This window comes from Diadema antillarum, unplaced genomic scaffold (genome assembly GCF_040938485.1).
Source record: "Diadema antillarum isolate AM-2024a unplaced genomic scaffold, OU_Dant_1.0 seq00000544_RagTag, whole genome shotgun sequence".
NCBI classification, from domain to species: Eukaryota; Metazoa; Echinodermata; class Echinoidea; order Diadematoida; family Diadematidae; genus Diadema; species Diadema antillarum.
The window spans coordinates 87,927-160,015 of NW_027271490.1; the positions used below are offsets into that span (position 1 = coordinate 87,927).

General features: G+C 39.4%; 1 protein-coding gene across 2 annotated transcripts; it reads left to right on the top strand.

Moving 5' to 3' along the window:
- Positions 1-20,736: 20,736 nt before the first annotated feature.
- On the top strand, positions 20,737-53,043 carry LOC139734709 (uncharacterized). 2 transcript variants are annotated; one of them, XM_071645502.1, is made up of 2 exons: positions 20,737-21,006; positions 49,415-53,043. In XM_071645502.1, the coding sequence occupies exon 2, from the start codon at positions 49,520-49,522 to the stop codon at positions 52,289-52,291; it is 2,772 nt and encodes a 923-aa protein (XP_071501603.1). In that variant the 5' UTR covers positions 20,737-21,006; positions 49,415-49,519; the 3' UTR covers positions 52,292-53,043. The 2 variants fall into 2 exon arrangements, with proteins under 2 accessions (XP_071501603.1, XP_071501604.1); XM_071645503.1 differs by lacking the exon at positions 20,737-21,006 and adding an exon at positions 39,313-39,438.
- The last annotated feature ends 19,046 nt before the right edge of the window (positions 53,044-72,089 follow it).

Genomic DNA, 72,089 nt, shown 5'->3' on the forward strand with positions numbered 1-72,089 from the left:
CAGTAGTCGGATTCTCATAAACACACCCCTTGTTTTGCTGTCACGGAAACAAGCTACCAATTAGTGGCGAGCTGCGCATCTTCATCAGCCAATTACCACTCTCAAAGCTCCTGTCCGTGACACGTTTTCTCCGACCACGCTGTTTTACTTTCCACGCTCCCTCACTTCACGATTAGCTTTCATCCCGAGAGCACGTCCTAATCGTTGGAGTCACTCACGTCCGCATACTACGTCCGTATGTACTTCCCACGTCTTCTCGCGCTAACGATACCTCGCGCCGTGGACGGTCATTTCATACAGATTATACTCCAGACGGAATATCACACTTCCTCGGATCTTACACTTCGCGGCATTCGCTGCTTTTCACATCGCGGCTCGCCCTTTCTTCAGGCTGCACTCCAACCTGGGGATCTTTACATCGCTACATTTAACGCGATCGGCGCCTCGTTACATCGCTGCATTCAACGCGATCTGAACGCGATCAGCGCCTCGTTACATCGCTGCATTCAACGCGATCTGCGTCCCATCACATCGCTGCTTCGGTCCTGCTAGCGAGCTGTCCGTGGTGTGCAGACTCTACCACAACCAGGGACCGCGCAGTTCTTCTATCCAGCGCTCCAGCGGTGGATCGACTCTACCCTCGCTTGTGCTAGCCGCGGCACTCGGAGGCTATTCCACGCTGTCGCTGGATCTTTTTGTACATATTTATATGGGACACTGTCGTCTTCGGACACCCAAAGTGCATTCGGAGTTAGTCCATATCATTTCATATTCGTTCGGGAAGTGCAATACCCATTACAAGGACACTGATCACCTTTTCTGGTGCCCCGGTGCATTACACTACTGTCATACGGTTGTCTACCACTCCTGCTGGTGGTGCCTTCAGCTTCAAGTCCCGTTAGTCACTCGGTGAGTAATTGTTAGGTATTACATCATAGGCCCGTACCATAATAACTACACTACCATAACACCTCGAGTGTCACCAAAATGCTACAAGAACTTGATTGGACCACTCTGGAACAGCGCAGAGAAAAAGACAGGCTAATTATGATGTACAAAATACACAATAATCTTACACCTCTTTCAGCACAGGACTACATCATCAAACAGGCTACTCAGTTGACGAGAGCCTCGCAACCACACTCCTATCAGGTACCATATTCGAGAACTGAATCGCATCGCCATTCGTTCTTCCCAAGAACTGTAAGGAACTGGAATTCACTGTCATCAGAAATTGTTTCAGCGCCATCTGTGGGATCATTTCGAAACCGTTTAACGGTTGATTACAGTGGCTAGTTATTTTCGTCAAATTTTCTATGTGCTTGTAAATATCTGTAAATAAATTGTATTATGATGTAATACATAGATTGTAGCACCAGTCTGCAAGAATCTTCAGTCTATTGAAGGAGGCAGACTTAACCAGAAGAAGAAGAAGAAGAAGAATGGGGACTTCCAGACAATTTCATGAGTGGTTAAATTCGCGACTATGGTTAAATTTGAGATCCTGGTCCCTAGAGCATAGTGAATTTACTGAACTGAGAAATGTAGGCCTAGATAAGTGCATGTCACGTTTCTATCGAGATCAGAGTCAATATTTTCGTGTGTCTTTACATTCGCATACATAGCACCCGACTCGCAAAATGTGTGAAAATAAAAACCTCGCAAAATATTTGGCATTTTAAAAAGTGCAGCGATGGGCAGGTTTTGACTACAAAGTTAATTGGCCCATGAACATTGCCCGATGGCTCGCTACAGATTGCAATGCTAAAAAATGTCGAAGCAGTTGATTTCATGTGAGTAAAAAGTAAAATTTGAGGTAGAATAATAATACAGAAATTGTTAACATTTTGTCGCTGTTATGAGGGGTGTCTCAATGACTTGTATTTGGGTCCTTGCCTGGGCGGTCGTGGTGTCTGGTCAGGCTACATAATGTATGACCGAGTATTGTATACAGTCATTATGTACCTCCCCCTCCATCAACTTATTCAAAATCTCTCTCGAGCTCTAGAACAGTCTAGTAGCTAGGCATTTGTGTGAAAGATCTGGAGAGGGATCAAGAATTCTGTGTTCGGAATTCATTTAAAAATATATATTTTATGGAAACTCCATAACTTCTTGCCTTCTTGTACTTCTAACTATATGTGCAGTTGGGTTGTGAAAATGTCTAGAAATTGCTTTTATGGGACCTGTGAGCTAGACCCCTCTTTGTCCTCCATTTACATGTAGTGTCTTCTCATTTTTGCCATCATATTTCTGAGTTGCCTAGTGTGGGACTTACAGTGTGTACATTGTTGTGTAATACCCGATATCTCTTACCACACAGACTACACATAACATAAAAATACATAGTCCAAAACCCACACTTTTCACCAAACAACAAATGTATGGCATACGATGCATGCATAGATACAACAAGGTGATATGTGCAATTGTACACTTAAAATACAAAATATGATGCCCCAGATTTAGGAAAATCAAGTCCACTACACAACCTACCTGCTGTGTTGTTTTACATTTAAAATAAAAATCAAAGTAGAATAATAAACTTGTTCAAAAATTTAAAAGCCACAGGTTTAAATGATAAAATACTTTGCAATAGTTCAATGTTTTCCATAATGTTGAGATGTTTCATTTGATTTGCCTGAGCCATTTGGGCAAAATCATCCAGATTATTCTTGGAAAATCTCAAGTTAATGGTCAAAGGTAATTTATTGACATTGTAGCACTGATATGCTATGTAAATTAAAGTATACTTGTACAATTGTAAAAGTAAGGACTACTCTGTCCTCTGCTGTATAGCTACAGTACAAGACTTTTTCTGCTATACATTGTAATGATAACAGGAGTGCCAGCAAAGTACACTTGTATAAAAGTGGTTTTCAGATGACAACTTTATACAATGTACAATGTACACGCACTGTACAAACGAATCAGAGCTACAATTTGTACTGTACTGTACGATGTGTACATCCTGGAGCTTTGACTTGGCATACAATGTAATGGTCAGATTTGAGTTGAAATGTTGATGACAAATCTGTTTCCCATTTCCCATTTCTGTTGGATTGTTTTGGTGTAAAGTGAAGACATTGTGGTATTGATTAGGTGAGTCAATTGAGCTCATTTATTTTGACCACTATTTTCTCCCCCCCGCCCCATCAATGAAACTAAAATGACAGTACACTCTCTCATGTACTACTGGTAAAGACTTACCGGTAATACATTATGTAGAGGTACTGTTTGAGATGTACCTATGTACAGTAAATATATGATAGCAAAACAGAGTTTTAGTTTTTAAAATTTTCTGTTCTCTTACCTGTGGTCCATCATGTACTGCATACACCATATATTTCGCGAGTCTAAATTCTAATGAATCAGGAATTCCCGACGATTTTGCAATTGGTTAAATTCGCGATCGTGGAGTCCTGTTTTGAACGGAGAAATGTACACGCGTACACATCCACATCGGGATCAGAGTGTCTTTAATTTTGCGAATAGCTCCTGACTCGCGAAATATGTGAAAATAAAAACCTCACGAAATATTCGCATCGTATATACAGTATCACATACACACGTACTTGTACAGTATGAAGATACAATGTAGCCTTTGCTGGAGACAGATGGGCCAACTGTTACTTTTTTGCAGCATGTAGTACTGTTTTTTTTCCCCAAACACTGCAGGTTTCATGGAAAATACCGGTACTGTTTATTCCCCAAAATTTCATTATAACACATGTCTATTGTAGGAATGGTGAAAATACTGTTTTTCAACCAAAAATACACTTTTTCGGCCATCAGAATACTGCAATGCCACTTTAGGTTGGCATCCTTGTAGAGATGAACATGGCAGATCAAATAAAAAGTTGCAACTGTTGCAATGTACAGAATTTGTATGTCATGTTTGTGATATCATACCTTTACATGTATTTTTCAAATGCTCACACATTTCTGAGGCTCATTTTTGAACGTAAAAGGCATCATATGTACAATGCACGTATACATGCGTACGTGCAGAGGAACTAGTTGTTCATACAGCGAGGCTTTGTTAACTGCACAGTTCTGTTTTGATGATCAATGGTTCAAAGATCAGGGACAGTTGGCTTTCACTTTGGGAATGTGTTTCTCCAGCAGTCATATCCAAACAGTGAGGTTTTGAGCAAACACGATATTTTGCACATTGCCATTGTCCACCTAAATGTACAAATGCACAACGTACTAAGACCCCGTTTACAGTGCAGGGTTGGGCCGAGCCTGGGCTGAGCACAGGCTGGGCCCGGTCTCAGTTGCGGTACTCGGCCCCACAATTCTGTCCGTTTACAGTGGAGGGCTCGGCCCTGGCTTTTAATCCAAACCTTATCAATATTTTGTCGTAGTGGCGCTCTGCTTGTAAACAAACGATTGTTATTGGGAGCGCTCCGGTCGCAATTTGGTACCGCATTTGGCCCAGTTTGCGTTTACAGTGAGAAAAGGCCAGGCTGAGTCCGGGCCAAGCCGGGTCCGAGACTACAATGTACCTCCAGAGCTTGGCCAAATGCATGGCGTTTTGGGTACCACTTTTTTGGCCTTTTGAGCATTTACACTGAAAGGAAGGCAGCCCGGCCTTTTAACTCACTGTAAACGGGGTCTAAGTGGCCATAAAACATAGTACTCTATGCTGGAAATCTACAGCTCACTTTCTGTTAGTCTCGCAATGGAATGGTTGTGCATGGTAGTAGTTAAATGGACAAGTTCACCTTCATCATATTTAATGTATGTGGATTGAGTGAATGCAGCAATATCAGTAGAACATGAGTGAAAGTTTTAGGAAGATCGGGCAATCTATTCAAAAGTTAATGAATTTTTAAAGTTTCTATGCTGTTACTGCTGTCCAGATGAGAAGAATTTGTGATGCCACATGTTTGTAACAATATAAAAAAATATAAAGAGAATTCCAACAAAATTCATTTCTTGAAAAAAAAAAGTACACATTTCTTCACCTTGTTACTGCTCAATGGATCCATGACATTTGCTCCTGCAACAATTGCTCCCATCAAATATCTTCATATTGAAAAACCAAACATAACCCTAATCCTGATTGTAATCCTCACGTCAAACTACACCTGTAAGCCTAAAACTCTTATGTGCTGCATGTGTAATAGTGTACAAACATGCCTCCTTTGAAATACTACACACTACTTTACAATGATGTACACATGACTATGTACATTATTGTAGAACAGTCCAAAATCAAATTATCTGGCTATGTTGGGACCGGCGCTAATCCGGATATTGGCGATATCTCCAAAAGAACAAGATATGTTCAAGCATGACACTTTTGAGCAAGTTGTGTTGGATATACATTTAAGTAATTATTAATTTCCCATGCACAACAATGATTTCACAATATTCCCATGTTTCATAATTCAAATGATATGGAAATGAAATAGAATATGAGTGGAAATAGACTGTACATATATTCTCTTAGTCTTTGTTCCTTCTTGCAATCAGTATTTTGAGTGGTGTGATCTTTTTATAGTGATCAACATTTATGTCTAATATTTCTCATTTCCTTGTATGATTTTCTTGTGTTGTTTTACACTTTCACTGTTTCAGTAAAAGTTTTGTACTTAGAACGCAAAGACAATCATGTACCAGTCTTTGTCTGGATTTGAGAGATCTAGAATTTAGTGATGACTGGATAACTGAGGTTAGACTGTACTTATCCTTGGGAGTGAGTATGTTTAGATTTTTCTAGATATGTACTTTGAAATGTTCAGTACACATGCAGGCTACATTTAAAAAAAAAATATATATATATTTTATACATAAATACACACATTCGGGTGCCAATAGATCTGATTTCTCAAAGGCTGTCTAACTCGAGTATACAGGTTATACTCATAGTAATAATATTGCAAAAAAAAAAAAAACACAACAAACCATGAAATACATTGTATTTTAATATATCCTGCTTGTTTGCATACGAACAATATATTCACCATTCTGCCTGTTATTGTGCACCATGAATCCTGTGTGTGTTTCGAGTACAAGTACAGTACAGAATGTATCATGTGCTCAACTTGATAACAGCATCTAAAGGGGTGTACAAGTGTTTGTAGGTCATTAGGCCCTGTGATGTTTTTGATATTGTATATGGAGGGCTAACACAATGTTTCCAATGGTTGTACCGACTCACTGTGCAGGAAAGATGGCCCGGTAGTGTGACACTGCATGTGCTTCTGATGTAGGTTGCAGTCTCACAGGAAGTAGGACTCGATCTCTTTTACAGCGGTGGAGGTCACTTGAGAAGCCATACTCAGCACTATTTCTATTGTTAAAATCACACTTAACTGCATGTAGGCACTGAGTGTATTGGTCATGGTTTGTATGGTTGAAGAGCTTGTTGGCACAAAGCATGGCCTATTTAAAAACAACAACAACAATAACAATAACAATAATGATAATAACAACAACAATAACAGCAACAATAACAACAGCAAAAACACTCTGTTGGCATGAACTTGTACATATTGGTGTCACCCGAATCTTTTGATGCCAGAACCCAAACTTATCTAGGCATCAAGGCTAGCATTTTAAGGGCAAGTAAAATGTTGAGGACATTTGCCCATTGAGGCAACAGCTACATGTCGCATGATTTCTGAGGTGTGGCCCTTCTTTCACGGATGTAATATAATGCTGACAAAGGAGGTGAAGGAAAGGCTAACCAGCGTTTTGTATCCGTGTGAGTGAGTTGCATGACTGTTCCTTCTGACTGTACAGACTGAATGTTGGTGCGTGAATGGTGCTGTGACAAGCATTACAGTTCATGAGCTGTTTTATTGCCCCCATCACATTTGGCTGGCTGTAGAGAGCAAGGAGACTAGTTTTTTTTTTTTTTTTTTTTTTTTTTTGGGGGGGGGGGAAGGCATGGGGGTACAAGTTAAACATAACACATGATACTCATGACAAATACACATGTCCATGAGAGGAGAATGAAATACTGTAGGCCTATTCGCTGAATATTTCACAAGGTTTTTATTTTCGCGAATTTCGCGAGTCTGGTGCTTTTCGCGAAATTATTGTAAAGACACACGAAAATATTGACTCTGATCCCGATGTGGATGCGACGTACGCGTACATTTCTCCGTTCAGTACAAGACTCCACGATCGCGAATTTGACCACTTGCAAAATCGTCTGGAATTCCAGATTCGCGAAAATTTAGACTCGCGAAATATATGACGTATACATTACAGTACTTTGAATAGGGGTGAGGAGAAGGAGTGTTTGCAAGCACTGATAGTACCAGGTGTAGCTGCAGATTGTAGGTTCACAGACTTTATATGCCATTCATATTCTCCAAATCTAAATGAATGTTATTACAGAGGACGATGTGTTCTTTCCTGCGAAGAAGTAGGGGGCACACCACCCTGTGGAGTGAATTATGATCTTATTCCTCACATGTTGCATAATTTGTATGATATGGCCAGATACTTTGTAGATTCTTGTTTGTGTGTGCATGTCTGTCAAAGGCACATTGCTTCTTTAAGCCATTCAACCCTAATGTAATGTGTACAGTACATTGTAGATGCATTTCAAATGTTCATTCTAGACAAAACATGCTGTACTTGCATACTATTCTCTATGCTGTGCTCGAACGCAAGGACAAATGGTCGTATTCTTTGTTTTTGTTTTCTTTCAGCATTTAACATGGATAGCAAATCGAAAGCAAAGGTTAAAATGTTACGTGTCATTCTATAACAATGATTCCTGTCATTTGTCATTCGTTGATGATCATTACATGCGTCAGTCGCCGTAGTAACGATGAAAGCTGATAAAGTTGATGCTTTGTTTCCCAAGTCTGTGTAATTTCCCCCGTTTGGGCTCGTATCTCACATGATGCTGATGATAGTAAAGCCATTAAAATCCTTGTGAAATTGGGCCAGCAGCCCATCAAATGTGTAGGGAATCCCATCTAGAGGCATATAGGTGTTCATCATTGTTGAAAGTCGTACCCTCATACATTTTAGATGTAATGAAAATACACGTATTGCAGAGCTGCCAAGTCTCCCTGATTCTGCAAGAGTCTCCCTGAAAATGTCATAATCTGTTCATATCTGAATAAAAGAGAATAATAAGATCTCCCTGATTTGGGAATTATTTTCACCCATTGAGATACATGTAATACACACAGCGGGATATGAAATCCCTGATTTGGATGTTGGAATGTTGGCAGACCTAATATTGTGCATACACACACCATCAAGCTTCTAAACTAGGATTTTCAGGGGTTTGGGTAGGATGAGGGGATGTTTTCGCAAGCAAGGCAGCATAGACCCTGTTTACAGTGTGGGGCTGGGCCGAGCCGCGGCCGAGCCCAGCCTCAATTACGTGGCCGAGCCCTGCAATTTTGTCCGTTTACACTTCCGGGCTCGGCCGCGCTTTTAATTCAAACCTTTCAATATTTTGTCGTAGTGGCGCTCTGCTTGGAAACAAACGCAATTTGGTAACGTCTGGTTTTCAGACCCTTTGCCAACTGGATTCCGTGGCGACGAAGTCGCAATTCGGGCAAAGGCCTTTGCCGAAGGAAAAAATCCTTTGCAGGACAAAACCACCTTAAACTTTACTAGTTTTCGACGTTGAGGGGGTTAATATCATGAATAGCAAAATAGTACGGGCAGAGGGTTTGGAAGCCAGACTAAAATTGGCCGCGCATGTAATTGGCCCAGTTTGCGTTTACACTGAGAAAAGGCCGGGCTTGGCCGAGACCACCTCCAGAGCGTGGCCAAATGCACGGCCAATTTTGGCCCCGCATTTGGCCTTTTGCGCGTTTACACTGAAATGAAGGCGGGCTTGGCCGCGGCTGAGCCGCGGCCTCACCTCACACTGTAAACGGGGTGTAGGTGAGTGAGCAGGGAGAGGGTTTGGTGGGAGGGGGGGGGGGGGTAATCCCATACTCTCATATGTGAGAGCTCTTTGTATTTTTAGAATTGAAATTCAAATAATCTAGGGCACACTTTGGATGGCATAATTTGAAAATTGTCAATATAGAAAATAAGGCGATACACAGGCTATCTTAATTCAAGTTGTACTTAAAGAAAAAACAAACTAAATTCCTTCATAAAGAACAAAAAAAAAGGTTCAGTCGGACCCTGCTCACCAGTTTGGGGGGGGGGGGGGGATTCAGTGCGTTATCAATTGGAAATACAAAGACAAATTATACATCAATAATTTTCATGCAAAGGCCTTTCAGTCTTGTAAGTCAAAACAGTGTTATTTTGGTTTTGGATGGAACACATAAGTTTGTGAAACTTTCAAAGGGGATTATTAGATATATTTCCCCCTCTTTCTGAAACTGGCATCTGGAATAATACAAAATGTGAGGAAAAGCCCCATAGTTCAACAGACAATTACCAGTTCATAAATACTTGTCCCATCTGTCAGGCTAAGCCATAAATGCAGTTATGGATGTAAGTTTTATGCTTGTGAATACAGATCACCAGCTTTCCCACCATGCTGTATAAAAACTACATGTATGTGTTCAGCATCCTCATTCGGACGCTGTTATTTTGGTGAGTGGTATCACCAGATCGGGTGAGAATGAGACGGGCGTTTATTAAGTTGCCACTAAACCTATAGTGTTCGAGACAACTTAACGCCCTTCTGATTCTCAACCGACGACTGGACTAGGTTTATAACTAGGCTTGACATGACATAATTCACTGTCACGTCATCTTTAACATTCTGAGTTTGACTTTAGCCGACGTGTACTGTAAAATGAACGTTTGCGTGCATTTTAATTTCGCGAATTTCGCGAGCGCCAAGATTCGTGAAATTAAAATGCACGCGAAAGTTCTTGTCTACACTATATGCATTGAACACCAGTGGCAATTCACGAAAATTTCATGGTGCGAATATATCATGTTTTACAGTATGGCTTTATATCTACCAAAGATAATGGACAGCTCCAAAGATGGTACTATACACGGTACAGAGTATCTTCTTTAATACAGTTTGATGTGCACTGACAGTGAGACATGTAGATACAGAGATACGCATTACATGAAAATCTCCTTTTTAAATACTGTTTGAAGAGCTCATTAAAATATTTGTGTGAATGTTCCTGTATAGTACACATTGTAGTTTCAAGAGAATATGTTTCATAGCCTTTCATTTTTTCTTTTCTGATCGATTCATGAACAAGAACAGTTTTAAGTCACATACAATGTATAGGTGTACTGCAGATTGACAGAATGTGCTGCTAAGGATATAGTTTTTATATAATTTTTATTCTTCTCTTAGAATTCTAAGGCAAATTTTAAAAAAATACTTTGATTTCTTTCCTCTTTATCATTTTTTTTTTTTTTGTATAAAGGAGAGAGACTTTCTCTAGGTCGTCAAAATTTAGAGACAGAAAGATGTGATTATATTACAGGTCCTACAGGTGCTTGTACAGTAGCTGACTGGTATTCACCCATATTAAAAGGTAGAAGAAAAATAGTCTGTAGACATAGAAAACAAATAATGCACAGGTTTTGCAATTGTGCTGCTGCAATGCAGTTGAGATATGGCACAGTATTCACAATGCCATGCAACTAGCACAAAGTGTAAATGAGTGCATGTTGCACTACTGTAGTGTAAATATCTTCAAGTGTGCCGCATCTCCAGTAACACATGCTCACCTGTGCATTATATGATTGTATAATATTGCAGCTTAATTTTACAGTACAATTCCATATCATATTCCATAGCAGTGTTCGTAGTGGCAGGCACATCTGCAGGATAAAATGGAAGTTATAATGTCATGGCCACTAAGTCTCCCATGGAGCTTCAAACAAATCGTCAATACTTTTTTTTTCTTTCCTGAAATCAGAGCGAAAACTTTGTATCTTTCACAAATTTTTGTTGTGTTGCAAAATCCTAGTCCCCCTCAGTGATTGATTAGTTGATGAAGCGTCAACCCAAAACTTGACTTCCATACATGAGTATCACATACAAACTACATTTATGTGAGCCGACAGCACCACTACATGTACATGTGTACCTCAGCAAATTTGCATAATGTATGTGGTTGTAGCCAGTACTGCTGCTTACAAATGAAAAAAAAAAGATGTGTAAAACTCTGAAATAATGTGTTAAACTTTCATAACTTTGTATTTTTATGTCTGCTTTTGAGGACACGTGACGTTAACCATAGATTCTGTTTGTGTGATTTTACTCTGTTTGATAAAGTTTTTAAACTCAAACTTGGTGTTGACTTGTACTGTCAAGACTTTAGCAGGTCTTGTTTTGTGAGGGAAAATTCAACAAGGGTGTCACTGGTCGGGAAAAAACAGCAGAAGTGCAATGTGTGCAGCATGCCCATTGTGGCTTGTTACTGTGACTCACTTTGATGGCAAACACACACTGTGCTTGATCCCGGATCAGAGAGTAACATTTTGCTCGAGAGACCAAACATTTTCCTCACCTGACCAGAAGGGTGTGGAGCCGTTCAATTGTTTCATCCGTCTCCAAAGTCTGTAAACCACATTGCACTGTGCAAGTATAAAGGGACATGTTCCATGGCGTCCCGCAGATGGAAATTAAAAGGGAAGATGTGTCAATTTAAAGGGATGGTATAGTATTGGTTGAGGTGAGGATTCAGCTTTAAACGTTTTGTGAGATTTAGAAACCACTCTATGAAATGTTAAAGATTCTATTAGGGGAATTGAAAGTGTATTTGATGAAAATAAGTTCTGAATATGAGTGAGATATCCAAAAACAAGGTAAAACACAGAGATTCTTATACATGTAGAAGTCGTGGCCTATTGCATTTTATGAGGATCGCTTTTTTGAATATCTCAGCCAATTCAAGACCAAATTTCATCGTATAAACTGTGAATTCCTCTAAGAATTATGTGTTCTTTAATACTTCATGAGAGGTTTCTCATTATCTTATGAACACACACATACACGCACACACACACGCACACACACACACACGCACACACACACACACTCTCACAAAGTTGGAAACCTGCAACCCCATCTAAACCCAAAGTGTACCATTCCTTTAAAGAAGAAAAAGTAGGGGAAAGAAAAGGAAAGGAAGGCAATAAAACCAAGCGACAAATCTGAGAAGAATTATTCAAATTCCAAAAGCGTCTTCTGAGCTTTCTTTGGGTATGTTTACAATGTGGTAGGCTATTACTTTTAGGAAGCAAACAAAACCAAACAAATCCCTAATTAAGTACCAAGTTTACGTCCAAATAAGTATCCATTATACAATGTATGTTTAAATTAGCTTTACTGAATAGAGCTAGTCTTAAACAGAACAGTGTAAATTTCACTAAAACTGGATACATGTAGCTTGGTACATTCTTGAACAGTAATGCTCATCACAATAATTAATGCAAATTAGAATTAGGTGATAATGACTTTGCTTTACAGGCTTAAATTGTATCTAATCATATAATTTTCCTGACACAAAATCATCACTCTATTAAAAACAATGGTAACTTTAATGGAGAAGGGGAAGTAGTTGATACATTATCGACCAAAAGCAATATCTTTTTTTTTTAAAACTATAAAAGTATGTGTATATTAAATTGTACAAAAATAGGACAAATATGAGGCAATAACGTAATCAATGCATCTAATTTGCATATAATGCTACTGAGTCGCTGTTTTGTAGAAATGAGTGAATATTTCAAATTCCATGCATTTATTCAATCTTAATGAAACCCCTTCTGATTCTTTTGTGTATTCACTCTCTTTCTTCTAAAGAGACACAGAGTGAAAAATACCCTTTTAAGGATATTTTTTTTTGGGGACAGTGATGCAATGTGTAAAAAAGGATTGCAAAGCTATTTATCAAAAGTGATCTTTTCGACACAAGTCCCAACATTGTGTACTGCTACTACATCACGTTGTTTGTGTATTGACCGCATTACCCCTGCACATCTGCATAGCTGGGTGTTATTGGAAGGATGCTGCTGATGAGGGAACCTGCGACAAGTTTGCAACAATGGTGGCTTGAAAAGGCATCGAGGGGGCAGAACTCTGATACACTGCACTAAGCTAGAGTTCATTGCCCTGGAATTATTCTGATGTTGTCTTGAGTGCAAGAGAAAACCCAGTTGTCAGTGAAGGTTGAACTCTTTGTATACTGTGCCTTCCTCCCCCACCCTACTCCTCCCCACAGATGAATAAGACTTGACAGTTCTCTTCAGTTAATTTTTTTTTCCCCACATCACTGGAGAGCATTTAAAAGGATGGTGTAATAGTATTTGTTGAGGTGAAGATTCAGCTTTTAACTTTTTGTGAGATAGTTTGAAACCACTTTATGAAATGTTAAAGAGCATATAATTCTAAGACGAATTCAGTTTATTTGATGAAAATGGGTTTTGAAACTGCTGACATATATATCCAAAAACAAGGTAAAACAAATCGATCTTAATAAAAGGTGGGTCCCACCTTTTATTTGGATTGCTTTGTTTTGATATCTCAGCCATTTCAAAATCATTTTTCATCAAATAAACTTTGAATTCCTGTAAGGATATGCTCTTTCATATTTCTAAAGAGGTTTCTCATTATCTAAAAAAAAATGAATCAACATAAAAAATGTTGAAAATCTGAAGCTCCATCTCAACGGAAACTGTATCAGCCCTTTAAAGCCAGTGGTTTTTTTTTTTTTGTCTCCAAATTCAGTCCACAGTACTCGTAGAGGAAGAAATACACTGTATATATGCGACGTTAAATTTTTGCAAAAATCACGTAATCAAATTGCATGCAAAAATTTGAGGTTTTACAATACTTGGTAACCTTGCCTCTAGTGATCAAATTTTTGGTATCTCTTAATTACTGTAAGCATGCATCCATGTAAATTTGTCATTTGCAATTATAGATACAGCAATGCAAAATAATTATGTGCCAGTGTTTCAGATTTTTAAAGTTTTTTTTTTTTTTTTTTTTTTTTGATGCCAGAGGCAATTGTGAAAGTTTTATGTCATGAAATCAAAAAGGCTGTCGGCTCCAATTGGCAAAATTTTCATGACATGATTTTTTTTTTTTTTTTTTTATAGTTTACAGTAATTAGAATTTTGACATACACTGTATTTGTGTAAATGAATACATTCTTGATTTTTTTTTTTTAAACACCCATCTCCCAATGGCACATGGAACTGTTGAGGTGTATTTGTTAGCAGGTTTCTGAGTTCCACATGCAAGCCATGATGTTCAAGAAGAAAAACCACCCCAAAAGAAAGCCTTTCCACCTAACACAAAACAAAACAAAACGACAAGGAATAAAGGACATCATGTGATGTACACCAGTGATTAAAAAAGTGACCCAGACCCAGTTGTGAGAATTGCAGTATAAACGGTCTGCTTAGAAAATGAGATTGTGTGTACATCTGACAATTTAATCACCTGCCCATTGTCTTTAAACTCTACTTTTACGAGTATCCGTGCCAACACAAGGCTTTCCGTGTTGGGAAGAAAGATGTCACTTCCCGTTGTGATATCAACAGCTATAAAGCATCACCATCCGAGGTTTAATGGGTTGCAGTACTACTGACGTGGTGATGTTTGGTTTGTACAAGCTGGGAAGTCCTCTTGCAAGACTCAAGCCTGCTGATTCTAGTGACCCTTTCTTGGTGCAACCACTATTCCTCAATACCAGGGATTCTCTTCAAGCTGACTTGAAGTTCATTCAAGTGTATGGCACAGTGTGCGGGGTTGATGCCATTTGCTGACTATTGCTAGTCACCTGGGACTAACCATGAGGGGTCGGCATCATTCGCCCATTTTCTTGATGAATGAAGTGGGATCTTTTACGTGCGTGTGTCGTGGCTAAAACGCATTTTATGTCCCGTCTGAGGGAAAGAGTGTTTTGCCTCTTACTAGATAGAGGGGACAGATTGCATAAATACACAACCTTGCCCAGTGAGACTTGGGACTTGAACCCTATGCTCTTAGATGTGAAGGTAGATACGTTACTGACTGAGCTATATCCCCGCGCTTGCCTCCAAAGTAGCTGGATTACAGGCGCATGCCACAACACTTGGCCCTCGTAGAAGTAAAATCGCTGGACACGTTGGAAAAGGCAGATGGTAGCCTATTGAGAGCGACTCAATGTCCATACATATGTTTGCTTGAAGAAAATTGATTTGAGTGACAATTGGCATAAAAAGCCCCATAGAGTTGTACACACTGTCCAAGTTTTCTAGCGCCGAAGGGATAAAAATCCCCAAACAACAAAATGAAAATACAAATTTCCACTGAAGTTGCGATATGTATGCACTGTAGGGAACCTTCCTTTATCAAGGTTTTAACTGATGTCATGTTAGTCTGAGACATCTCTTTTCTTTGTTGGAATTGTTCTTTTGTGTGATGTAAACCTCTGCACAAGTTAGGATATATCTGGATTGTGCATGTTTGTTTGTTTGCTTGTTTTTTTGTGCCTAATTTGTGTACCGAGGGAAGCCAAATGAAATCAGATGTAGTCCAGCCGCTCTGAAAATTGAGGGATCCAGCTGGAGCACACCTTCGGGAGAAGAATTTTGTCATCATCCAATCCCAACCATAGAGCTGACAAGATGCAAATATTTATTTATTTATTTTTTTTCAGAACATCAGGCGATATAGCTCTGAGATTCCATATCCAAGAGGATGTAGCAGTTTTGTAGAGCTCACACGGGTAAATATTTCCCCATAGAGACGTGTGTTAAAATTTAAAATTCAAAAAAATTCTGTAAAATAGCTGTTAATAGAAATAAGGGCCCGTATTCTACTGTAGACCAAGGTTTAAACCCATTTTAGACTCACCTATGGTTTAGCTAGACCCGAGGTTTAATTTTGTATTCTGCTAGCGAGGTTTAGTTAAACCCAAGTCTATTTCGGGTTTAAATTAAACCCGAAATAGTCTTGGGTCAAGCCACCATGGTGCCCTCTATGGAAGAAGAAATTCTCCCTCTCTGAGTACTTTTCTCTCCACAAATCCACTTCAATTTATTATTGGCAGTGTATCAGCCACATGAGCGTGACTTTCTTGGATTTTGAATAGTTTTTACGGGTATTTATGTCGAATAAGGGCATGCTGTATTTTTGCTTGCGACGACTCGTGAAGCACTGTACATTACTGTACAGTTTGTGTACGTGTGCGACGCACATCACAGGATACATGGTAAGCGTACTAGTATATAGCGTAGCGCTATTATATTCCTGGCCTGGCTAGCTAGCTTTGAATGGTCAGTAGTACCAGCAGAGCCGCCGCGCCGGCCGGCGGCACGGTTGCTGTGTGCGCTGGATGGGACATGGCTTTTTATGTCGATTGAATCGTGAGTTCGGAATGGATTGGCGATTGATCAAACCAGGACTTTGAGGTAGGAAATTGAATAAAAGCTTTTCTCTTAAGATTGTCAGTTTATAAAAATGGAAACCATTCTAAAATTTAGAAATAGATCTAGATCTACTATCAACCCTGTCTCGATATTAGAAGTAAATTTAACGTTAGATTTTACCTACCGACTGTACCGTACCACACTAACCTAACTTTTAATAGATCTAACGTTAGTCCTAACGTTACAATAATGTACTCTTGCTACTACAGTATTCGAATAGGTTCTACTATATATAAACGTTAGTAGGACCCTACTCCTACTAACTAACAAGGTTAGTCCTAACGTTAGTCCTACGATCGATCTAGGTTCTCGATCTAACAACATTACAGTTAGTCTATCTATGCCAAATCGACCTCAGGCTCTACCCTCTAGTCCTACATTGAGTTCTTGGTCTAGTCTTCAGGTTATTTTCATCGTAAAGCTTATCTAGACTAACGTATTAACTGTAGTACAGGTAGTAGACGTAGTAGTAGGCGTATCTCGTGTGTACTCGCGTGTGGCCGGCAAGCTAGCTGCTGTATCCAGCCAGCCACTCGTTTTGTGCCATTGGCATTGATCTGTGTGCTGGTACCCTTACCAGTCATCGTTAGACTCGATTTAAACTCGAAATAAACCTCCTCCAGGGTAGGTTTAATTTAAACCCAATTTAGACCACAGCTGGACTTAGTAGAATACAAATTAAACCTGGGTTTAAACCTGGGTCTAAACTGGTGGTTTAAACTCAGGTTTAAACCCCCAAAACCCACTTTAGACCCAGGCGTGGGTTTAAACTCGGGTCTAAGTTTTTAGCAGAATACGGGCCCATGTGTTTCATCTTCACTAACCTGAAAAAGTGAGATACGTATACCCTTTCAGTCATCAAATTTCAAAGGGGGGTTCGTCAGCTCAAACTCTGTCCAAGGGTTCGCAAAGCCAGACTACGAGTTCTCTTCACTCAAAAAAATCATGTATTTTCTGTACATGCACCCAATCAAATATAGTCCCTTCAAATTCCATGAGAAAAGATGTCATCTTCCAACCAAACTGCAGTTTGTATCTAGGAATTCATACTCGATATCTGCAGCTATTCAGTTTTTTGCTAAACTGCATTTCTGAGTTTTTATTTTTTTTTTCTTCATTTATTTCAGTATCTTTGGTACGATTTTGTGAAGTTGTCAGGGACATTCCATTATATTTACAGGTGTGACCCCTGTACAGCTGGCTTCCATTGAACACTTTAACCCCTGAGCCACCAGAGGGCGCTGCACTAGAAATCAACTCATAGTCTCAGTATGTAGCTCCCAATGTGTGTGATGACACTGTGTATGTGTGTGTGCATCTTTGCCTTCATTTCATCCTTATGTGTATGCTGCAAGATAATTTTCAAAAGTACACAGACAATTTATCTCTTTGAAAATCCATGGGTGTAACATTGTGTCGCATTTATCACATCTTTCATTGGGAAGAGGTTTCATTCAAGCAAGGAGCTGTGTTTGAAGCTCCTTGATTCAAGACAACCCCTAGGTTCTGAAGAGTTTAAAAAACAAAACAAAACAAAACCCCTAAACAAAGAGGTTCACCTCTTTCTGAATCAACATGGATGTGTGTTAAAAGTGGTGGCAGGTGCATTTATGCAAGAACTCGACTGCTATTATAGATCAAAGGACAGTGAACCAGGAACTGTTTTCAGTGTTCACATATAATACATGAACACATGATATTCAACCTGTGCTAAATGTACATTGGGGAGTTGCAACTATTCATACTGCAACAATGGTTGTCTCAAGTGATGTACATATTTAGCTCTAAGCTGTCAGGTTCTTATCCTGGTTGTGATGAGTAATTTACAGAGCAAAAGTAAAGAGTCACCTTTGACCCCACCAATGGTGTTAGTGCCATGCATATTGTCAGCAGTTTTCTCATACAGATGATCCATGAAGTGGGCTGCGGTTTGATGATGTATTGATCCATTCATCAAAATTTGCTTATAATGTGGATGTACTGTATTTTGTAGATCTGTGATTTATTCATTAATTATTTCATTTATTTGTTCATGCATTTATTCTTTTTTTTTCTGTGAAGAGAAGATAAAAAAGAACCAGAATCGAGGAATCTATGTATGAGTAATGCTATTCAATAGAAAAAGCAAAGAAACAAAAAGTAAAAGGAGGTTCAGATTGTCCAGTGATTTATTGCACATAGGAACCAAATTAATGTCTACTGCCCTCTACTGATTCAACTTTAGCATGCTGACTTGGAACAAAACCAGCACTGTGGTGTGAGGTTTAGAATTTCTGCAGCTTTGATGTGAATGTACTTCCACAAAGTAATCAATAATGGTACCCACAAATTGTTCCCCTTTTTTATTGATTGAAATAAAAAATAAGATATAATACTTTAAGAATCCATAGATTTTTTTGGACATTTTCCATTCATATTGGAATAATTTATTGTTGCCTCTATTGTGAAATATCAAGAAATGTGTCTGTTTCTGCTAGTTTGTGCCAATATGAATGCCATGATTCATTGCCAATAACGGTCATGAAATGGGTTACAGCCAGGTTACGCTCCATCTAAAGGCCAAAGGCGAATGCAATCCATTGTAAATGATATTATATTGTTTGTTTATACATGTATAATCTTTTACAGTCTACAGAGTCTCTAATCATTGTGGCAAAGTCCATGGAGTTGGTTTGGTTTTTAAAACCCATGTTGATTTTCAGTGATTCTGCAATTTTTGTTTTTCTTGGTATTGGCATGATGAATGTCCTCATTATTATACATTTATGAATCATCTTGCTGATACAGCAGTGTGTTGAATGTTTCTTATTCACTTATAAAACCTATACGTGAAACAAAATAAATAAATGTAAGCATGCATTGTTTGGTGAATGTAGGAAATATTCAGTAACATTCCCACAACATTTCAATAATATCATAGATTATGCTTGGTTCCTGTATTTGTTGAAATACATGCATTTCTGTTTAGACACAGATTTGCTACAGCTGCAGAAATAATCAACATCGGCAGTTATATGTCCTTATAAAATCTTGCTGAATCTGTGGGATAAACAATGCAGAAATATTCTATGCATTGTAAGACCGATTACCGGTAGTTGTTGCCGCATTGTTGAAATTCGATATCATTAAGCTTGCTGCGTCACTTTGTAGCCACTATTGCCAAGTTGTGAAATTCCTGTAAATTAGGCGTGTCTGTACCATACACAAACTTGTAGCACCATCCCAAACAGTGTTAACAGCTGCTTTGGTTGACCAACATTGGACTTGACGCCCTGCAAGAACTCAGTACATTGCACTTAATAGAAAATCGCTTGCGGCTGAAAAATTGATCCGGCATTGTTTGTATATTTGCAAATGCATGAGATAGTATTACTCATTGTGAGTAATCCGTGGTCATGAGGAGAACTTCATAATTTTCCTCTGTTTTTTCCCCCCCATCGAGGCGATATATTAACACTCATTTCCTTACTGGATTGCTCAACACATGTAAAGCATTATGGCCATTACAGCCATTGAGGTTTGTTGGCTGCACACACACTGGCTACTCTCTACAACATATTGTCGGAACCTCTGTGTGTGTGTGTGCATGTGTGCTATGAAGGCTAACCTTTTATTTTGATGTAATACGAGTGACTCACAGAGGGATATTCCTATTTCATTTTGCATACAAACCTCCAGGCTAAAGGGGGGGGGGTGGGGCGCGGATTCCTATAGATCTGTAATCACAACCTACATACACATACATCTTGTAGTTGTGTTTGTATACTATGTGGTTTGCAACAGAGCTTTATTGTAAACAAAGCGAGGGCAGTGTACTGTCAGGGAACTCAGAAAAGGATCAGTTTCAAATGATTTCAAAACTAGTCTAGTCATGTCAGTCAAGCTCAGTGCTTACTTTTTCGGTTCTTTTTTTTTTTATAGCTTGCATACAAATTGTAAACATAAGGATTGATTCCTCGCGTGCATTAAAAAATGTTACTCTACGCCATATTTACATTTATCATGAAATCTGACATCGTGCCCATGTTGTTTACATCCCTAGAATCCAAATTCTTCTCATACTGTTTGGTCAATACAATGATACAGTATGCCACACTCTGGTTAACTGAAAATAAAGTAAATGATCTATATGTACAGTGTAGAGGTATATTTGTTTTTTCTCCCGAGGACCATGCATCATATCAAGCTGTTGATGGTTAACCCTTCTTGCCACATTGTTATTAGTTGTTGGAATTCATATTTGTATCATACAGTGTACGTCAGTTACTGCCCCAATATACAGTACATGATTATTGTTTGTTTGGAGAGCGTTTGGCGAGGAACCACCTCCCCTGTATACCACTAGACCGAATATGATAAAATGGATAGAAAACTGATTTTACTGCATTTACTACCAGTGGTGAATACTACATTGCAGTAATCAACTTTGCGAGATCATTGCACATTATGTGTGCTTGAATAACACAAGCTACATGTATTACATACACATTTTTAACCATGACTCTACACTGTACTGTATCTTATTACAAACACTTGTTGGTCATTTTGTTTGTTTCACTTGCAGTATCACTGACTCTGGTATTGGTGGAAGTGCCGTCTGAGGTTCCAACCGTCAAAGTTCCTGTTGATGTTTGAATATATCAATCAAAGGTAAGCAATACTTGATGTGTGATCTGTTGTTGAAAAGTGCTGTACATTTATTGGATGCATACATACATTGTACTACCCTGAGAATTGCTGAAAATTATACGATGTAAAATTTGCGGACAGGACTGGTATGTTTAGAAGTCTGACTGAATAATCAGTCTGAGATGTCGGCACATTTTGTCAGTGGGAATGGTACCAAGTGAAAATGCTATTACTCTGATATCAATTGCCATAGTATTTCATCAATGAGGACATTCACTATGCACTGTAATTCTTTATATATGAATGTACCGAATCTACAAGTCAATTGTAGATAACATGAGAAGTTCATGCAGTTTAAAATGGATTGTTACTGGTCCCATCTTGTTTTAAATTCTGAACCTTATGTTGCTCTGGAGTAATATTGACATTGTGCCATTTTTTATTCATATTATATATTTTTTCAAGTTTAGGCTGTATTTACAGCATACAAGTACTGAATACACCACACTGTTTAATTCACATTACCGACCCTTCGAATTGGAAATGATTTGTCAATGATGCCAGCTATTCTTATTTGGAAAACTTGGCACAATCTTGCTTTTGCTTTGTTTTTAAAAAGCAAATAGTACAGATTGTTAGATAGCACAGTCTGGAGATTTCCTGTTGAATCTGTGTGCATTTCCTTGTATATGTGTTATAGTGTAGGATGTGTTTACAGCATGAAAGTGCTGAATACACTTCCACACTGTTTAATTTCCATTTAACCCTTTGAATTGGAAATGATTTGTCGACGATGCCAGCTATTATTTTGAAAACTTAGCACAATCTTGCTTTTGCTTTGTTTATTTAATAAGCAAATAATACAGATTATTAGGTAGCACCTGAGGATTTCCTGTTGAATCTGTGTGCATTTCCTTGATCACTACAAAGTTGGTTGGTCATCTTGCAAGGAGAGAAGGACCCATGGGAAACTTTGATCGAAGACGGAAATACAAGCTCGCAGAGATACATGTATCTCAAAACAAAAGATCCTGCAGTGTGCATTACATTATTACACAGTCCTACGTCTGTTTTTGCAAGGGTTTTATCTTCAGTCGTACACAGAGACTGGAGATCTGTCATACCGAGAGAACTTTCACACTAGCCAAGAACTTATTTGTAGACATGTTTAAACATATGTTTCAAGCGCATTTTGTGTCTTTGCATCTTGTGGAGCTCTGGATGCAAGCATGAATCACATTACTTCAGTATATCCAAACCAGAAATTTCTCAAATCATGTGTGTTGGCCAGTCATGGTACTGAAGAACATGTCTTCCAGTCAGCTTTTGTGTGATATCTTGGAATATGCACGTATGCAATCTGAAAAGTTCTCGATCTCCGAAACACAGTTGTGGAGATGGAGCCTATTTGAGATCATACTCACCTTTGCCATGGTGTACTGTAAAACAAGAAATGTTTGTGTGCTTTGTAATTTTGCAAATTTCTCGAGAGCCATGATTCATGAAATAAAAATGCACTTGAAAGTTCTTGTCTACACTATATGCATTGAATGCGAGTTGCAATTGGTGGAAAATTTCATGCCGCGAAAAAGGCTGTCGGCTCTAGTTCACAAAAATGTTATGCCACGAAAATATCTTTCTTTACAGTATCATCGCTTGGGTGACAAGACAACCAATCTCAATAATCATGAATTTCCAGGAGAGTACTAAACTTCATTTTAAATGCATTTTCGCAGAATAAAATCAATATTTGCATCAGATGATGTAGGTACATTGTTTTGAAGTATGTTATAAAAATTTTAATGTTTCAAAGCTCAATTTACATCTTTTTATAAATACAAAAAATTTAGTTAGCAGGTGTTTGAACATACAACTTGTATGCCAATTGAGATACAAGGTCTTGTCACTCCAGTGGCCATATATACCCTTGTGAGTGAAGTGCATCTAGTGTTTATGTATTTGATTGACAAGCCATCGTGTCTGTGGCACGGCTGTTGCGTGGAATGTCATTCGTAGTTAGCGATCTGCGAGAAGATTCATTCTAAGCTGTGTGTTAGAACTTTGTGACTTTAAGCGCATGTAGAAATTTCTTTCAAAATTAATTAATCATATATTTGCCTTCATGAGTTTTTTTTTTAAATTTGTGTATTAAAAAAAAAAAAAGGTTTGAAAGCCCTCAGTACCGGCATAGAACTGTTATATTCCGAGGCAGTATATTGTGAGTGGGGTAATTGAGAAGATCATGCTTCCCATTTTGCATGCGAGCAAGCATTCTGAATTATTCAAGCATTAGCGCCATAGTATACTATTTTTGTTGGAACAGTGCACTGTCATAGCAACTAGAATATTTTTGTTGTCAACAGGAACTGCCAATTAGGCAGAGTCCTGTGCATGAATCGAGCAGGCAAGAAAAAAATAAGAACACCCCCCTCCCAAGAAAAAAACAAAAAAACAATAAGTGGCAAAGACAATGATTCAAGGTTTAGAAGTGCCAACATGGATGTATGTATGTGGGACTATACAGTACATGTATTTTTTTTGTATTGTCATTGTCATCTTCTAATGTTTATGTCAGCAACACTTGTCAAATATTTCAACACTTCTTTGCCCAAGCCTTGCATGTCCATGTGTGATATTATCGGCTAGTATAGTAGGGTCACGATATTTTATGTTTCTGCTCCATTATGTTTTTCTGATCAATTTAAAAAGGGAAAAAAAATCTTACATAGGGTTTGGAGCAATGTCAAATACTATGCTGTTTCTGTAGGGTAGCCAAGCGCTGTCAAAGTTGCTTATCTCATGTGTTATGGATGTTTAAACTCTGTAGCCCCACCTTATGCACTACAGGCTCCATGATCCAATGCTAAACGACTGCCCATTTATTGTCACATGAGGGCAGCATTTGAAACAAACAATAACATTCAGTCTAAATGATTATGTATTGCTTCTCGAGCTAATATCGAGGTAGTACTATTGGTACTATGCAGTTATAGATGTCTGGTCTTAACTTTGCTTTTTCATGACTTGTAATATAGGATTTTGTGTCAGGATTTGTGAAGGAATTGTCTTCATACCCCATCCCACTCCACCCTCCACCCCCTTTGCCCAGATTCATGACAGTGAAGAACCAATAAACGACATTTCCAACAGTCCAATCACTGGTGATTTATGTGGCCAAGGGCATGACGTGTAGACATGTTCATCACATTGAAGGCATGCATGATGGCATCAGACATGATAGAAAGCAAACAGAGATGGTGAGCTTGCCGAAGTATGTAAACATGTCACGCTCATCAATCTAGCTGATTGTGTGACAGGCAGTTGTTGTAACGTTTGGAAAGATAAAGGCATAATTTACCATTTGCAGATGAAACAAAAACCCAGCATTAGTGCTTTAAAATAGTTCTAAAATGTGAGTTAATGATACACTTGTAGGAACAACCACTGTAAAAATTTGAATCTGTATAATCAATGTCAGGTGTTGTTAAATACACAAAATATGAACAATAGTTATAATAAAAATGTTTCCAGACTAAACCGTCTACAGTTACGGTTTATTGAGAAAAACACTGATATCTCCTTATATTTTAGGCTTTATCGCGAAAATTCTATATGGTAGGATGTTTTTTGATACAACAGACCTACACATATGCATCAAATGTGATATCTTGAACATTTTTGAAATCACTGCTCCCAAAGGTAAACTGGACCTTTAAGGAGGGTTTCGAGACAAAATCTCTAGTTGGTTGACTTTAAAGGCATACAGTCGTGGCTAGTGGTTTGTGCGGCACGGAGACGAACGCAACACGCTGCCTCCCCCATTCTGTATCAAATGTAGTGACCCTGAATGAGAATAGCGCTGGCTCAACGGGTCAGCGAACAACACTCTAGACTACAAGAGTTCTGTGCTACAAATCTCCTGACCCAAAATGGCTGTCCGAGCGAGCCACAAGAGCTTTCGAATAGACGCACATTCTCAGTGCGCATGCGCATGAAGAGAGGCCAAAAGAACCACGCGTCTTCTGGCCTCTCTCCTCCAATCACCGTAGCTCGCGGTCACAATGTTTGTGTATGATGCGTACGCACACACGCACATACACACACGCAGCTATTGTCCCACACATTTATGGATATAGAGTAGCACCGAGTCTGGCATTGCGCGACTGCATGCACAAACTTCGGTCGTTCGGAGTTTACGTACCATTAGGAATGACAGTTGTCTGCCTTTAATCTTTTGTCTCCATAATGTGTACTGTGTTTGTGTACTGAACATCTTGGGTCAGTCACATGAACTACTATTAATGCCATTCCTGATAAGGGCACATTGTCATGGAACAAACAAAACAGAACAAAACAAAGCAAAACTGTGCCCTGGATGTTGTATTAGCAGTGCTGGGAATTCCTGGGCATTGTTTGGCTAGTCTGTCCAGTTGAGTAACAAACAGGAAATGGTGCCAGCTCTGGAGGCGTGGTCCATCTTTAGCCCACCTGGGTCTAGATCTGGACCTAATCTGGTCTGTTCCTGGTCTAGTCCTTGGGCCCAAGGATTGTTTTTGTCATTTGTTTTCTTTTGCATGTCCCTGCTTCGGTGCAGCCTTTGTGCGTGGGCAATGATGCGGTATCATGTTTGAGGGGAGGGTTGCCCGGGCGGGCAGGCGTAACCAAGTACAGGGTTTGCCCTGCCCCCCTCTTGCCTCCACTTCAATGTGAATGAACTCTTGTCAACTCTTGACCTTAATCGGTTGCTATTAGCGCACTTGGTAAACAAACAAATGTCACTACAACGTATACTCTATTAAAGACAGTTGATGAGCAGATTTACTTTCTGTTTTGAGGTGAAGATACATACATGTAGATAGACAGGCAGATAGAAGCTACAAAGGCACTTTCAGACAGTCAGGAACATAGAGGGATGTACAAACTGTATGACTGTATATTTTGATAGACAGGAATGCTATGCTTGTGCATATCCACATTGTGTAGCTTAACTTGCTTGTTAAATAGTCCTGAAAGACAGGTAGTGAGGTTGTAATTTACTCTGTGTGTGTGTGTGTGTGTGTTTTTTTTTTTTTTTTTCTTAAAGCTAGTATGTTAGGAGTAATTGTAATGTGTAAGTTTTTGGGAGCAGATAGAGAGAGAAAGGTAGCTAGATTCATAGATACTGTAAGTAAATAAACCATAACATGGATATTTTGATAAATGTTAAAGTTTAACGCTTGAATGAAAATGATGAGTTCAGTAAATGAATTGAAATGTTATTGATGTTCCTATGTGATAATATTAACAGTGTCACAGTGTACCGTAAATTTCCGTGTATAAGACGCACCCGTGTATAAGACGCACCCCTACTTTCGGACCTAAAATTGCAAAAAAACCCAAAAGACAACCAGACACACACACACACACACACAAATTTCCATGCAAATATTGCATGTGTCATACATGCTTTTTCAGCCCCAAATTTTCCTAGAATGCAGCATGTATTTGCTCTATTTTTTTGTTTCCTTTTAAACTTTCTTAAAATATCATGGTATTGTTCGGACATCGGCGAAAAATGGAAGATGCAAAATGCGAGACTTTTACTGGTACTGTATACGGACAGTGTGTATGCCCATGCATTTCTTTTTTTTGTGACAAACTGTTACAAGCTACTGAAATCCTTGTATCTGATTGGCTGAGAGCAAATTTGTCTGACAAATTTGCTGGACAAGATGCTTCATAAAATGCACCCTAATTCTACTCTTTTGTATGAAGTCTGTGTACATTATAATTTGCAGATTCCACCATTGGGGTAAATAAATATAAAGTATTAAAGTAAGTAAAGGGTGGGGACTGGACAAAGAATGGATAGCAAACATATCCCTCACCACTGCACTTAGCATGATTAAAGTGGCTCTTTTTGATGATGAACCTCAAATAGTATATTGCCCATGTCAATGAAACAAAGTTACCGTCATGCAACTTTTTTCTTGTGTGTGCATGCATGTGTGTGTGTTTTCCACTTCTTAGGGAATTGCACTATCTAGCCTTATTGTATTCGCTGTATTAAGATGTTGGAGATAGTGGAACCAATATTCTTCTTCCTTTTCCCCCCGATCCAGTATATTTCCATCAAAGTCATTGTTGTTTTGCTGTCCCTCAAGTTTTTTTTTTTTTTTTTTTTCGCTCTTAATTGCCCTGTTTTTTTTTTGAGGGGCGTGTGACTGGACCTGCAACAGAGGAATTTGTCTTGGCAAATCCTGTCTCATTTCCCGATAACAATGGCCAGCGCAGGAGATCAGAATTATGGTAACCCCTCCGAAGTTTGTTCACCTCCTCCTACCCTCGTCGTCAAAGCTACTGAAGCAGTTTATCGTGGGAAGGGAAGAAAAAAAAATTGTAAGTGGCGTTAAGGGTAGAAGACAGTAGAATTGATGTCACTGATATGATTCTCGAAAGCTGAATGAGTGAAGTCGTCGATTATTCATTCAGTTGAATGTACCATTTGTAACATACACGAGAATTAGGACATCCTTTCACAAACTGTGTTCTGCACAAATTACAACCTCAAGGGCTTAATAGTTAGTTGCTTGTCATGTGTGTGCTTGTGTGTGTGTGTGCTTTAAGCTCCCATGCCTATAGATACTGTGTGACCAAGTTTATATCTTGAGGGCAGGTGACATGTCATTCAACAGCAACAACAAAAAATTATATACCGTAGGTCTGCATTATGTTACTTTATTGCTTGCATCGTGGAAATTCATGACCTGAAATCATTCACAAATAAGGCTCTGAGAAAAAAAAAATAGTAGTGTAGACAATAAAATAATAAAAGTATTGGAAATATATCAAAAATATATTGGTTGTAATGGCCATTTAAAACACTTTTTATCTTCTTGGTTAATATTCTTAGCATTTCCTTCAAGACCAAAGCATAAAATCTTAATAAATTGTTAAATTGTTGTATCAGTATTGCTTCTGTTTCAACAAAAACAAAAGCAAAACGAAACAAGCAAAAGCAAATTAACCAGTTTGTGTCAATTATGGCAGTGTCCACATATTCTAAATCAGCAACATGATGATGCATGTTATTTTTCGACTTTTTCTTTGTAGTGTTTTTTAAAACATTTTTTTTGGGGTTTATTTTAAGGGGGTTGTGAGAATGAAAGGCAAAGTTAAGGGATCCTGTAGAAAGCTTCGTAACATCCTAACCTTGTACAGAAATGACTCACAGGCAGTCTGAAGTGTTCAGGCAATGCCGTTCTTAACTCGGCATCCCGTCTGTATAGGCACCAAGTGGAATGCGTAGTCATCATACTGCACGAGTGTATTAAAGTGCATGCAAATGTGTAGCCTCCTGTATGAAGGCAGGGTATGATCTATGGTAGTTATACATGGTTAGAATGGATTGCAGAGCCACATACCCGAACATGGCATGAAAAAAAAAACACAAAACAAAACAGATGATGGGTTTTGATGAGGAAAGTTGTACATCTGATGGTGTCTGAGCCACACTGGAGAAAGGGGGGGGGGTGTGCGTTCGCATGCTTACTAAAATGCAGTGGTCACTCCATAAAAGTGATAATCAAGCCATTCCTCGCTCGAGTGAGATCTGTTTTACCTTGAGTCAGTGGCACCTGCAATAACATGTAAAGTTAACTGATTAACATCACAGATTGCCAGTGAATATTATACATTCATAATAACAGCATAAACACGAATATGCTGGGGTTATAAAAGAATTGTGATTTGATAATGATGAAATTTCCATATCTGATAGATATTTTAAAAACACAGAGTTAAGCCTGTGCAGACATAAGAGAGAATAAGAGGTAGGATATTCCTATACTATAATACTCGAAGTTGTTGTTGTTGTCGCGGCCTAATGTATTTCCTGTTTTATTTCGGCGTTGCTGGTTTGTCTATCTCCTCCCGAGCCGTGGGCTCCGGGCAGCTGCGACCGGTGCCGTCGGCCGCAGGAGAGTATCCTACATCGAATGGTGCGGGTTTCGTCCCCTCTCCGCCTCCGTGTCGACGTCGAGGACGAAAAAGAAAAATTAATTAGCAATATGCATAATGCATTTTTGTGCGTGACGAAAGAGCCGAGCGTTTCAATATTCACGGTACCTGCGCTGGCCTCCTGCTTTCTCGATCTTCCATCTTTTAGCTTGCAGAGACACTGGGAGATACTAAAGATGATGGTGCAGCGAAATCTCTGACATCTTCCGGCGGACGCGCACGCACACACACAATGTACCTCGCAGAACTCTATACACACTCTACACTGTGTGTATATAGTTCTGTGATGTACCTTTGCCTCCGCCTGTTACGTGTACTGAATGTATTGACGATGGTTACACGAATCTGTGTGTGCGTGATGATATGGACTACAAGGGCATTTACGTACAGTTCGCCATTATTGGCGTCCCCAAATGAAAACAACGAACGTTGTTATGTAATTGTATTTTGCACAACTGCAGAATACTATATGCAGCTCAGGTACGTCATTTAGTTTGCTCGCCGTTTGCTCTCAAGTCCGATGTCATTGTACGCAGACTGTTTAGGACGCGGCTAAATATATTTGCCGATCGTACCCTTCCATATCAGATTACACTCGCAGCTGTGTCCATTCGTTTACTGCAGAGCTGCTGTAATCATACATATTCATAAGATGAACGGACGTAGAGGAAAACCTCGCTTTGCCGACCGCCTATTTTTAAAATTGCAAGTGGAAATAGAATGTGTGGTTCTATGGTCTATCAAACCAAGTTTTGGTGACAAAAAAAAGAGGGAGCAAATGAAGACGAATGCAGTGATGTATATATTCTTCTTTCTTCCATAACATGGGAAAAATATTAAAGAAAAAAATACGAGGTCGTGAGACCCTACTCCCACGGGTGCCTATTAAACCTGATGACTATGATCTCCCCTCCCCAAATAATAACAACAACAACAATAATAATAATAATAATAATAATAATAATAATAATAATAATAATAATAATAATAATAATGATAATGATAATGATAATAATAATATAATAGTAACTATAATAGGAGCAATAATTGTAGGCCTAATATTGATTATGATAATGTACAGTCTGAAGCAGATGTAGTTCTATATGATATATCAAGCCAAGTTTTGGTGATTAAAAACAAAAAGGAGGGAGCAAAATTATGAAGACGAAAATATCTTATTTTTCTCTCATAACGTGGGGAAAAGAAACATGAAAAAAAAAAACACAAAACAAACCGAGGCCTTGAGACCAGCCGTGGATTCCCGCGGGTGCCCGCGTGGATGGAAGAGCAGGGGGTAATCAAAGTCATAGTGTTAATATCTTCCCGTTTCGACGGGAACAACCTGTGGGCAGAACTTTCGGGGAATCTCATTTGCGTTTTTGGTAATTTTTCCCTGAATGTTTTTGTTTTTTGCCCTGCGGAGGTGGAAATGTGTGTGTGCGTGGGGGGGGGGGGGATGGGTGAGGGGCAACAAGACAACTGTTGGACTTCAACGGGTGCAAATAACTCCTCGAAACTCAAGTTCTATAATAAAAGCAAGTAGTGGCGGGAATGATCCCTACCAATGGACCGGATCGCCGGGCATATACTACAAAAATGCATTATAAAATTTCTGGGAAGGGTGGTCATTTAGAAGACAGCACAATTAACGAAAGAATGAGAAGACTTTTCTTTTTATTTCTTCAATAAAAATGTGCAAAATCGTATTATGAGAAAAAAAAAATAAACCCCTCAGACCCGTGGATTTCCACGGGTGCTGCTAGTTATCAAATTAATGCTGTTAGACTTCATACAAAGACTGATGCATGACATGAATAATGTTTTGATATTCATGGCATAAGAATAGTATCTGGTGTTTGAAGCTCTTTACAAAAATCTATATCTTTGTAGACAAGTTAGTTGTGATGTGTATCTGCATGCAACATTTCTCGCCATTATCTGTGTTTGCAGAAACATGCTGGCAATCATATTTAACATTGATTTCATTAAATGTGAGTGATATCAGTAGTATCATGATGATGGTGATGATTATTTTCAAATTATTATTATTATTATTATTATTATCATTATTATCATTATTATTATTATTATTATTATTGTTGTTGTTGTTGTTGTTGCTATCACCATCATCATCACTATGGTAAGTATGGTAAATTGCCACATATTCAACATCACTATGACCATTACTAGTGTTATGTTGCCGAGTTGTGCTAACCATCACTGTTGTAAATAGTTTATTTGAAAAAAAAAGTTTTATATTTTCTGTATTCATGATAGATACATCAACCCATCATTTTATCCATTCAGTGCATGGCTTCTACAGGTCTCTATGAGCTTTGGCGTTATAGACAGCAGAGTCTATTTATACGAGCTATGAAATGTCCTCTAAAAATGGTCAGTTGTTTTTGTGAGAACACGGTATTATTGAAGGAAATCAGAAGGTAAAATTGTAGCAATGAACTCTGAGATGAACTGCTGTGTTCCCTGCTGCACTGCACAATGCAGATAAACAAAATTGTCATTATGACAGTCCCCTCTGAAAGTATCTATTTAATGGTAAGAATGGACTTCCAGCAGTAAAACAACAACAGCACTACACAAACGGTTTGAATACAAAAACAATGTTGAGGAAACAAAATAAACCTTGTGCTGTGTAGGTACCTGGTATGTACCCGGGATCACATTTCCCCCCTCATGTAGAATTAACTTGTACGAATGTACAAAATTGTAGTTGCCTACCAGGTATGACAAATATAATGTATAGCTACCGTTACACTTGATCTGAGTATCGTGATTAATTTGCACGGGTCTAATGCGGGCCACCGATTCAAAAGTGGAAAAAAAAATTGTTTTCCATCTCTAGTGTCACCATTCAGAGGATAAAATGTTTGTGGTTGAGGAAACTGTTTCAGAAACTGGTCATACAATATCACAATGATCACCAAATGCAGTGTAAACACGGATGAAAAGTTTGTGTTCCCCAAATTGTTTTCACCGTTCAGATGGTAGAACAGCTGTGGCTGAGAAACCTATTTCAGAAACTGTTTGTATGTGTAGTCTGATATCACATTGATCACCCAAATGCAGTGTATCAAAAGTGAATGTGGTGCATGGTAATAATGGTATCTGAAATATGGTCCATTGTCATGTTTCAATCTTATACCCCTTTCAGTAACTCATGCATTTTTGGCCAGCTCCTGGCCCGAGCTAGTAATTTGGCCCGGGCCAAGCAGTGAAAATTGCATTTAGTACTATAGCAGAGCCGCACTATTTTTACGATGACCCATTCACGAACTCGGCCACGTAAGGGGTAACTGGTACCATGGTATTAATAAACTGAACGTTCACGGCTAGGTAATTGTGACCTTTGACCGTGCAAGGAATTTTGGTCCGAGCCTGGCGCTGCTATCATTCATAAACTCTTTGATCGGCCCCAGGCCCGAGCCTTGCCCGCGCCTGGTGCTAGCTTCAGCAGTGCCAAAATAGTCCGCTCCTGGCACAGGCCACTTTGGCCTGACGCATTCATAAGCTCAAAATCTTATGACGTAGCTCGGGCCTGGGTATTACTTTGATGATCATGAAATCTTATCATATCCCAGTTTTTCATGATTGCCATGTCACTGTAAATATCCCGATGCCATAATCTATCATAGAATACCGGTACTCACTGGCAATTGTTCGTAGGCATTGGGTTTTTTTCTTTGATACTCAAAGTTAAAAACAAAACAGAACAACACTTCAGAACATCTACACAACTCAACACAATTTACAGTTCAGTCATTAGGTAACCTTGTGTAAAGAACACAAGAGCTGTAAACAAGCGTATTATGTTGCAGGTCCATTGACCCTTGGTGTACCAAGGCACTTAATAAACTTAAAGGGATGGTATAGTATTGGTAGAGATGAGGATTGAGCTTTTAACTTTTTGTGAGATACCAAGAAACCACTTACGAAACAGTACAGAGCATACCATTCTTTAAGGGGAATCCAAAGTTTATTTGATAAAAATTGGTTTTGGAATGGCTGTGACATTCAAAAACAAAATAAAACAAAGTGATTGAAATAAAGGGTGGGTCCTATCTTTTATTATGCTTGCTTTGTTTTTGATATCTCAGCCATTTTTAAATCAATTTTTATCAAATAAATGTTGAATTCCTTGTGAAATCACATTCGCTTTCATATTTCATAAGAGGTTTCTCATTATCTCACCAAAAACTGGTAGAAACCTGAAATTAGGTCTCAACCAAAACTATATGATCCCTTTAACTTGCCAAGCTTTTTGATCAATATTCAATAGATTGATCCAATCTTAACCCATTGAGGACGAGTCCCGAGTATACTCGGGCAGGGGTCTATGGGAAATGCGTGTTGTAGCAAAATCAGTCCTTCCTCAACGGGTTAAACGGAGTTGTAGATTTGTAGCAAGCCTGCCCAGATGTAGCAATGTGCCTCAGTTCAGTAGGAAGGCCTTGAGGACACAACAGAGATTAGGGGGATTATGTATCATATTCATAGACAATTAGTTTTCAGACATCTGTGCCAATTGGTGAAGAAAGTCCTCCAGCATGCAAGCAAAACGATGTGAAGAAAGCAAAGTATTGAGGGTACTGTAAGAGGGCAAATTTTCATGGTGTGGAAATTTGTGTGCGTTTTGCGCAACCAGAAGCTAGCGTGAAAGTTCAAAGTATGCAAATATTTTTTTTTTACATGTCATAAACATATGTTCCAGTAGTTAATGTTCTGGGCCCCGTTTTATCAAAAGATGTAATCGATTTTAAATTTCCTTAACACACACATGCTGCCATAGACTTATGATTGAAGTCAGCTATATAATCAATTATAACTCTTCATTGAACAGGGCCCAGCTGATTCTGTGGAATTAAAAACATGCGAAATTCATCTTAGCCAGCTGAGTGCGAAAAACTATCCACTTTTACATAACTATGTGTTAAAGGTGTTTGATCACTGCTGAATTCCATGTGGCAAAGAAGAGAGAGAGAGAGAGAGAGAGAGAGAGAGAGAGAGAGAGAGAGAGGGAGTGATAGGGGAGATGAGGAAAAATTATAACAAATGATAACAGTTCTCTTCGATACATAACACTGCTGTAGAGTCTCTGTTCAATAGAAACACAAACAAACAAACAAACATGGAAAAAACAAAGTCAAGGAAAATACAATCTTAAAGCTACTCCTCACATAGTAATTCTCTGTTCCATCAGTTTTGAAAGAGCTAGGGACCAGTAATCTAAAACGATTGATAAAATTTGCCTCTTTCAAAAGAGAAGAAAAAGAGTTCTGACAGGAATTGAGTGTTTGAAAAAAAAAAGGAGAAGCTGAAGATGATGAGCAATTCTCACAACCAGTAATATCTAACTGATATTTTATTATCTATCTAGTTATCTGTTATTCAATTTATTTATATACCTATCTATCTGTATCTATCTATTTTTCTATCTATCTATCTATCTATCTATCTATCTATCTGTCTGTCTGTCTGTCTGTCTGTCTGTCTGTCTGTCTATCTGTCTGTCTATCTATCTATCTATCTATCTATCTGTCTATCTATCTATCTATCTATCTATCTATCTATATATTCATCTATCTGTCTATCTATCTATCTATCTATCTGTCTATCTATCTGTCTATCTATCAATCTATCTGTCTATCTATCTATCTATTTATCTAACTATCTATCTATCTATCTGTCTATTGAGATAGACAGATATAGAGATGTAGATAAAGATATAACTTTACAAATATATCTATCTCCACCTATTTATATACAAAAGATTATTACATAGGCTGAAAACAGGAATGTAATCACCATTGTATGATCCACTTATGAGAAAAAGGAGAGAGAGAGAGAGAGAGCATGAGAGATATATATAAAAGAACAAAATGACATCAGATTCTTACACGACTGCAATGACTGACAAAGATGTGAAGTTCACTCTGTGGGTGGTGAACGGGAACGGCAGGTCGGAAATTTCCTGAGAACCAAACCACGGAAGCTACAGATGTTAATCTGTGGAAAAAGTGAGATGGTGGTCTGTTTTGCATGTTTGTATCCGGGTATGTTTCGGATGTTGTGATGATTACACATCATAATGCCTGACCAGTGGTTGTGGTCAGGGGTTAGGTGAGGCCAGTTTACATTGTCTATATGTGGATACCAACACAGACTAGAGGCTGTTGGGTTGGGGGGGGGGGGGAGGGGGGGGGGAGGGCAAAGGTCATATTTAAAGAGGCATTCTGAGTATTGTTGTTTTGCTAGTGTGATAGACTGAATATCATTAAAGCTTGCCATTGATTGGGCAACACCGCATCCTTGAAGTTCTGGAGATTCCTGTGTCCTTGGCACCCCCAGCTCTCAAACTTCGTAGAACCCTCACACAAATGAAACAAAATCAAAATAGAAAAACAAGCAAAACAATGAAGATGCCAATAATGGCTAGAGTCATTCAATATTTAAACACCATTCTAACAAAAACAGCTTTACCACAATACCAACTCCTCTACTCTTGTAACAGAGTGGTTTAGCCCCCCCCCCCCCCCATAGGGTATGATATGAAATATGCATTGTAGATGAAGTACAGCTGTAAACAATATTGCTCCTTTGTTTACAAAACAAGGAAGATTTTTAAGGCAATCAACTATCTGTCACCTGACTTGGACTGTGGTTTCGAGGTTACGTTTAGGGCACCGTAATTTCTTGGATGTCTCACAAACTTTCAAAATACTCAAACATTTTGATAGCATTGCCATTTTGTTTACAGTACTGAGCAGTTGAAGAAAGAAACTGTCCACATTATACATTGTACATTAAGGTACGCAAGATAGTAATGGACTTTTTAAAGTTCCAATTATTAAAAGTTGTTCACACAGCTGCTGTGGTAAAGGTCACTCTACAAAATGAATGACACAACGGTGTTGCTGCATCACAGCAGTGGTTTCACATTTTTTTTTTGCTTGTGCTGAAATATTGCTTTGATTTTTTAAATTCAGTGTCATTCATGCAGCAGCCTTCCCATCAACATCAGGTGAATCTGACTCATTAGTATACAGCTGTAGTCTCATGTAACCAGTTGTTCTGTATGAAATGTGTGGGACATTACACACGTGTATACAACAATGTCCATTTTCATGGGATTGGTTGGTGAGACACCTATTCACATGACTGGCGAATGCAAGACCTGTATGTCTAAATATGGAATATGAAATGAGAGAAAATACATTGGAAATATACCCGTAATAGGAAATGGGTCTGAATGCTTGCCAAAAAATGATATTTAGTAAACTGGAAACTGGTAGCCACAGACATGCTAGATTTCAGGCTCTGTTGCTGTCGGAGTGCTAATGACACTCTGTGCGATGAACCTGTCCATGGGAATGTGGAAAAGGAGGGTGCCCATCCAGGAAAATCCCAGTATTGTGACTGCAGCATGATTTCACCTTACACCAGTAATGGTGAATGCTTGCCTAAATGTCTAAGTGCTTGTGGAAAAATAATATTAACTGAAAACTGGCAGCCACAGACATATAGATTTCAGGCTTTGTTGCTATCCAAGTGCTAATGACATTCTGTGCGATGAACTTGCCCTTGGAAATGTGGAAAAGGGGAGAGAATCTCAATAATGTGATTGCGGCATGATTTAACCATGTGCAGCTACTGTGCACAGTAGCTCCATGATTTAACCTTGCAACAGGCAGGCATCAAAGCCAAGCGTGGTCACAGCTCGTGAAGCCGAGCCTCAGTAGTCGTCAGAGTTCACCGCGAGGACAGTGGCTGATAGGTCAATCTGCGTCTTCTGAACTCTGAGAAGCTCAAGAATGAATCCACAGCCCGGCCCGCCAGCTTCACTCCGTGTTTGTTTTTGTATGCATGCAGTGATTAGAAAAGAAATCAAGCAATGAACGCTTCAAGGTCTCACCTGCTCTTTGTCTGTACCTCAGTTTCAAGTGAAATGTGAAGTTGCATATCAGATAGCAATTCTGAATGGGCTGGGGGGGGGGGGGGGAGGTGGGGAACAAAAAACAAAACAAAACAAAACAAAAAACCCAACATTTTGATAGAATTGTGAGTGTGAAAGAATAATTTATGAAGTGATTTTTGTAAGCCAGGCAGCATTGAAAGTTTTTTGTTCCTCCTACTTATAAATATACTCAAGGCATTCATGGTTCATTTCAGTTTAACCCGTTGAGGACAGACTGATTTTGCTAGAACACGCATTTCCCATAGGCACCTGCATGAGTATACTTGGGACTCATCCTCAATGGGTTAATATTTACTGTGCAAAAGAAGGATAATACTGTATACTAGCATCATACAGTGTATGTTTGTGAGTGATATTTGTAAGCCAACAAGCACTGAAAATCATATTTTTCCTCCTACCTAGTTGATAAACCAAAGTATTGATTATTCATATTCAATGTTTACTCTGTTTTATTAAAGCAAATAAAGATGATAATCATGCAGCGTGTGTCTGTGAGTAATGATTTTGGTATAGTGCCAGAATTTTCTGTTAAAAAACAAACAAACAAACAAACAAGTCTCTTGCCATTACAGTGCATCACCGTGGATTCCCAGCACATTGTGTCACAGAATACTGCAAAGGGGGGGGGGGGGGGGGGGGGTGGCTAATTTTGGGCAAATGTACAAATTGTAGAAGCCAGTGTCATAGCTGCCAACTTTAAAACATTGGCATGCTTTGGAAAATACACTGGTCATCCTGCATGGTGTAATCGATTTTCACTCTTCTTCATATTATATTATGATTCAAAATATAATGAGAATGGAGTGAGACATTATAGACGGCATGATGATGTAGTGATGTCACTGTGGGACAAGTTCATCTAATGTGACACCTTTGGAGCCAACTCAAAGTAGCTGTCTTTGCCATGTGACCTTGATATACTGTATACGCCATATATTTCGCGAGTCTAAATTTTCGAGAATCGGGAATTCCCGACGATTTAGCGAGTGGTTGAATTCGCGATCATGGAGTCCTGTACTGCACGGAGAAATGTACACGCGTACGTATCATTCACATTGGGATCAGAGTCATTATTTTCGCGTGTCTTTAATTTCGCGAATAGCACCTGACTCGCGAAATTCGCAAAAATAAAAACCTCGCGAAATATTTGGCGTATACAGTATCATGAATGCATAAAGGTGATTGGGGAACTTCCAATTTATGCTCAGCATTTTTTTTTTTTTTGGGGGGGGGGAATGGGAAAAGCTTCGGAATTTGAATATTTTCCACTTTCAGATTTTTCTCAGAATAATTTCCATTAAGCATATTTGCATACATTTGCAATTTAGCTGGATTTATTTCTTTAGACTCAAAAATGTTTCAACTACAAAATCAGAATACTGATGAGATTTTGAAACATATTGTACTTATAAAGTTCACTCAGTATTAAAATGTGAAATGAAATCAAAACTTGGCTAGAAAGTACTAGTAAGTTATAATTATTATATATATATATATATATATATATATATATATATATATATATATATATACATATATATATATGCTTACTTCTTTAGAGGCATTTCATTTCATGACTAATATCAAAACATTTAATTGTGACCATCGGAACCATGCATTTACAATGTCACGTTCATGTGATCACTTAACGATGTCCGCTTAAATGCAAAATTGATTCTGCACATTCACGTTGCCGCATCTGGCAAAGTAATAAAATCATGTGTACTTGAACTGTCGACCGAGTTCAACTTCTTGAGCGACCATCCCAACAATTTCAGTGTGCACTGGCTTGTTTGTGGAGAAAAGTCCTTGCTTGTTGCGAATAGAAGTGTGTGTGTGTGTGTGTGTTATATATGGGGTGTGTGTAATTGTGTGCCAAAATCATAGTCCGCTATGAAGGGAGTGTATTTGTTAGTCATTCGTGTACCCCCCTTCGTCTATGTGCGCCCGCTCATGTGTGTTTTCTATGTGTAATGTGTGTGTGTGTCTTGTCTTTGTGTGTATTGCAGGCATATAACCCTTTTCTCCTGCTCTGTGCTTAATACCCACGCACTAAAAGGGTTCAGTTCCCCACAACTTCCCCCATTGACTTGGCACTGTCAGCCAGCTTCGCACAGTGTGGGATTGGACGTACAGTATACATATGCCTGATATGTGTGAGGGATTGTGCTGTTTTCCTGTGGTCTGCTAGCAGGCAGTTCCCACGTTACACGTTCGGGGGAAAAACATATTGCGCCTCTAGATCTTCTCGGTTTTGCCCTGTTGCTTCGTGGCCTGTACTGCAGACAGCACTGTGTGTGTGGCTCACTCACTGAGTAATATCAGGGAGGTACAAGCGTGGACTGACATAGGCAGTGACACAATTTCATCAAACCCTCTCCTGACAGCCTATGTTTGTGTGTGCCCACAAGGATTGCGTATGTTTGCCGTGTAATCCTATGAACTAGTGGATGAGTTTCATGGTAAGATTCTTGTATTATTATGAAAATTGCCTCGTACAAATTTTAGAGTGAATGATCCGGTACTCTGATGGATACAATGTAGAAAATATTGTTTACTGTTAAATGGTCGCGAAGACAGACGATAACAGATATTTCTCCTCAAGATCTGTGATTTAACCTTATCTTAAATACTCGTACTTTACAAGGGGACTGTATTTAGTGATGCTATGTGGGAATTGGTATAACGTTAAATGCCTTTGATATTGCACGGCAGCATTGTGTTAATCGCGATAGTGCTCAGTATTTATACAGGCTGTTGAAAAGTCTGAATACTGGTACTGGTTTCAGATTATAGAACTTAAATATCATATTTTCATATATCTCTTGAGAAAGTTTTACATATTTGTAGTTCTTCATCAAGAGTGTATGTCTGGTCAAAAATACGGCCATGAAGATTTATGCACATTACAAATACAATTTATATTGAAGCTGCAGTTAGTAAACTATTTGCATGTAGAATTCAGGTATTCTGTCAAATTATGATTTTTCTCCCTTTGGTGTGTTGATTTTATTGTAAAGAAATTCTTCTCTGAAAATGTTTGTCTTAATTGATATTGAAGACTATTTGTTTGTCATAACTGTGGAATACTGTTGTACGAATTTGACTATGTGTACTATGGATGAATTTAGAAGTTTAGGGTCATGTGTTGACAAAGCCATCTAGTTTTTGTTTACAATTTTGGTTGTTTACCCAGCTTTTCATTGATGAACATAGAAATGATTTGCCAAAAACAGACTTATTTCCACCCCCCCCCCCCCCGACAAATACACTTTGCACCTTCTCACTATCTTGTGTGGTGTATCTATGCCATTTGTTTCATGGGGGTTTTATTTTTTCTAAATTTTACAAGTAGTTACTAGATGAAATAGTAAAACACACTAAAACATTACTTTTGATCCCGACATGAAAGCGACAGGCACATGATACATTTCTTTGTCCATTGCTGAACTTCACTATTGCAAATTTAACCACTTGTGAAATTGTGGTGAAGTCCCAATTTGCGAAAACTTTGACCAGTTGTCTAATTTTGTGTAATGACATTTAATGGTGTCCTGTACAAATAAATCTTGCCTTTCTATGGTAATCAGACTGAATACGTCATCACTATTTAAGTGAACTTGTGGACTATTGCAGTTTCATGGTAGGCCTATTGCTGCTCACAACATCGTCACCCATCTGTGTAATGTTTACACTGAAAGGCTCCCGTGAATTATGGCAGCTTCAGTATCGTTCAATGGGACGCGAGGCTGGCATTTATATGGTGTTTTGTAAAATCTATGAAGAATAGGGATGGGATGTATGCATGTACAGTGTAGTTGTAGACAGCACTGTCCATATGGCTATTTATTTCTTGCTAGCACTTCGTGTGATGGTCTCCCATACATATTGGTAATCCCTTGTACACACACTGTAGTGTGCAATAATTTTGTTCTATTGATCACCTTTAAATAATGCAGTGTACAATAGTTATAACGTGTCATTTACAAACATGCTGTATACGACGTACAAGAATTAACGCGATGTATTCAAACAAAATACGTCCTTTCTGTGTTGAGTGGATTATCTTTGCAGAGTCCTATTGTTTTCCTATTATGCTCAGGGAGAAATGAAGGGATTTTGTCCAAATTTTTAACTCCATCAGTCTGTGTAAATGCTTGTTCCCACTGTCATGTGCTATGCACGCCACGATTGTTAGTTGATGGTGGAATTTTCATTTATGTCTAGATCACAGACTGCACCGTGCTGTTAAAATCGTAGTTGGAATCGTGGAGTAATCGTGGCGTTTCTAATCAGATCTTGAGGTCAGTCGTGGCAATCTCGTTGATCGGAGACAAAATTTTTCTACGATCAATGCGATTGCCATGACTGACCTCGAGATCAGATAAAATCTTTAATATGATCATCACAATTTCTCCACCATTTAGACCATAATTTCAGTCATGGCACAAATTGTGATTCATTATTTATAAACAAAACCTTCACGATCAGCTCTACTAATAGCCCAATCTCGGCGGATCATCGGATCACACGACAGTTTGAACAAGCCGTATTAAATGATTAACGTGAAAGCGGCCTTGAGAGAGATTAAAAAAAAGAAGGAACGTAATTTCAATCTGCAAATCACAACTTGGGAGCGAAAATCAGAGGACAATATTAAGATGCGTATCATAAAAGTCCTAAACTTATTGTTTAGATGTCTCATCATCTGGTCTGCATTCCTTGAAGTGGACGTGAGCTTCATATTGAAAAGGCTACATTTTATGTACGGTCTGAAAACTACTTTCACCTTCATACAGCTGTACAATGTACATTTTTCCAGAGAGTGAAAGCGCTCTGCAAATATGTGTATTGTGTGATTGACTGTGTAGTGGAATCTGTCTGATGCCTCTTCTTTTTCTTTATTTTTTGTTTAGCCTTCACAGTGACATTCATGTTGTCATGTAATATCCAAGCAGCATTAGGGTCTAGTTTTCATGAATACACAGCAAAGTTGGTTGGTACAATTGTACTTCATAGATAATCTACAAAAGTAAGCAGTCATTGACATTTCGATGTTATACAACTTTATATAATGTGTACACAGTGCCATACAGCTAGTTAATCAGGGGCATATAATCAGGGACTTGGAAAATCTGGACTATAATAGTATAATCTAAACTCCATGTTTGCGGACATACTTTTCAATGAAGATTTACAGCTATGTATACGCATGATTATATTAAGAAGTTGATGACCACAAACTTAAAAATGATAGCGGTAGCTTCTAAAGGCAAAATGTGCACCTACATACATTGTGGTGTCATGTACACATTGCATACAAGGCCTACTCATACATTGTGGGATTAATATATTTCCTGTGTTGCTATGTTGTATTTGGGCAAATATTAATAGACAGTTTGCAAAATTTGCAGACATACACGTACAAATCCTCTGCTAAATACAAATTTGTATGTGGCATATTCACTATGGCCTTAGTTTGATGTCTTGTTTGTTTGATACCAATCATGTATTTATGATTATGATGATCCAATTTATAGTACATAGTAATACATTTTTTGCTCAGATACATGTATAATGATTTTTAATTATGATAATGATACTTATACAATGTACAGTGCTAATGATAGCAGCAATATATCAGTAATGATAAGTACATTGTACATTGTGCATACAATATATAAATAACAGTGTTATTGTGAAATATAGTAGGCGTATACATGTATAGTAAGTACAAGTGTAGTATTACAATTTACAGATGTAATTATGATATTTAATGATATCTAGTAAATGATATCATGTTTAACAACAATATTTGGCGCCACTGGGGGAATAACAATGTGCATGAGAAACGAAAACTTACTGGGTCACACTACACTTGCCTGTTGCGGACTCAGCTCTTTCCCACTTTGTCAAGGTTACATACATTGTACGTGTAGTTTGCATAGGATGTGAATCATGTGGCACGGTGCCCTTGAAAGATTGAGCATGAAGGCTGCATCTGAGCTGCATTCTGTGGACTGCCACGATGTATGTATTGTAGCATACTGTATACAGCCCTGTGTCTGTGATGAATGCGTGCATTTCTTTTCTATTCAGGAGCTTTCAGGATATAAACGTCAACCGGGTGGCTCTGGCTATTTAAAGCTCATATTTTCTACTCTTGGCTAGAATTACAAATAACAGGGAAGAAAATAAAAAAGGGTAGGGCCTACTGTATGTGAATTTTGTCTGCATTTTCATATCTAAGCTTGGCAGATTTGGGTGTGGGTATCAGACTACATGTATTATCTACAAATGTATAGGAAAACTAGTCTGTTCTAAAAAAAATATAACAAAGCCTCATATTATCAGCACAGTAATGGTGGGATTGTACTGGGCACCGTTTCATGGAAGTTGTCAGCTGTGACATGTTGTCGTTCTCTGACAATTACTATTGGACAGTCAGTGACCAGAGCTTCTCAGCCAATCAAAACCAAGATTTTACTGAAATTTTCAGAGAATGACAACTTGTCAGGGCTGACAACTTTCATGAAAATGTTGTAATATTTCCTAGCTAGTGTGAGTTTACCTTTTCACAATTTAGTTTCCCCCTCCCATTGTAACAAAGGCCTCGGGACTGGTGCTTTTCTTTCATTATTGAAATTTTGTTACAAATAGCTGAACTTTTAAGTATGAAAATAATTTTTTTTTTATGATGATTTTTGAGACCTGAATTTTTACTTCGTTGTAACGAGAATTTTGTTATATTACCAAAGTCGTTATCACAGGAGTGCACTGTATTTTGTAGTGGTAGCCTAATTCCTCACGAGTGATGTGTCAGGTTTTCTGCTAACATTTTTGTTTGTGAAATGCCATTGTTGTATTTTAATAACCAAGTTGACAGTAGCAATAATGAGAGTTCCTATACCCAGATGGCTTTGCTCAGGTGTATAGGATGTATCGACGCCTAAAAAACATGGAGATCACTGCACTGTGATACTGTCAAAGCTGTTATTTTCGTGAGGGTTTAATTTTAATGAATTTCATGATTCACCGTTGGTCTGTGAATTTAACAACACACGAAAATATTGTGAACGATTTAATAGGTAGGCCTATTAGTGCACTAATGATAGTCACGGTGTCATATCGTGAAAACAGCATCTTATGAAAATGTCTGTGACCTCCTCCTTTGTGAAAATTTCTGCACACGAAATAACAGCTTTTAGAGTATGGGAAAAGTACAGTCAAAGTACACATAGATATGCTGGCAACTTGTGTGTTTTAATAGGCTTTAGAGAATGCAAGGCTTGGTATACAAACTAGTTTCTGTTCGATCAGTTGCAGTGGTAATTTTCAAATTGCAGCCTGATAAAAACATCAATGGTTTCCTGCGCCCTTGAAAATGTTTTGTGTTTTGTGTGAGAATGTAAAGGCTGCTGTGTTAAATTGGCATGCGCTCTTTGAATATTTAACATTTTAGATTTTTTTCCCCCAAATTAAAAAAAAAAATGATTCATATCATACAAATGGAAGCTATGGCTGGGCTGTTAATTCATTGTGTACAGTGTAGTGTGAAATGTGTCATCTGTGACCCCCCCTCCATTGTTCCAGATCTAGTGATGATTGTTGTAATAAAGCATGATTCTATATCATTAGTCTTTTTGACACACACACACACACAAATAAAAACCAAAACAAAACCAAAACAAATTGCCATTGCAACTAATATTTTACTTTTTAATCATGAAAGTGAAAGTACATTGTAGATATGACAAGTTCACATAGTGGGCTATGTCTTTTCTTTTTTTTTAATCACCTGTAGAGTACCCTGTGACAGACGATGTTCTATCCTCTGATGTGTATAAACTATACTAGTGGTAACAATGGTAATGATACGGATTATGAATGCTAATGAAAATAGTAGTTATTGATAGTATACAGTGGAATGACTTACTGATAGTGATATAAAAATGCGATGATAATAATAGTGCATTCTTCTTGGATTTTCTGCCATATGAAAAGAAAAGTTCATTGCTCTTTTGGAAGCCTTGTGTAATGGTATCGGCACAACATACTTGTAGAAAAATCTTTATTTGATCAATATTTCATGTGCTGCCATCAATTCCGCTCTTCACACAAGAATGGATTTGTGTGTGTGTGTGTGTACATGTGTGTGTGTATGTGTGTGTGTGTGCTTGTAAAATGAATGCGCTCGTTAGTTTGAATTCAACACTTTTTTTTTCATTTGATAGAGCTCAGCCATATGGTATGAAAGAGGGGGGTCGTTGTGCTATGTACCTTTTTACTGACAATATTGTGGGCATTTGGGTAGTGTGTGTTATCAATAGAATTTTTCTCTGACACAATGACAACTAGAACTGTACATGTTTGATTATTAAATTGGGGCACAAAGTGTTTTTTTGTTGTTCTGGTTTAACTTTCTGGTTTTCCTTTTCACGGGGGGGGGGGGGGGGGGGGGGGGGCAGGGCTGTCTACGTGTACATTTTTGCTTGCTCGAATGTGTGTTATAAAATGCGTGAAGATCATCCTGAACCAGAATTGGGCTTTTTATTTTTTTTCTAATCCTTTTTTTAAAGGAATTTCTTCATAGCTTGGCTTCAGAGTACAATGTACATGTATACATTACCCTGCCCCCATCACATATTATATTTCGAATCCCACCCCAAAAAGACATATTTATAATTTGAACATGTTCGACCTAATTTCTAAATTCCTTTCATATGATTTTGCATGCAAGCATCAATACCTCTTCCCCCCATATTGACTTACAGTAGCTGGTGCCTGTGCACAATGTATACCCCAGTTTTTGATAGTGGAGTAGAACACCTGTTGAAGAAAATTGATTTAATAGTTACAGGTAGGCGCTTTAGAAAACTCCAACCATCCAACCGATTCAAAGACGCAAAAAAAGAAAAAAAGAAAAAAAAGGAGCAAAATATACAGGTATCTTGAATGTCCATGTACAGTAGGGAATTCAAAGAGGACTGGAGCGGACCACGTTGCAGTACGCGTGGTAAACTGTTTTGTACGTTTAATTGCCTGCTGGCAGGGCATCGGTTTACATAGTGATCGGTGTAATTTATTTCATTGGCACGCAAAGCCAGCCTGGTTGCAGAATTAGGCTCTAATTGAGACGTTGCAGGTCATGGGATGAACGAGAATACTTGCCCGGGTAAAATTTGTTGGAGGGCGCAGCATCATTATTAGAACTTAGAAGCTATATGTAGTGGCACTCATTGCGCATTCTTGCAGACCGGCCCAAATTTGTCCATCATTGACATGACTGAGGTACAAGTGCTATGCTGTAGTGTGTGGCTGCATTCACTGGAGATCACATGGAAATACTGTATGTTCCAGTGGTGAATTAGCACTAAAAATTTATGGAATTTCCTGAATTCCTTTTGAGGAATGTCCAGAGCAATACATTCCAGTCATCTTAACATGAAATATCATTTATTTAATTCAGAAATACTGTAAATTGAAAGGAAATTATGACTGTAAATGGAATGTTGTGACGCTATGTCTTCTTCATGGACTTTTGCTTTAAGCAACCAAATGCATTCTATTGGTGCCACCTGCAGTTTTGTTATATTTTTATTGTAATGATCCATTTCTGTACCCTTTGAAGGGATAAAAGTTCCTGGTAACTACAATGTATGTATGTATGTGTACTTGTGAGCTATCATAGTGCTTTGCTATATGATGCTTATTTCACCAAATTTAAAAACTCGGTAATCCACCTACTGTAACTGTACATTACCAAGGAGACTTGATGAAACTGACCTATCTATGCTGTATCACAGACAGCAATGCCATTGATATTCCTTATAAATGTATTTTTAAAAAAAAAGTTTGATTACCAAAATTCGGCTGTGGACCTGTTTGTATTATGAGCACACCAAAACTCAGTTTGCAGCTGATGCTGCCAATATTTTGCAGACATGGTGGATCATGAGTGTCTGAGCCATATATGGTGTGGTGCGAGGACGCACGTCATTGACAATGTTGTCATGTTCCTATAGTCGAGCCATAACATTGTTTATAAATGGAACTTGGAATGCACATTTTATTTGTTTGCACAGAGAGAGCCCATTCACGGCAAAACATATAGGTCATTAAATGCGGAACAGTTTGGCCATGTAGCCCTCGTGCAATTGCTCATAGGATGCATGAAGCACAGTTAGCTCAAGGCAAAAGAGAACGAACCTGTGTAGTGTATGTGTTGTGTGTGTGTGTGTGTGTGTGATTCAAACATGGGAGTTCGGATAAATTGACTGCCATAGATGATGTGTACGTGTGAGCCTCACATGCAGCCTTTTCCAAACCATGTTCGCTGGAGGACTTCGCTCCTTTCGGTAGTCACCCCCCGCGACAGGATGCGCCTTATTTGAGTTTCCCCACGAAATCTGCTCGCTCAGACAGAAATAGATGCAAATTTGAGCCAAAAGTTTTATTTTTGGAACCTTTCTTTTTCATGTACCCCTAGACCCAGTGCTGACAAAGATCTTGCACAAGTGTGATCGTATAATACACATTCCACACCATTTTTTTCCAAATTTATTCTCTTATCTGCCTGCACATTGTGTGGAAGGTAAATTTAGTATACAGAGAGGCACCACTACTCTTGGTTAAGGGGTATTATTATACATGACATGTCTCTCTTTATCATGCATTATTTAGGTCTTTAAAGACACAAGTCAGAACAGAACTAGCCACTTCAGCGAGGCGAAATGCCACAAGCTGTAGCCTACATGTTACATATCAACCCTTCAAGTCCAATGAACCACATACCATGTCTGCAGCTTGATGCTCTATCTTTTTATTATCAAATTGCCCCAATTATTAGTGTCAATAGAAAAAAAAAGTAAAACATTTTCCAATTTGAGTTCTGTTCATCATGCATAAATTGTTTTTATATTATAATTTTGAAAAGTATTCTATTGTTTCACATAACTGATTTATATTTTAATAAGCAACATATTTTTAAAAGTTGAATGTTGATAAAGTCTTGAATTTGCTTTTTTTTAAAGGGGGGGGGGGATTTCTTTCCAATTTTGTGCAGATTTAGTTACTTTAGCCAGTTCTATGTAATATTTCTTTGATATACCGTACTCTAGGGTATGCAGTAAAATTCAAAGTTGCCATTTCAGTAAGGACAAGATGATAATTAAAGCAGCAAAATTATCACACAACTTTAGGGGTAGTATTCCATGCAGTAAAGTTAATGTGTAAGTATAAAATTTTTATCAAAATACAGACTAGGGACTATGACTTTATTTTGGAAATTATGTCATGTTACGTCAAACCCATGACGTGATTAGCTTTCATAACTTACCTTTTCAGTGTCATCCTTGAGATTTCATGTCACAGCCATTTCAGGCTGCAGTCTTATTCATTGTCTTATTTTTGTCAACTCGCTGGAATTTGCTTGCCCCCCAAATAGCACTTGGTTGCTATGGAGCAAGTTTTTTTTATTTATTTATTTATTTTTTTTTTTTGCGGAGTTTGTATCGTCTGTGCCCTTTGCGTGATGTACACTGTACTACCCCCAAACTGCAACATGTGATGCTCTTATATCACCAGAACTGAACAAACAATTGACTTTGAAAACTTTGTCGGTATATAGATCCACCGCAAATGTGTTCCCATGGCAGCCACAAAGTGTACCTGTGTGAGCACAAGGTTTCTCCACAGGGTGTACTTTTTTTAATAGCTGCTTGAGCGGAGGTATAACAAACACGGCGCTGTGACCCGAAAGTGCAGCCATTCTCCAGTGTACTATGCAACCAGCTCCTAAAGGCAAATGCCTATAAATGTGTGGCATATATCTAGCATGTCACTTTAATATCAAAGAGTGATATGAGATGAGGGAGCTTTGCAGAGACTCTATTATGAAGTGTTGAGAACCGACAAGGGGAATAAAAAGGTTACGCTCTTGTGTTTCCTTAGATTTTACTTCCAAGTGGAAGTGCATTGCAAGAGAGTATCATCATGTTAGCAAAAAAAGAAATACGAACTCAAACAATGCAACTCAAGGAAAGAAATATCTGAAAAGATGATAGACACATTTGTAAACTTTAATGAGTTCTAAACCTGATCACAAAAAGTCATGTGTTGTAGTACACTTGTAGTGACATGGTACTGAAAATGGGAGATCTGTGGTGTTAAATGTGTACATAACTTTACCAGGAAATTTCATGAGAGATGTTCATCGCATTCCCAACGCTGTTATTGCTGTTGAATTCTCCTTTGTTTCGAGGCTGGAAAATGTTTCTGAAAATGGAGAAACACGTTTGTTTTCCCACTTTGGCAAGTGATTGACAGACACATTGCATACCACTAAAGGACGATGTGATTGTGAAATTTGCATTTGTACATCATCATGGGATTATATAATCAGACGTTGTTGCTTTTCTGAATTTGTTATTACTGCAGGTTCTTGTTTGGTGTACCAGCACTGAGCCGAGTAAGGAGAGGAGGTGATGTCTTGAGATGCTGACGTAGCCAGCTACTGACTGTGAGAGTCGAGAGAGAATCACGATGACTTTGGTTGCACTACCCGCTGGAGGTCAGCAGCCGTCCACGTCGGGACCCCAGTGCCGTAACGGAGGAAACAGAATGGCGGGCGTCACCTCATCATCCAAGCCGGAGATGTACAGCAGGGGCGTGCAGACAGGCTTCCCGCACGCCCCTCAAAATGACGAACTTCCCATCTGCATCTGTGGGCAGGCTGCGGAAGGAACCTGCTGGTGCGAGAGCCTAGGTATCCTGAAGGAGCTGGAGGCATGCAAGCTGGCACTTCAGAAGGGCTGCCGTCCATCACGGGTGGCCATTCTGCTCAGCATCCATGAGGAATTCTGCAGAACGGCCCGTGGAGATACCATCATCAACACCCGCAGGAGGGGAAGTGCTCATGGCGATATCCGTATGCGGCGCTCGAAGGTAGCCCCTCCGCCGACGCTTCCACGGCCCAGGGCTCAGAGTTTGATTGTGCGGAATTCAAGGGCTCTGAACAAGGCCAATGAACTACGACAACAACAGAACACCTCTGGTAACATTGCACAAAAAGGCCAAGGAGATTGTGTCAGGCCCAAAGTACTTGAGCAGCCTCCTGTCAAGCAAACACTAGATAGATCAAGTAAGTTAGATATTCGCACAAGAGCCATTTTGAAGCAGGAAGTCGGAAAGGGGGATAAGTGCCTTGATGAATCATCACCAAAGTGTGTCACAACTCAGCCTGAAAAGACCAATCCCAAGCCAAATCCTGAGAGCGGCATTGACAACAGCAGTTACGTCTCAAAGGCTCGTCTGGTCTTTCTCGGTGTCCAGAATAAGAGCAGAGGAAACAATGTTCGGCCAACTAAGAGTGGTTCAAAGGACATTGAGCTGTGCAAAGAAACAGTGGCCAATAATGTTATTACACACCAAAGAGTCACCAGCCGGTCTGACCCCATCAAGAACCAGACTTCCCAAAGCAAAACCTCTGACAATGTCAACAGAGTCCAGGGACACCATGTGCAAACCAACATAAATGCCAAGAGAGCTGAATCCCTTGAAGGAAGACAGGAGAGTGCCAGGCTTTCATGTGATGAAGCAGCTGTTGCTGCATGTGCACCATCACTAGTGGAAGGTGCTTGCTCTCCAGGATGGAAGTCAGATAGCCAAGACAGAAGTGTGAAGGATAGCGAGTGTGTCGGGTCATCAGTGGAGAGAAGTCCTGTCGACACATGCCTTAATACTCCTGGACAGTATGAGTCGGAACGTAATGTGGCTAGGGAACAGAAAAAAGAAGAAACATCTCTACTGGTGAATTCCCGTGTACCCTCTCCATTGCCTCTCAACAGTGTGACTGATGGAGGAATGCGTGAAGAAAGTGTTCGGGCGGAAAGTGCAGATGCAGAAGTGTTTCTTGAAAAAGTGGAAGAACGCGCACAGAGCAATCGCTTATCTTGTCGGGACAGTGGAATAGGAGATGATGTGTCCTTGAGTGATGTAAGACTCTGTGCCAGTCAAGACATTATCGTTGAGGATAAGACTGAAGATTCTCATCAGATCTCTCACTCAGAATCAGAGGATTTGACGAATCAAAGGGTTTCTTGTGTTGAGAACTCACAGGAGAGGAATGATGATGTAGGGACAGAATGCAATATTTCTCCAGAGCAAGGAAACAACTCACCTGCCAAATTGAAGGAGGCTCCTGAAGCTGTCAAGGACAGGCCTGTGTCAGATGCAACCCTCCAGACAGATGAGGAGCCCTTGCTTGGGGCCTGTGCAATGTTTGGACTCACTGACGACTCAGCCACTTTGGCTATCAAAGAGCCAGAGGTCACTCTTGATGCCCTAGCATTGAGGCTCTCTGAGGAAAGCCCCTGCAAGCGGACTGATGCTGAGTCTCCAGATGGTGAAGCAAAGCAGGAGACTGATCCAGCACAGCGCTCTTTCATGTCCTCTGCCTTTTTCATCAGGAAACCAGACACTCGCTTCAAATCTGAACATTGCCTTTACGTTCTCGATGGTGAAGTGCGGGCAGAAAAACCTTGTAAGCAGGTGTACCTTTCTGGTGCCAACATTCGTCTCGCCACGGATCAGAAATTTGTGTCCTCTTTGGATGTTAACCCACCGTTGGATCAGAGCAAGGAGATACAGAACTTGGATGAGGTCGATGCGCCAGTAGAAGAAACTTGCCCGAAAAAGGGGAACAGGCGATCGAGAGAGCTGAAGCCACGCCGCCCCTTGAATCCACTTAAGGTTGGCACCCTGAGGTATCTCATAAGCCAGAGCCCGTTGGTCTTGTGTGAGCCATCAGACAGTGATTACGAGGAGTCAGACAGTGAATCGGACGAACCGTGCGTGGCCAGCAATGAGGACATATTTGCTGTCATGCCTGTTGACATAGTGGCTAAGATCTTTAAATATCTTGACACTCGTGATCTTGCACACCTGAAGTGCACCTGCAAGGATTTTGAGTGGCTGATCAACACCTTCAACATCAAAGGCCAGGACTCCAAGTGGGTGGAGATGGACTCGTATCGCAACGACCCGTGCATGCAGTGCGGGAAGATCCGCGACCCGTGGGGAGACGTCTCCCTTTGCTGCTGGCACCCCAAGATCTACTACCGCAATGGTCACATCGGACGCCGCTACTGGACGTGCTGCCTCAACACGGACGAGGATGCCATGGGATGCATGATTGGTCTCCATGACAACAACTGGACGACATCCAATGTCACCATGAAGAGCATCCCAAAGCCCTGGCGCAGCCGCATGTGGCACCTCTGCTCCCGCAAGGACGTCTGCTGGCCAGATCTCTGAGGTATTGCTGGCAGAATGTAGGAGTCCGCATGCCCCCATAAAAGATTGCATCTCACAAAGCAACTTGGCGGTGTCAGCCCTTTAAAAAAAGAAGAAAAAAAAAAACAATACATGAAGTGCCAACTCTCAGGAAGACGATGTAGCCATTGCAATTTTGCCATTCATGTCAGATAAGTATCATGTAAGTGACCTGAAATTCTGAATGTTTGCTTTGTGCAGAGGAGGAGATCTCTGTCTTCTAGCATCTGGAGATGTGTTTCTCTGTTAAAGCGGTGTACCATGATCTATGTTGATGAAACTTACCAGTTGGAGTTACTGTATTTTTTTGTTTGTTTGTTGCAGATTTGATGATTATTTCTTCTTCACGTTCCTCCAATGTTTGCATCATTTGATGCATTCACTTGTCCAAAATGATTTACCATGTTGCCTTTACTTACTAACTGTTCACTCTGAATGTTGGTCTGTTGATTTATCTGTTGCCATGACACACTGTATACATGCCACTCAGTAGTTCATTGAACAACTGTCATCGGGAGTAGTGTGCTACTGTTAGCAAAAAGTGTTTTAGTTTTGGTTGTCCTTAGTCATGTTCGAACCTTCTAAATACCAAATTGGGAACATCTGTAGCAGGTAAAGAGGATTGTGTAATATTGCTTTGTTTTGTTCTTGTTGTCATGTGAAGGTTGTTTTACATGAATTTTTTGGTCTTTTTTGTATACAGAATGTTGTAAAGGGATAAAGTCATTGAGAACATGGTATGGTATCTGCAAGTTAAAGGACAAGTTCACCTTCATAAACATAAGGATTGAGAAAATGCAACAATATTAGTAGAACACATCAGTGAAAGTTTGAGGAAAATTGGTCAATCGATGCAAAAGTTATGAATTTTTTTAATTTTTGTGTTGGAACCGCTGGATGAGGAGACTACTACAGCTTGTGAGTCATATGCGTACAACAGTATAAAGAAAATGTAAAAGAAAATTCAACATATTTTCACTTTTTTCGCATAATAATAGAGCACTTGACTTGCCTCTTTCTAAAGGCAGGGGGAATAATATTATCCATAACATTTGTTGGTAACGAGTCAGGGGAATGTGTACTTTTTTCAAAAGATGGAATTTTGTGAAATTCTCTTTATATTTTCCTTATATTGTTGTACGCATGTGACATCTAAGTTATTCATACACTGCAGTAGTCTTCTCATCCAGCGGGTACTACACAAAAACTTCAAAAATTCATAACTTTTGAACGGATTGTCTGATTTTCCTCAAACTTTCAATGATGTGTTCTACTAATATTGCTACATTCTCTCAATCCTTATGTTTATGAAGGTGAACTTGTCCTTTAATCACTGTAATTTTGATTTTTTATTTTTCAGAGCTTTGTTTACTGCCACTAAGGAGGGCAAATCTTATTTTGACTATTCAAAGATGATTTTACAGGAGAATTTATTCTGCAGTGCCAGGTTGTGATAATTTTTTGGAAGGTGATTTTAAAACAGAATAGATAGAGATATAGCTATGTAAGAAGTAAGCAGTCAGATTGTCGGTCATCAAGTCACTGCCCCGTTGCGCCAACCTGAAGGCTTTTCTGATTCATTCTGATGAAGGGATAACTTGACTGTTAATAGGCAACAAAAGATTAAAGAGTGTGAAATTCAACAAAGTGGATCATTGCTTTAGCAAGCTAGTAGGATTTTTCCGAACCTTTTTTTTCCTAAGTAAAGGGACATACATTTACCAGCATTTATATCTCATTGTCTTTGTTAAGAGATGTCATAAGTTTGTGCAGTGGATTACAAAAGAAAAAAAGAGAGGGTATAACAGGGATTTTTTTTTTCCTTTTGATATTTCATACCTATTATACCCTTCTTCCTTCCTTTAGCTTTTCCAAAGACATTTACCATTATGTAAATGTATCGCCACAAGTTTTTGAAGTAGCACACAATAGTTACAAAATAATTGACTCCTTTAAGGGTTGGATTCCAAATGGGATCTAGAATGCATGATACTTGTCACCATGGGAAAAAAAAATGGGGGGAAGGGAGAGGTTAATTGCCACTACACATACATGCTACATGCATGTATGTACTGTAGTCTACCTGGTCCTGAACATTCCTATGGTTTAACCTCCTTTATGCAACTGCCCACTTGCTGACCAAAACTTTGGGACCAATCCTTGATTGTGATCATTTCATGCTGCGACTCCCTCAATATATATGGCACATACTGTGCATGTATCAATATTCTGTGCATGGTTGCACTGCTAATTTGAAATGCTGTGACTTCTCTCTCAACTTGCCCAACCCCTCTTCCCATTTCACATCCGAAACTTGCGCCTTTGAAAGCCTCTGCAACTTTGAACCGAATCGGCCATCCCAACTTTGTACTTAACACCGTTGGTACACAATGTACTTACCACCCAGAGATTTATGTTTCAGTGTGATACAGGGAAAGCATTCTGAATTTGGCATGTCACATAGTATTATGTGTATATACATGTATGTCTGGTTTGCAAAATATTTCAAAAGAAATTGGGGAGCTGCAAGTACTCCCACACACCTGTTGGTGGAAGCTCCAAAGTTTACGGAGAAACATTTGAAGCATACAAAACTGTGGTTAAGTTTCCACCCATACACTTGGACAAAGCTGAAGTCGTTGCCCTGAATAAATGCTTCCTCTGTCCCTCTTTCAGCCACTGTATTTTCCTGTCTCTCTGTTTGTCTTGTGTGTGTGTGTGTGTGTCTGTGTGTATTGTCCTGTCTGTATCTGTCTCTGTTTCTGTCATTCTGCATGCCTGTCCCACCATCGAAACTTTGCACCTATATAACACCTAGGGGTAGAAATATGTCCGTCTAAATTGTCGTCCACTTCGCCAAAGTTGCATCATCATCTTCTTTCTTGGGGTGTAATGTAGATCCCTAAATCGCGTGACCAAACCACTGCCATAATTGTGTAGAGTCTGTTAAGCCCTACCTCATGAGATGTTGGTAGTAATTCACTCCCCCCCACCCCCAATTTCGATATTGATATGGCATTAACCTCTTTGTTACTACTGACAGTCTGTTTGCACACAATGTCTATGGCATCTTGAGTTGGTGGTGGTAGAAGGGTTAACTTTTAATGTATTTTCTCAGTTGGTTGTACCTATCAATTTCTAGGTGATTTTGCATTCCTCATTCTCTGAGACAGGACAATTGAATCTTAGCTCACCTTTAGTCTTTTTCAAGACTCTTGATTCTTTAGATTTCTAAGATTCACTACAGATGGTCAGAAGATTTAAAGGGGGATCTTTGTTCAAGTGTAGCGTGAAAACAGTTACAAAAGCATAATTTCTGTGAGATTAATGTATTGGCCGATGATAAATTTCTGCTTTAAGATGGGAATTATTTTGTGGGAAGAGGCTAAACGTTGAGAAATCTTAGGCAGCTTTCCAAAAGTTCGAAGTTTGAATGACATCTTTTGCAAAACATGTCATACCTAGTAATAATTAAACTTTCTAAGTTGGCTCCATCATTCAGAAAGCATTAGGAGTGAAACTGCATCATCATGGGTTGTGATAGCGGGCAAAAGGCCTCCGTGACAAAAATCCCTTAAATATCCGCAAAGAATAACTTTTGCTGTTTACGAGCCACTTTGTTAAATTCAATAGTTTCAGTTGCCTCTACCAGCTTTACAGTGAAAAATAAGCATCCTTATTGCTGCCTCATTCTTGCAGTACTGTACTTTTGTTATGGCTCTAGGACATCGCCATTTTGTCAGAAGAGAGGATGATTTACCGTATTTACGTCCATGTCACATTTTTGCCACAGGGTGTAACACTGGTTTGTCGTCAGAAAGGATTTTCCAGACACATATAACACTGGCTGTCGTGGTGATGGTTCAAAATCATGTGCTCATATTCTCAATGCAAACACTATTTGTTCACCTCAAATCATTCCTAGCCGACTGCGATATCAGTGTGCAGTTTTGAGATCTATGTTGTACATTCTACCGGTGATTTTTTTTTTTTTTTTTGCTGTCTTAATTGTCTCACCATTTCATTTTTCCACCATGACATTGATATTGTCTGCGATGCTGTCCAAATACGGTGACTTTGAGTCAACAATGACCTTGAGTCTTAACCAGCGGCCTAGTGCGCCAAGTATTTGTTCATGGGGGGGGGGGGGGGGGGGTGGTGGGAGGTGAAAGAAGCGAAATGAAACAAAACCAAAAACAAGAAAGAGTGGAGTAGAGGGGGGGGGGGGGGATGAAATCTGAAAAGCTTACTCAAGTTGTTTGTCCAAGACAGGTGACAAGGTTTGGCTAGAGTGAGAGGGAAAAAGAGAAATAGAAAAGGCTGCCCTGATACTCAGAGTAAATTAGGTCAGACGCATCGATGGGACTGCTTGTAGACCTATCAGCTCGCACCCATCACGACAATGTACATTGTGCACATATTCCACTCTCATCTTGCAGAAGGTGTGTGCTTGCGTGATGGCTCACTGGTGGGATAGCGTGGGGCAGGGGTGGCGGGGGGTGGGGTTGAGAACATGTTGGACACATATCCTGTTGTCATGGAAACCATGCAGATGTGCATGCTTCATGTTGTCAGGCTGGCACATGCAGATACACCTGTTTCGCATCCCACTAGAGATACAGTCAAAAAGACAATTGCCATGCTACTCTAAGCAAAACAACAAATGATTGGAAATGGCAGGATTGTTTTGACCTGAAATTTTTTCCCCTTTGATTTTTGTCAGATATGTTCCTCTTGCAGAGCGATAAGAAGGTGGCAAGAAAACCACAATTCAAAATATATGACTACTACCTCAAGGGGCCAATTTCATCAACCCCTCCCCATGAAAAAAGACCAAAGCACCAAAGCAGAGAAAAGAACCAATGCAGAATTATTGTATATCCTGTAATCGAGCATACTGTATATGTAGCTGCAAGTGAAATGCTTGCACTCTGTCGCTGATTGCCTTGTTGCTGCCATGAAGACTGTAACACATGTAAGATGTGGTTATCTAAACAAGATGAGTTGATGTTGGGGGGTGGGGGGAGGGGCAATCTCCAGAGACAACCACGTGTTGTTCAAATGTACAACTTTGTACTTTACATAAAAGATGCAAAAGTGTGTTGCCCTCAACTCAACTGCCCAGTTGAAAAGTGCTAACATATTAAATATTAAATATTAAAATATGTACATTGTGTGTAAAAGTAGAATTGATGTAATTCCCCCCCCCCCCCCCCCCCCCGAACTCTGTGTCTCTGTGTCTTTGGCAATAATATTCTCTTGTGATGTAATAACGCCCTGTACCGGAATCACCCTCTATCGTTTTTGCTGTCTCACAGAGGCGTCCTGCCATTAGCATATGGCCAAATACGGCCGTGTCGATTGTTTGAAACCTCCTATCAGTTTTAATGGAGCACAGCTATTAGTCACGGATCTCTGATGTTGCTTGCAGGCAGTGTGGCTGGCAAATCCCCAGACCCACTTCACACTCGCAAGATAAGTCTCACACTTTCCCATTAGTATTGATCCAGAGTAATTTGTCAGTGGTCTGCATCATTTTATCGTTGCCCTCTTGAGCATGCTACAATTGTACCTTGATTAACTGAGCAGGCATCTTGCTTTGTGAGCAAATATGGACTGGTGGTGTATATATACGCAAAATGTTGGGAACACTGGGGTTGTCAACAAGCACCCACAGGAACTCTGTATTCAGACCGGTGCTGACTATCCTACATGCATATGGGGTCGTAAGAGTGCTACAAGATGTAAATGCCTCCCTGCACGATTTTTGTTTGTATTCCATCAAGGGCGCTGTGAATGCCCAGTTTTCCAGCTTTTACGCAATTTTCACGCGTGTGAAATGGGGTCTCGGTCGATGAGGATTATCGACATCCCAGGATCGGACCGTGTAAACATAATACAGCGGAATTTTGTTTTGCTTTGTTTTATTTTGTTTTGTTTTTTTGGTAGAGATCAACAGCTTCCTGACTCCGTCCTCTCTTTCTCAGAGGTTATGCCATGGGATCCTTTATGTGATGGACTGTGTTTAAAAGAAGGGTATAATTTTGAATGACCTGTGGATACTATCTCTCATATCATCTTCTTGATACTGATTCTTTGAAAAGGAGTATAACATTATATACTGATCTTGAGGGAAAAAATCATGCAGTTTGACAATAATTACCCAAGCGTTTTATGCCCCCTTTTCTCTTTTCAATCATAGGAGAGTTGTGTAGTGTAATATTTTCACAGCTGTACCTCATATGCACAGCCTAGGAAGAGGAGATATTTATCCAGTGAGCAGAAAGCTTGTCCAGCCTTGTCCCATATAGAAACAAACACAGCGGAATGCTTGATGGATCAGGATTTTTGTGATTGCTTTTGCGCAGATTCACTGAAGCTACAGAGCAGTTGAAGTGCAAATCTAAATCGGATCATGCAATAGCTGCATGGAGATATGAATTTTCCCTGAAGAAAAACTAGATACATTATACTTCTTCATGTCCCGACAAGGTAGAATTAATAAAAAAATCTCCTTAATTCCTTGATTTGTTGATTATTGTTTTTTGCCCATCAGGCTGCTGGTAACTCACAAGTATCTCTGTGATTGCTCTTTGGATGGTCTGTGATTTCCATGTTGGAATGTTGACAGCCCTTGAAAGCACCTGCAAATCAAAAATCCATGGCCAAAGTTTCCCGATTAGCCAGTGAAAGATTAGGTAATGAGCTAGAACTGTGTGCCTAAATGATAAACATGCCTAGTCTGGGTAGCTACCTTTGATTAGTGTCACATAACATGGCACGTGTAGCAATAGATACATGTACTTCTCTTATTTCATTGCATTTGAAAATGAAGCCCTTTTTTTCTTTTTCCCCTCGGCAGTTCTGCCAAATCCAATCCATACGAGGAAACCTTATCTCTTTTCGTGTGGCACATCGAGGTCAACAGGTAATGACGTCCATTCCGTACGGTGTGTGACACTGTGCAGGTCATGTGACCAGATGAAATCTGGACGAAAACGAAAGTTTGTCCAATCGCACTCTTTGTCTCTCTCCCTCATTAAAAAATTATTTCTGTGAAGTGGGACACTGTTTGTGGACATCCCCTGATTTTCACCGTGGATAGAGGTTGCTCGTTTTTGTTTTTTTTCTTGCCGATAGATTCAATATTTGTATGTGCAACTGTAGTGCAAAGCAAAGATGAGTTGTGTGGCCCCAGGTGGGGACATTGCAACAAAGTCAAACACAAACCGGAAAAATCTCTGCGATTGGAACAAAAAAAAATCATATTGATCCATATTGTTGGTCCAGACTTTCAAGCATTGTTAAGAAAAGTTTCAAATCCCTGTGGAACTGGATCAAAATTTCTCGGTTTGAGTTTTGCTGTCATCGCTGTTTAGTCGGTATGAATTATGATTGGTTTGCACTGTTGACCTTTGAACTTCTAAATGTTTTTGAAACATTTGACTCAAGTGCTCCCCCCCCCCCTCCAATAGGGGCCTTTGTGATGCCCTGGTTCTCAAATTTACAGCACAACTTCACCTTGTGACCTTATGTTTCCGTTATGACGTGAGAAGTGTGCAGTTGTGGTATGATCTGGGAGATTTATGGGCCCCGCCGCCTATAGAGAGTGTATCGATAAGAGCACTTATGAATTGTGGTAGAGGGGCTGACAGGGATGTTAATATTTGTTGGTGGTCGGAGCAAACATTGACAAGACTTGCTGCCATGATTTTCTTTTTTCTCTTAAAGCAGGAAGCTACCCCTGTGCTGTGGGTCATACCATGAGCTTACTCTGAAAACAACTGACTGACACAATCCTCAGCGCTTGAGATCGATTTCCTGCGCCATTCCATAGCCATCAAGCTCACAATAGGCAGCAATAAAGGAACGAAACAAAATAAAACAAAGAAAAATATGATTGACTCGCAGGTGCCTTTGCGGCCATGGGTTTGTTCACAGGTGTTAGCCGTAAACTTTGGACGGGGGCAGGAAGAAACCAAATGTGGTGCATACTGTGCCAAACAGAAATGGAAAGAGAGTAAAAAATTTTGGCCTATAATGTAAAGTTGGCAGGTTGGGAATAAAGGTGTCTTCAAGAGGAAAATGAGAAAAATAATCCAGCAAGTTTAACTTATAGCGTTAAACAAATCTTGAACATAGTTGAACTTGAAAACGAAAGGGAACATGAGCAAGATGTTTTACACAGAACTTCAATGAACCTTGTGTTACACCCAGTGACTTCAATGCAGGGCACATAATTACTAATTGTTTCAGACCATTTCACAGGCAGAATGGCATAAGTACCCTTTTGCAGGCACAAATGTATGTGACCCGCAATTAATCAGGAAGCTAGAAATGGCTGATAATGGCGCGATAATGGCATTTACACTGTAGCTGCTGACTTTAAGTATCCCCTCTGCACAACCTCCGCCGAGTTATGTAATGTGGATGGTCACTGTTTCCGATGTTTTTACATTACAAAGGATTTCCTTGGCAACCCCATGTTTTTCTGCAGCCATGTCTGTGTTATGTCTCAACAGTAGAGCAGTATATACACTGTAGGGTATTTGAATTCTATACGAACTTTTATAAAACATGGGCTATTCGTGGTAGCTAGAAATATTACTCTTGGTTTGACCAACACAGCAGCAAATACATGAACTGTGTGCAAACCAGATTCCAAGTGTTAAAATGGGTATTTAGTCCCAGTACAAGATGTATGTAGAACCAGTGTAGTTACTAGGTCCTTAGCCTAAAAAGGAACCAACCCAGCGATACAAAAACAAATGAGTAAATAAATGAAAATAAAGAGCAAAAACAAGAAACAATATCCTCAAATGTGCATGTGTTAAGCAAATGAGCCTTTCCATTTTTTTCTTCTCCATTCATTATCTGTATTCAGCTGGTGGAAAGAGAATACTGTTTACAGCTGTGTTCATTGTGTTTACAAATTTTTCTAATTTGTTCAAAACACATGGATATTGTTCCCATGAGGACAGAGTTATTGATCTTTTCCATATACCATTTCTCCTGCACCTGTGAGGCAAGCACCAGACAATAGCTTTCTGGTTGCCCAGGGCAACCTCTGTATAAATAAAGGTACAAAGGTATGCATAAAATTTGCATAGATTAGTAAACTGATTTGAGTAGGTACATTCCACAATGTGATTGAATGACACAAAGAGAGAACGATCTATGGAGCGATTATGTTGTTAAGCTGGTCTGAGAAATTGATCTGTGATTGAGAAGGTAAATGTAATAGGGTCATGGAATGCCAGTAGTTTATGGCATGAGAGGAATGCAAATATTGCTGGCTACCTGAGCCCATGATGTTGCTATGTTTCTCTCTCTCTCTCTCTCTCTCGCACGCGGGCCAATACTAATCTCGTTTAGAGAGACAAAGTCAGCATTGTTGATGCCAAGTCTGTGGAATGTCTAGTCATATTACATGCATGACGTGTCACCCGGACGGACGCCACCAAAGTATGATGTCATAACATAACCAGAGCGTGATAGTGAATGTCTTTTGATCCATAAATATTTTTTTCCCCCCATTGCAAATATTCAAGCAATAATGCATGTTGTGTATGTTTTTATCCTGACTCAGTTTCTCTGTGTAGAATTGATCATGCACGCATTAGAGTGTACAATGTTCGGCAAACCACATGTAAGCACTCGCCAAGCCTTGTGGTTGTCATGGAAACTTGTGTGAAAAAATTAGTGAGCTGAGTTTGAGAAAGGGTATAAGATTTTTATCATCATGCATCGTGCATTTAAATCATAGTCAGGAAATTGCACAAGTGTGTGGAAATGAACTGCATAGGCATAGACTTTTTGAATCTGCTTAATTAATCCCCCCCCCCCCAACCTTCTTTGATGACACAAGAAAACACACAGACTAAAATACCGGCACAAAAATAAAAATTATGTCTGAAAAGATAGGTTATGTTGTTTTCAACAGTCGTGTAGAGGATTTGGTTCATAACCTGCAGCATTTACCAAAAAAAATAGAATAAAAATGGCTGACCTGGCGAGAGAACACCAGCACAATTGCGTTGGTTTACCAGGGCAGCCCCCGGACAGACGTGACCGCTGAAGGCCGTGACAAAAATGACAGGAAATTGACCAGAACTCGTGGGCTTCTTCTGCTGCAATTTATGGCCCTTTTCCTGTGCTGAGGAAAAATTACCAGCAGAATATGGTTCCTTAAAGAGCGTTTGACCCACACAACAAAAAATGTATTGCAGATTTATATGTGCATTTACCATTGCTCCATACAGCATTGCGCAATCAAGTGCAATGTTTATGCTCTGTCGTCGCAAACCACATGTTGTTTAGAGGTAGGTTGTAATACTATATTTTTTAGTTTGTTTGCTTACCTTGAACACTGTTCTAATTGTGTACAATGCATCATGTTTTTGCAGGGATAACTAAGTTAGCAAGAGGAAGGTAACGGGAAATGAAATATAATTTTGCCTTTCTTTTCTGTCAAAATGTGCTTTAAATACTGCGTCAAATAGCTGTTAGTCACGTCATACCCAGTGCACATGAGAAGCTAATGTGTTTGGAACCAAAAATATAACCGAGTGGTGAATATATACCTTGTAAACGTAACTAATCAAAACTTCATAACATGCTGGACAAACTTTCTTCAAAAAGGATTTGCCTGAAAGATATTCCCCCGATAATTTGTTTTGGGTTTTGGGTTAAGGGATGTGGTTGTAAAATGAGTATTATCATGTGCTTGAAAAAAGAAGAAAAGAAAGATAGAGGGTAAAGGTCATAGGTTAAGACGTGATTGATGTCATCACATCATGTGATGTATTTAAAGCAAACACTGCCCCCATTGTCAAAGACACTATAGCTGCCAATGAGTATGCTTTTGAGATAATACAAAATAGTACTTGTGCATACAGTGTTTTTCTCACTGAAAATAAGAAATATTCTTTTTTTAGATGAAAAATGTTTTTTTTTTTGTTGAAATTTGATGAAGCATGTTTATTAGGTGTATTTTTGCCATTTCTAAAAAAAGAAAAAAAATATGATTTTTCCCTTCATTTTTTTTTTTTTTTTTTTTTAGGGGGGATAATGGGGAATACGATGTAGTGGTCTTTTAATCTGTAGAGGTTAGCAGCCATTGGACACAGAGTCTGTTGATACAACACGGCATGATGGATAAAGATTGAACTTGTTTGTTGTGTGCTGTAACAAACAGGCTGTCCGGTCTTGGAAATGACAATGGCAATACCTGTGGGTTCCCTACGCAGCATGTCTGTAATGAGTCCAACATGTCTGCGACATCAAATGAAGCAATTAGATTAGCTGCCAGGGTGCTGAAACTGTTGTTGTCAATGTGAGAAATCACGAGAAGCTGTGAGAAAAAGCAAGCCTTTCCTTTTTTTTTTCTTTCTGTAAAATCTGAGAAGACCTTGTTTGTAGAATTGTCATAGAGTATACATACAATGTTTATATTGTATTACTGTCAAGGTATTAAAGTAACCTCCCCAAAAGCCAATTTTTGATGCTTGAACTCTGACTTACATTTTTTTTTTTCTTTTAATGGGGGTGGCAACAAGCAAAAAGTATGATCACAATAGTCCCAAGTGTTCAAATCTGTGTGGTGTTTTTCTTTTTCCCCCTTCCAACTAGTTGTTCACAGTTTGCTTGTTTGTAAAACATCTTTCCTGTTTTTTTTAATAGTTTGTTCTGCTAGTTTTCTTGATAAAAATTAGGGGTTTGTGCTATCCACTATTAGGAACATCATTTTGGATTAACATCTGACAAGCCTAAAGATAAACTTTTGTGACCAAAAAAAAAAAAATAATGTGAACTTGGTTTCAACTGGTTCCTCTGACATAGCTTGGGCAGGGTAGATGTACTGTACATATATAGCACACAGATGCTTACTTTATACAGTGGATGAGGTAAAAAGTACACAAACTGTCAGCAGAATACACTGTACACCTTGAATATTGTCAGCTTTCTACTGAGGTCACATTTAAATTTGGAAAATCCTAGAGACGTGTGGATTGAGAGACCTGGGAAAGTCGTGACCAAGACAAAAAAGCAACAGATCCCACAAGCCATGCTGGAATCGCATGAAGTGAGTGCAGGAGGCTGCCTGTTGTGCGCCAAGCCTGTACATTTAGAGGAACACTTCTACACAACTGTACAAGACGGTCACATGCGTCCCATGTTTGGAATACGTCATTGCTGATCATTTCCAAGACTGATGTGCCTGTCTGTTATTTAATAGTTTTGTTTTTGATATCTCATTATCCCATCGTTGTGTGTGCCACAGTAGAATTAAACCCTATTGGCGCCATTTGCAAACTCTTTGTGAGTAATGTCAATGGCAGTTTGAGATTGTGTTCCTCTGGGAGTTAATTTTCACATCTTGGCCAAATGTGGCTTGCTTAGATTCTATTGGGGTTGTATTTCATCACCCACAGGGTGACACATGTTGCCATCTTACTGAACAGAAATGCCAGGAAAGGTCATATCTCTCTCTCTCTCTCTCTTTCTCTCTCTCTACGTAATTACTCGACCCCCAGAAGCGTCTCATTATTACGGCAGGCTTGATGAAAAGAGCACCATGGGTTCACTTTAAACACATTGCAGTCAAAGCAAATAAAAGTCTGCTCAATCTTGAAACCTGTTTCAAATCTGGGACCATTGTAACAATCTTACTCCTGTTGATCCGGAGAAGGGAACAACTTGGAAGTTGACAGATTCTGTGCTTTGTTTGTATGTACAGAATTCATGTATGTTTGTTTGTTGTTGTTGTTGTTGTTGTTGTTGTTTTTTTTTTTTTTTGGGGGGGAGGGGGTAACTTATTGTAACTTTGAGTATGTATACGCAAAAAAATCTGATTGTAGCTTTGTGTGGAGAGGTGATTTAAAACTCATCTCCATGCCTTGCAAGAATTATGACCAGGAAAAAAGAAGAATCGAAAGAGGATGCAAATTTTGATGGAACGCAAGGTTGTGGGGTAAGTTGATGCAGAGATTGAGGTGGAGATTTTGCAACTGTTTCTGTTTTTAGCGGAGTTTGCTCGATATTTGATTACCCTCTTTTCTTGTTCGTGAGAGTTTGGCGTTAATTTATGGTTCCTCTGCATATGATGCCCTTATAAGGCGAGTGCATACCCCCCTTCCCCTGCCCCCCTCCCCAACTTCCCAGTTCTAGGGAGGCGCGTTTCAGCGCCTGCCACACTAGGCCTGATGGTACGTAGATCGCTGCATACCACGCAGGAGGAATGGATGAGAGTGCAGTGGTTGCCCCGGCAACAGATTAAGACTCTAATCTCACATCCTGATTTAATTGGCAGAATCTTGAGTGAAAATTGAGGCCGATTTTGCGATTTTCCTGTTTTTACGCAGGGAACGGTGCCTTTTTTCCCTCCCCCTCCTTCTTCTTCTTGATGCAGATAGTACTTCAGAAGTCAAATTTGGGAAGTGCAGTAGACACTTACAAAGGTCTTCATTTTTCACCCCTCTCTTCCCTTTTTCTCTCCCTCTCTCTCGCTCTCCATCTCTCTCTCTCTTTCCATCTACATGTAGCTCTCTGTATGTTTTGTGCTGTGCTATGATTAAACAGATGTGTGCCAGGCATTAGGTGTTATTGACATTGTGTTAGTATTGTCGGGACCCCTTCCCCCCACTAAAAAAAAGTTAAAGAAATAGTACACTCATCCTGACGTTATTTCATGACCTCCATTGGTATTGCAGCTTTCTTGATGATGGTAAAGTTGTCAACCTTATTATGATTCTTGATTTTTTATTTTTTTTTTTGGTCTCTAGGGAAATATTCCACTTGGAGTCTAATTTCCTTTCTCTCATAGATACTATCTTGAAAGAATCTTGTCGTATGAATGACAATTCTCCGTCTTAAACCAAGAAAACCTGACCAGAACTGACCTCAGGTGATCCCAGTAGACATATTTGTACTTCAAATCATTGCTGTCACATTGTATTGCAGTGTTAAAGAAGTGTATTGACAAAGTCACTATCTCGCCTCCATACGAGTACTGTGATGTGCCAGTTGTCTTTAGCTTGCTGCCTTGAAGTGGCCCTACCCGTAGGGGGCATCCCCTTGTTCGGCCATGGAGAAAAATACCAATTTATAGTCAATGTGTGATGCGAGTGGCTCTGGGTGGTGCTCCCCTAAATGTGGTTCTATTAGTTGTCTCTATCATGACAGACCAAGGTACGTTCTATTCCCCTATTGTTTCCACTGTTGTGAGGTTCCAGGCACTCTTCCGAAGATGTTCCATCAAAGAGAACCGTCTATGTGCATGTGCCAAGTGACTCCAGTGTCATTGCCCCAGCTTTTGATGGGAGAGGCCATTTAACTTTGACTTTTAATTCTCTGTTTGCCCCCTAATCTATCTCTCTGTGTGTCTGTCTGGCTCAAGTTTACTATGGTATCAAATTTACCATCTGCTACAGAGGTTGCTTCTGGAATGCAATTACCAATGAATGGTCAACTGGTTTTGATTACTCTAACCTGTCTGTGAGAGAGTTCAATTTTATCCCGTGCACTATTGACATGCAGATAAGCCTAGGCGTTCGACCGTTTTTCACAAACAACCTTTAGTTTTGGGGGCAACAGATTGTTTGTGACTCTGAGGTACACTTGTAAACGTTAAAATGGCAGTCCCGCTATTTAAGCTTTTTCAAATTAATCTCACCCCCCCCCCCCCCCCCCCAATTTGTGGATCACCAACTTTGCTGGTTGTGATCCTGCTCGTGACAGACTGGAGAAAAAGAGGGGAAAAAAAAGAATGGAAGCTGCCACATGTTTGACCCCTTTCAGTCCCAAAACCAACATGTGCATACACAATGTCAGTTAGCATTTTAAGATGGTTGTCTGGTAGGGATAAAACATGTCGTCATTCTTTCATCTATTCATTCATTCACCTGTTACTGTTTAGTTTTGATCTTTAAATCATGTCCTGTCCATTTATTTGCGATTCCAATCAGGTTCCGTTTCTTGCTTCTGCGGAGTTGCTTGTCGCCCAAAATACAATGTTGATTCCTGCACTGTTGTTCAAGGCTATGCTGTTGTGTGGATGAGGCATAGGGTAGTGATCACACGATACCTTCTTGAGACCGGAGGGTTAGGGTTGGGGGGAGGGGTGGGGGCGCTGTCTAACAATTCCCTTTTTCAGTATGCTGAAAATGAATGGGTCATTCGTTCCTTTTCATCCGTGGGGACAAGTTCACACCCAAGGTTTCACGGAACCCATTGAATCATTATTTTTTTGAACACTGTAACAAGTCTCACCCCGCGAGGTCTCCCATGTGTTCTGCTACATATGTTTCTTTCTCACACAATGCTAAAACCGGCAGGCGTGTACCTAACGGCTTATTGTCCCCCTGTGACATGACGTGTGCGTTGAACCGCAGACTGATACATTACGTGGGGATTAAACTAAAATACCCCCGCCAGCTGTTGTGTGCCATGGTGGCTGTTGAAAAGCAGGCACTAAAAATATGAAAACAGATTACTACTACACATATACTGTATGTCAGGTTGAGCAGAATGCATTGACTTGCTGTGGGGTGTCTGTGTACTGACTAAAAGGGATTTGTATGAAAGATCTACGGGTTCTCAATTCGTAGACTTCAATTACCCTCACTCCTTTTATGCTGTTTTCACTTTACTTTACGGTTACACCTTGGATCATGAGTGCATGCAATTTGAACAAGGAGGCACAGTTTATTGACTTCACATTTATGCATGTTATGGTACAGCTCTCTAAATTTTGGGAGTTTTAACAGGAATTTGGAATCGTGAAAGGAGATAAGAGAAGAGGTAATAAAGATGCAGATAAAAATGTGCCCAAATATGTTTAAAAAAATAGTTTCCCTGTAGTTCCTTTGTACCAATTTACCCTTTTCTTCCCCTTGTTAACTGAAAAATGAGCAAAGAAAATGAGATTAACCTGGATTACACTTGCACATGGGGATTTAACCAAATACCCCTGTCAGCTTTTCTTTGCTTGCATTTCATTTATCTTTCCATTTGTTTGCATTTCTCCCTTCTGAACAGTGATGGGAGGGGAGATGGGTGTGGTTAGGGGTGGGGATGGGGGCGTGGTTCTCTTCACCCCTTGTATGATCTTACCCCCCTCCAGTCCCTACCCCCATCCCCCCCCCCCACCTTTTCCCCCCAACAGTTATTTGCTACTGCTGCTGTTCACAGGAAGTGACCTCGATGTAAACTTTGCCTAATATGGCCTCTTGTCGACACAAGGCAAACACACATGCTCAAATCTCCCCTGGTTTCCTCCAGTTTGGAGAGCTGGGGCCTCTGCTCCACGGTGTACCTGTGGGCTAGTCTCATTCTTTGGAGACCCTCTACATGTATTTCTTCTTTTTGTTGGGGGGGGGGGGGGGAGGGGAAGGGGAGGAAGGGAAGGAACACAGCAGTGATGATAACCATTTTTTTTTTTTGAAGGGGTTGGCAAATTTGGAATGAGGAAGAAGATAAAGAAAGACATCTCTAAGAGTAGTTTTGTTGGAAAAGAGGTACAATGTTGTACAAATACTGTTGTCCCAGACCGAGCTCACTGTGAAAAGTTGGTACCACATAAACTACATTGCTTGACCAAAACAATCAACTCTTGGTATAATTTGACTGTATGCTTACTGATGTTGGAATGAAGGAGTTGCAACTACTAATTCAGTAGCTATAGATGGTTTTGCTAAATTCTGTCTATTTTTTTTACAGTGATTTCACTCCATACTCGTGTGCGTTTGTTCTCTCTCAAATGGAGGCTCACCTTCGTGATCAGCCCAAAACTTGCCAATGCCTTCCCTGACCTAGCGACAAATATGATGCCTACTGACGAATACAGTTACTTCAATCTTTCTAGATGAGATGCTACTACTTATTAAACCGCAAAATAAAAGTCCTCTCTTGCCCTATCTAATCCGTGGTAATTCAGTTGCACTACACAATATTAACTGTGATTTAGTTTATCATGTCAGACACTGATAGCTACATGTACCATGCCTTGCCGGCGGAGACTGAACGAGGAGACTACTTGATAAGTTCAGCAGTTGGTTTCGCTTGACTGTGCAAAATAATCATTTGAGAACAATTTCGATGTTCAGACAAGAGTTGATGTGTCCAAAGTGTGTTTTTGGAATCAGAAGGGAGATCGTAATTTTGTTCATTTCCAGAGAAATGTCGACACCTAAGGTAATGTGTTACGCTACACAGAAAAGCTGCTGTTGTCCATGCGTAAATTGTGTTGCTATCTACTCTAGCCATTTTCAAGCAATTTGGGGGGGGGGGGGGAACTGCTCAGTTGGAAGAATGCTTGAAAGAGATGTGCAAAATGTTTGACTTTTGGTCCTAAAGCAAAGGTAATACTGACTGCAGCAGGGCAGTGATTTGCAGTGACCGTTGAGAGTGCATTTTTCACTTTGTCAGTGTAGAGTTGGAAGGCCAGTAATTGAGTATGTACAGGTTTGTTGTAGGTGGTATAGTTAACAACCTTCTGCTCCTAACATGCGACATGGGGACTTTTACTGTCTTCAGAGTGTTTCCACAGCATACAGATGTATTTTCAGTAAAAAGATGCAAAACAAAACAGAACTAAACAAAACAGATAAAGCACATCGTGCATATTCTCCGTGTACCCGGTATACAGTCAGCGTTGCTAAGCAACTTTGTATAATCACATTAATCCTCTGTGGACAGTGTATGTACATTGTGCTAACGTCAGAACTTACATTGTATGTATAGAGCTGCCAGAGAGCGCTGTTCTGCCGATTTGTTATCTTACGTAATTCCCCCAAGTAAGACCTGTGACGTCAGGGGCAGACTAAAATATCCACTTCAAGCATTTTTGAAAAATTACAGTGAGGGGCTTTTTTAATGCTGATTTTTTTTTTCTTTTTTCATGCTGAGTTTTCGCACAGAATTATCAATTTTGCTTTGTGTTTGAAGCACTTGATGTATGTGCTGTATAAAGTGTCCCTGAGTGTATGCATGACTAAAGAAAATCTCTTGTTAGCCTTTTTATAACATTTAGAACAATGATGGCACAGGATACACCTACAATATGTATAGTGTCTGAAAAAAAGAAAGAGGCATGTCGTGCAGTTGTCTAAATTAGGAGCCACTTCAGCCTTTGCTTCATGTACAGATTTTCACAAGGTTCTATGGGACAGCATCTCTTTTCAAGATGTCTGCTGCCCCCATTTGTCTGATGACAGACAGCCTATCTGTCTAGAGCTACAATATTGGAGAGCCCCTCATACAGTTTATGCAGTTGCCTAACTGAGTTATGAAACATGGTACGTTGTATTTCTGTTCATGAGTATTACTATTTGTTGTCTCCAGGCAAACTTTGATGCTATTATTTGTTGATTCACAAGCACAAGAGATGTGTCGTATAAAAAAGATTTGTGTTGTATGTCATTGCTAGGATGATGTGTATAACGTTTTATGATAGTCTGTGCAACGTAGTGAATTACTTGATATCAACATAAGTCACAAGTATACACTGTGTTCAGTAGGCAGACAAATAATCATATTCAGGGTAGAAAGGAGTGGGGTTTGTTGTCGTACATGTTAACTTTAACGTGACAAGCTCAAACATCTCAGAGTGAGGAAGGCACATTTAGTGAGTGACGCAACAATTGCAACCGGAAACACAACTGCATATCAGCATGTCTCTGTGTTTTGTATCAATTTCTGGTCTTTTTGAGAGTATGAATAATTGTGATAGTGTTAAAGCAACTTTGTGTTTGAAAAGGAGAAGAAAAAACAATCATATTTCATTTCCATCCATCAACCTGAGATTGGTGTGAGTTTTTGATACTTTTGCACAATATCTGTGAAATCTCTGTCACACGTTTCCACGCGACATTAATCTACTTGTACTCTGCCTTAATTCATGTTTGATTCCATGTGCAACTTGTTATACGAGATTGCAACCAGGGAGGTTGCAACTTAGCTCACAGGCATCAATGTCTTAAATTGTCCCGGCACGGTTTTCAATAGTCTGTACACGCCAAAAGCTCTGTTTAATTGTCAGTGAGACTTTGGTCACTTCGTAATTGCGAAAACAGAAGTTGTGTGAGAAGTTTTGCGAGTAAACATGCATCACCTGCCCACTCATCTCTGGCAAATTTAAATCCATTGTGTGTAATGTAGAGGGCAAGCAACTGATGAAGTGGGTGAGATTCTGCATGGATCCTAATGATTTACACTGCCATTTTGTCTGTATTATTAATGACTCCATATATCACTTGAGTTTGACACCAGTACGCGGAAATGCTCTCCGCTGGGTCGACAAAACCTTGTACGTCACAAAATATTAAATGTTCAGGAGAGAGAGAGAGAGGAAAAACAAAACAAAACAAACATGGCAGGCAAAGCATTACAACAAATGGGATCGTCTTTCCTTTGACACGCGTTGATGGTTGCATTTTTGGGGTAAGACAGCTAGGATCTGGATACGACATCACTTGACTGATTATTTGACAATTAATCCTGAAAAGTGATTTTCACCAAAATTTGGGATACAAGGTCTTGTCACCCCAGCGACGATATGTATTACAGCAATAGCATCCATTCAAGAATGCGATGCCCCTCCAGTCTTTGAGACAAATGAGGACTGTTTGTTTGTTTGCTTGCTTGTTTTTATTTTGTAGTAAGGTTGATTGGAAGAAGAATTGGAAAGATAAATTTGTGGCAACTCTGTGAAACAGTTTTCAGAGCAAAGGACCCCAAGATCAATTGGTACAGTTATTATTTTGTGTGTGTGTGTGTGTGT

Excerpts from the sequence above, each read along its gene's own strand:
- LOC139734709 (XM_071645502.1), top strand. The coding sequence starts at position 49,520 with ATGACTTTGGTTGCACTACCCGCTGGAGGTCAGCAGCCGTCCACGTCG.